This window comes from Pan troglodytes, chromosome 9, assembly GCF_028858775.2.
Source record: "Pan troglodytes isolate AG18354 chromosome 9, NHGRI_mPanTro3-v2.0_pri, whole genome shotgun sequence".
Taxonomy (NCBI): Eukaryota; Metazoa; Chordata; class Mammalia; order Primates; family Hominidae; genus Pan; species Pan troglodytes.
The window spans coordinates 93723106-93795194 of NC_072407.2; positions in this window are offsets into that span (position 1 = coordinate 93723106).

The following is a 72089-nucleotide window of genomic DNA, read 5'->3' on the forward strand; positions in this document are numbered from 1 at the left end:
TTATTCTTATTTTATTTTACTGTTTTATTTTATTTATTTATTTTGAAATGGAGTCTCTCTCTGTGGCCCAGGCTGCAGTGCAGTGACACAATCTCTGCTCTGCCTCTGAGGTTCAGGTGATTCTTATGCCTCAACATTATGAGTAGCTGGGATTACAGGTGTGTGCCACTATGTCTGACTAATTTTTTTTTTTCATCTTCTTAGTAGAGATTGGGTTTCACCATATTGGCCAGGCTGTTTTCAAACTCCTAACTTCAAGTGATCCTCCTACCTCAGCCTTCCAAAGTGCTGGAATTACAGGCGTGAGCCACCGTGCCCAGCCCCAGCAGACCATTTTCTAAGGAAATGGCTGTATATGATGATATTTTCCCCAGTACTGTTTACTTTCTCTAGAGAAGTAAATCCTAGTTTTGCCTGAGGATTTATATTTACTACCAATGTGTTCTGTCCACAAACTGGGGAAGACAGACATTTAAAATTACTTCCTGGCCCAGCTCCCAAACTCCTGCTTGGTAAGGGTAAAAAAAAGAACCCTGGCTGCTGGTGACATGGCTACATCACTGCTCAGGGTTGTGCTTTTTGCCCAGTGCCCATGTTGTTTCCATCCAGTACCTCATCTTCACCCTTCACCATGTTCTCCTCTTGTTTGTATATTTCACTAGGCACAGTTTAAGCCCTAGCTTAATCTTGCTGTCTTCAACTTTTTTGTGTTGCAACTTCCACAAATTTATGGATATCTCTAATTTATCCCTATTTTCTATATTCTCTTTGTTCTTGAAAATACACACACATACACATGCACACACACACACACACACACACACACACACACACAGAGAGAGAGAGAGAGAGAAAGAGAGAATCATTTTAGTTTTCCCTTAGGAAAAGATGAGATCAATGTATATGATCTTCTTACAATCAGAAGTTTCTTGGCTGTGTTTCAAGTTTATGAAAAGTATTTCTTTTAATTCTTGTTAAACTACTGTATCTCTCTAACCCAATTACATACTTGTTCCAACTCAGTAAAATACCAGAGAAAAATTTTTCTAAGAGACATTTAACATTTTTCCTATTGATAACCAAATTTATTTTCATTGCCTATTTTTAGTTATTGAACTCTGTTTCATTATAATATTAAAACTTTAAACATGTCCCTTTCAATACACATGGCAATACAATGCCTTAAATGGAGAAAGGATTATAGTAATTTATAATGATCAACCAGGTATCATCTGTTATAGTGAGTATTTCTAAAACAACATCAATTAGGGGCTTGATGACCCCCACTTTACAGGAGACTTTCTTTGAACACAAAAATTTTTCCTAAATTACTAAAACTTATAGTCTGGAGTGTGCAATGAAATTATAACACAGTAGTTTGATATTAGCATTTATTGTTGTGTTTGAAATGTACATGCATGATAGGTTTTAAACTGCTATTTGTACTCGGATAGCTGAGGCTCTGTATGAACTCAGCTGTCCTCACTAATAGAGAGCACCTAGGAGCCATCTCTCAGGGACAGTCTGAGATTACACATTTAGGCAATGTGGCTTATATTATTTCTGCCAAAGCCTCCTAGGAAATGTTGTTCCTTGCCTGAATACACAAGAAAGTACATACTCTTCAGGAACTGGCAAGCTACCAGAACAAATTCATCCCCCTTTTGTCTGTTGTCAGTGTACACCTCATCCTTCCTGGCATGTTGAAAAACAGTAGGGCTTTACTCTCCCCTCTGGCTAGGGTTCATTCTCTTGTTTCCCCCACTCCGTTTATTAAGAATAGCATATATCACTAAAACATACTTTAGTTTTACTCATTGCATCAGTGAATGTCCAGTTAAGAAAAATGGAGACCAACCCAGCTATTTTAATGATAACGAAAGTCATAATACAGAGAATTGTTTAAATAAGTATTGAAGGATTGAAAGGGAGAGAACATAAAGCTAACACAGAAATAGTAACTATGGAAACTGCTACTATCTTTAAGACTGTTGAAATGATGAAGGTTACTGTAATTTAGAAGCTTGAAGCCTTTATTGAGCTGGGTCTCAGATCCCTGAGGAGGGACCACATCACTGCTACTTTTGATACTCAGGAGTTCTGAGGAGCACTCCTTTCCCCAAGCTGGGACTCAGTCTCCTGAGGAGGACCTGAGGCCTGGCTGCTGAGCTGAAGATTAAAACTAACTGCTGCTACTGAATCCAATAGCTGCAGCCAGGGTGGAAAACAATAGTTGGAGTAATGGAAACAGGAATAGGAATCAAACAAAAAAGAAGTCTCTTCTCTCTCTCCTTTCTTCCAATCTCCTTTTGATGTTCCCTCCAGTGAAGCCCAATAGAGAGCAACCTGACCAAGAAGAAAAGTAGTCTGCAGACTCCCAGTATCACAAAGCAAAGTATGGAAGGGTGAGCTTAGAGCAGACAGGCAAGAGCTTAATAACCATCAAATCTACAACCGTGTAAAAACTCCTCTTTCAGGACAAAGGGAACTGACTTCTAGTATAACTACTAGAAGTAGTTACCTACGCAATAAGTCCTTAAAAAGATTAATGCATAATTTCAGTCTTATACTAAACTTTACAAACACTATACTCATGCCCTCCAAATTTGGGCAATTCAAGACATTTTCTTTGCCTTACTAATTTTAAAAATCCAGGGTAATGCTAGAAATGATTTCAATGGCTCCATTATCAGACTGATGAATTACTGAACAATGTATGGTCTCCCACTCTCATTCTCAGGTGAGCAGAGCCACGGTCCTAGTTCTTTGTGTTCTACTCAATTCCTACAGATTGTTGTTACCTTACTTACCCTCTGGACTGAGTTTTCTTCAGCATACTAAGTATACACAAAGTATTACTTGCATTACTTGAGATCTTTAAAGAGAAATTTTTTTAGGTTCTTTCAAAGAGTTCAAAGCAAAAGTAATATATTTTGTGCTTCCTTTGGCTCAAGTCTTCTCAAGAAGGACTTTTGCCTTCCATTTGTTTACCAATTTCTACTTTTATTCTTCTGCCTTTCTAACAGGATGGAAATTTTGTTCAAGATACTGATGTAGTCAGGTTAAAACTACATTTTTCAGCCTTTTCTTTTCAATGAAGAATCGTTATGTGTCATCATTTGAAGGCAGATATCTGATTTCCTGTGCTAGTCCAGGAAATATTTTCTTACTTTCCTCTTTTTTTTAAGTTCCTGCCTGGAACACAAATGGAAGGCTGGAGCTAGAGCTTCCATCTTATAATGGTGAGATGAGCAGGAGAGAGAAACTGGTATTGAAAAAAAAATTAAAGAGTAAGAAGATGGAAAAAACATGTCTGCCCTGGACCACCAACATTTGTTGCCGTGTGATAAAAATAAGCTTCCATACTTCTTTGATAGGAAACCTGAACCTTCATAATTGATACACCATCAAAAATATTGCATCAATATTATTCTAATTCAACCATTTCTAGTGGAACTTCTACTGTGTGTAAAGTACTACCCTTAGCAATATAGATATTACAAGATGAAAAATAACTACAAGAGTTTACTGACCTTAGGGACCATATAATATGCTGGAGGAAGCAAACATATAAAAATACAATTACGATAAAATATTTATTACCAAAACACATGTATCGTTTTTGTAGTTTTGGCCCCTTGAGGTCCTGAATGGTTACAGTCTATGCTAGGTCCCAAATTCCCTGGAGGGTTTGATGGTGGCATAATGCCTGCCACACCTGGGGAAAGGTAGGCATTTATCTACTGGCCAATCCCAATCCAGAAACATTTAAACAAAGGACTTAAAAAAATCATTCCAAGCTAGCTAAGCTTATATGGCATAAAACCATGATGCCCAGTTAATAAGTAATGGAGCTGGGATTCAGACCCGGTCAGTCTGTTTCCAACTCTGTACTTCCAAATATACTGCTATATTATTACTCACATGGCTATTGCAAGGGAAGACCCTTGCCTGGTTATGATGTCATATTTTTCTTGTGAGTTCTCAGTATCTTATGTTCATCTGCCCATGAACATAGCAACATTTACAAATAAAAGAGGATTTATTCTGCTTTTGCTCCAAGAATATAGCTTAAGATTTTTTCTCCATGTCCAACATGAACAGATCAAATGAATAGCAAATATACAAAAACTCCAACATATTGATGGGGGAAAGATGAAGGTAGTATGTTTTAAGATAAAAGACAGTGCGGGTTATAGCTCTGATAAATAGATAATGAAATACAGGATTACAGAGAGCTGATACAAGGCCTAAAACTAGAGAATAAAATATTAACCAAACCAGATGTAACTTCAAACACCAACTACTTAATCATAAATTCCAGTGTAGTCCCATATCTGGTTGAGGGCTCCTGCAACACAAATGGAAATTAAATGCTTGCTATAATCGAGATATAAGCTGTGGGGCATGGAAGAGAAAGTAACTTATCCTGAATGAGAGGTCAGCTTCAAGAAGCAAAACGCATTCGAGTCTAGCCTTTGAGCACAGGTAAGATTTAAACAGAGAAGATACGTGTATTGAGGCAGTCAAAAGATAAACTGGCCTTGAAGCATTCAGCAAAATATTTATACTTTCAATGTTCCATGCACTGTGCTAAAAATGAGATTAGTAGTACAGAAAAGAAAAGACAGGTTCACGCAACAGATGATACTTGTATGGGTTTGTAATGTAGGGTGGCAAGCATGAAATAGAAGCAGATGAGTTTGGAAACATAAAGTGACATCAGATTATGGTTAATGGATTTTCTAGTCAATACAAACATTTTCTCTTTCGTGGGTTGAATTCAAAAAATAAAATGTGTAAAGATTTTTGAAAGTTCACAATAAGCCAAGTAACACTGTATAACAGAAGAAAACTGCCACTGCCAAACCCTCTTCTTTCTTTAGAAATGCACTTGTATGCAGCAATGCATCTATAATATGAACCATTTCTATTTCCATTGAAATAAGGAGAGAAGCACCACCTTTTATGAAATTTATAGTTTAAAATTCGATAAATACAATGATCACAATATTACATGTTCTCTCTTAGCCAAAAAGCAAAGCCAAAGTTTTGTCTGCAAGATTGGCTTATATTTTATTTATTGGAAAACACATTGACTTCTCCCATTCCCAAACCTCTATGGTATTAAATACTATTCAGCTCATTGCTCAATCTTTCTGGAGTCTTCTCTGTTTTCTTTTTCTATGCATTTCATTTACTTATGGAATTTAACTTTCATAAAATTATAGTAAACGGTTCCCATTGACTGCATTCTGAACATGCACAGCTACATTTTAGGGGTCTGTATGTCATGGTTCATACGGTCTATAGTTTATTGTTGTTCTTTGATTCCAGTGCTAATTATGTTTTGTAAGTCCTGACTGAGGTGTGGCTTGCAGAAGCAAATGACCAATAATGTGTGATAAAAGCACTGGGGAGAAACACTGAGCAATTTCAATTGAGGGCTTGACTTGGCTGGTCCCATTCTTACAGAGAGAACAGCAGAATTTGAGAAACACTGGCTACTATGTTTACTTTACTTCCATTTTTAACCCTCCTGGACCAAAGTTATAGAGGAGAAATATTCGAAGAGAGTGTAGGGCTAAAGAAGTTAAATAAGTTAGAAATTGTTTATGGTTCTCACATGTACCCTAAAAAATATGCTTCTATAAGCTAGCAGAGATGTCATATCAGTGAAGTCTCATCTATAGAGTTATTCTTTTTGAATTAAGACAATATGCAAAGTATAAAAATGTATTATACAATAAGGTAACACTTGCACTTATTATATTAGAATATATTCTTTTATTCAACTTAGAGAATGGGGACTTAAGGAGAGGACAAATATCAGACAGAAGTTTGGGGCAGGGGTGATGGAAGGAAGGGATATATGTCCAGAGCATGAGAAGGGGCCAGAGTTGAGATTCAGGGTTAATAGGACTGTGGGAATTTTGGAAAGTCAGCGAGGTCAGAGAAATAAATGTGGACCTAATGTTTCCCTATTTGTTCTTTAGTCTAATGATGTAATAGTAAGAGACATGTTTCTGGAGTCAAATTTGGATTGGTATGTAGTCTCTGGAAGGGACTTACTAGCTGTGTGACAATGGAGAACTGACACCATGATTTCTACTTCCTGGGATCCATGCATATATAATCCCCTCTCTTTTAATGTGGGAGGGGACAATGGCTTGCTTCTAATCAAGGTAATATAATAAAGGTGATGGGATGTACTTCCATGAGAGCATTACTAAGATTGTATCCCATCTTGCTAGGAGAATACCTCTCCCTTCCAGGATTTGAAGAAGCAAGTAGTCTTGTTAGAAAGGCCCACATGGCGAGGAAGTGAGGGTGACTGCTGTCCAACAGCAAGAAAATGAGATCCTCGGCTCACCTAGCCGTGAAGGGCTGAATGCTGACATCAACCACATAAGCTTGGAAGTGGATTATCCCATAGCTGAGTCTCTGATGAGACTGCAGCACCAGCCAACACCTTTATTTCAGCCTAGTGAGGCCCTGAAGGAGGGGATTCACTAAGCTATGCCCTGACTTTTGAGTCACAGAAGTTGTGAGTTAATAAATGTGTGTTGTTTTCAGCTGTTAAGCATGTGGTTAATATTGTTATATGCAGCAATAGAAAAACAGTGATCTTGTGGTATGTTACTTAACATCTCTAAGCCAAAGGATTTTTTCATCTCCTTATAATGTTCCTCAGTGTAGGCTATTTGCATATCATCAAAGTGAGGTCCATTTAAAAAAATCTACACATTACTAACGCCATGAGGTTCAAGATTGCAGCTCTCTGACTCAAGTTCACGAAGAATAAAGTACACTGGATTCAGAGTATCATTTTTTCAAGTGTTTCTCAGAATACTAATTTTACCAGATATTTATACTTGTTACAAGAAAAGTGTGTCTAGTGAAAAGTAAGTCTTAAAAAAGTAGGCTAGCTACAGTTAATTGGATTCCTTTATTTCAGCTTTTCAGATTCTCTAGTGTGCATTGAGAATATCTGAAAGGGGATGGAAACTAAGAATTTGACCAAAAATAGTCTGAGAAAGTACTCAATGAAAAGACATTAACTTCCTAAGGAAACCATTTGGCATCTGTTTCAACAGAAAGATAAATGGGTGACCTAGGTCCCCAAAGCTTACAATATAGAACACATCTACAGAAATTTCAGGATTTGTGTAATGCAAAAAAATTTCTCTACATTAATGCTGACCATCCTTAACTGCTCCCAAAGCTGAGCACACTAACAAAGCTATAATACCAACCTGATGCTACCAAGGAAAGCGGTCCCAGGATACAATTTCAAAGCCACAATTTTAGTTGCACATAGCTGACTTAGCACTTAATGTAAAAGGTGGAGCCTTTAATGTCACCTCTCACATCCCAGGACTAGCCACTCCATTCTTCTAAAACTGCCTGGGACATCTAACAATGGTGGGCAGAAAATCTGATGGCTGCATTTCATAAATGATAGTTGCATAATCCAGCAGAGTCCTTTAGTATCTGGGAGGTCATGTGAAATCATCTGAATGAGAAGGTACATTTTCAGGTAGACTTAAGAGGATCAACCCCGAGCAATTACCATTGGTAATCAAACTTGGCCCTCTTTTAACCTTGCCTCTTCTAAGCTGATTAACTTTGCCCTGAGGATAAAAGCATCTCTGAGTAACTTTCCCTGTCAACTTTACTCCATAAACACAAAATAATTTGAATAACCCAGATTTAAAATGTATCCAACAAAAGCATATATATTATTTCTCCTTATAAGCATATGCATTACTTTTTCTCATTGTAATCTCATTATTCACAATTAAAAAGCATAAAGAAGAAGTGGTAAAATTACTTTGTAATCCCACAAGGTAGAGATATTTTTATAGATTAGATCAATGTTTAATGATATTATAAGCTTTTTCCTAAGTCATTAAATATCACTTAAAGGATAAATTTTTACATGTGCATAGTATTCCATTAGGAATAAATCTGAGGATTATATTTTGTATTTAGAATTTAGTTAACCATCCTCCTACTGCATACAACTTAGACTATGTCTGATTATTATATTGCTATAAATAACCCTATCAATGTTGTCTTTCTCCTGAAAATTTGTCTGTACCTTTTATTATTTATTTTGGGTAGTTTCCTATGAGTGGATTTTCAAGGAAAAGGACATAAGTTTTATAAAATTATTTTAATTTTTAAAATTATTGTTTTTAATTGACAAATCATAATTGTATACATTTATGCGGTACAATATGCTGTTTTGATAAGTGTATACAATATGGAATGATTAAATGCAACTAATTAACATGGCCATCACTTCAGTTACCTGTTGTTTTTGGAAGTGAGATGTTTGAAATTTACTCTGTTATTTTGATGTATGCAATACATCATTACTAACTATAGGCTTGCTGCTGTGCAATGTATCTCAAAAACTATTCTTCCTGTATAACTGAAACTAGGTACCCTTTGAGTAATATTTCCCCATTCTCTCTTTTCCATTTGCCTCAGCCTCCGGTAACCAGCATTCTGTTCTCTACTTCTACCAGTTAGACTTGTTTTCGAATCCAAATATAAGTGAGATCGTGCGGCATTTGTCTTTCTGTGCATACCTGACTTCTTTCACTTAACATAATGTCCTCCACATTGTTGCAAATGACAGGATTTCCTTCCTTTTTAAGGATTAAAGATAACAAGGAATAGCAAAAAATGTGAAGAAAGAGTACAACCAGTATATTGAAGAGATACCTGCACTTCCATGCTCACTGCAGCATTATTCAGAAAGCCAAGACAAAAGAATCAACCTAAGTGTCTATCAACAGATGAATGAATGAAAAAACAAAAGTGGTATATATACACAAAGAACATGAGCCTTTTGAAGTCTTTGTATGTGTACCTATAAATATATACTAAATAGTATATATTATATGTAATATATATTTATACTACATATAGTATTTACCAATCTCTCTGTATATATTATATATATTTATCAAACTATTAACAGAATGTTGTCAATTTACCCTCTATTACTAAAGTATGCAAATATTCCTTTCACTGAGATCGAAACAGCAAGGGATATTTTCCCCAATTTAAGATGATAAATAAATAAATAATCTTAAATTTGCCCCAAATTTAATTTTTAGATTACTAGTAAAATTAAACATAGGTTTATGTTTACTGGCCATTGATATTTCTTCTAACTGGATCAACCTTTTGTTTCTTGTATTTTCATTAATTATCATGTACAGACTTGATATTTGGAACATAATTTTGCTTCAAAGAGTATTCCAGGCTTATCAATTACCTTTACATTTTAATATGATATAGTTTATATTATTATACATACATATTTTTATACACATTTAAAACATTCTTATTACTTCGAAAACAGGCATGTCTAAATTTTTTTTAATTTTTAATTATTACAAATACATGCTAGTTGCCCATATTTATGGGGTACATGTGATATTTTGATACAAGCATACAATGTGTAAGGATCAAATCAGAGTAACTGGGGTCCCTGAAGCATTTATGATCTCTTTGTGTTAGAAACATTTCAATTCTACTCTTCTAGTTATTTTGAAATGTACAATAAGTTATTGTTAACCATAGTTGTTTTATTGTACTACCCAAAAGCTATATTTTATTTCTTCTGTTATTTTTGTACCATTAACCATCCCCTCGTTTTTTCTCTCTCCCCACCGCCCTTCCCAGCCCCTGCTAACCATCATTTTACTATCTTCATGAGTTCATTTTTTTCTTCTGACTCCCACATGTTAGTGAGAACATGCCATATTCGTCTTACTGTGCCAGGCTTATTTCATTTAACATAATTTCCCCCAGTTCCATCTGTGTTGTCGCAAATGACGGATTTCATTCTTTTCAGGGCTCAATAATATTCCATTATGTATATATACCACATTTTTTTAATCCATTCATCCATTGATGGACACTTAGGTTGCTTCCAAATCTTGGCTATTGTGAATTGTGCTGCAATAAACAGGGGAGTGTAGACATCTCATCAACATACTCATTTTCTTTCGTTTTGATAAATACCCAGCAATGGCATTGCTGCATCATGTAGTAGTTCTCTTTTTAGTTTTTTGAGAGACCTGTATACTGTTCTCCATCGCGGCCATACTAATTTACTCTTCCACCAACAATGTGTGAATGTCCCTCTTTTTCTACATCCTCACCAGCATTAATTATTGCCTGTCTTTGGGGTAAAAGTTATTTTAACTGGGGCGAGATGACATCTCATTGTAGTTTCCCTTTGTATTTATCTGACAATTAGTGACGTTGAGTATTTTTTAGTATACTTGTTTTTCATTTGTACGTATTCTTTGAAGAAATGTCAGTTCAAATAATTTACCTATTTTTAATGAGATTATTTGATTTTTTAAAAATTGGGTTGCTTGAGCTGCTCATATTTTCTGGTTATTAATCCTTTGTCAGATGAGTAGTTTGCAAATATTTTCTCCCATCTGTGGGTGATTTTTTGACTTTGTTGATTGTTTCCTTTGCTGTAGAGCTTTTTAGCTTGATGTAAGCTCAATTGTCTATTTTTGCTGTGGTTGCTTATGCTTTTGCAGTCTTACCGAAGAAATCCTTGCCAAGAAAGATGCCCTGTAGTGTTCCATCAAAGCTTTTTCCTATTCATTTTACAATTTCAGGTCTTATATTTAAGTATTTAATTCATTTTGATTTGGATTTTGTATGTAGTGAAAGAACTAGGCCTAGTTTCATTCTTTTGCATATAGATATCCAGTTTTCCCACTACCATCTATTGGAGAGTTTGTCCCTTTCCCAATGTAGGTTCTTGGCTCCTTTGTCAAAAATAAGTTGACTGTAAATGTGTGGAATTACTTATCAGTTCTTTATTCTACTCCATTTGCATGTGTTTCTATGTCAGTACAATACTGTTTTAGTTATTATAGCTTTATATTATAATTTTAAGTTAGGTAATACAATGCCTCCAGTGTTGTTCTTTTTGCTCAAGATTTTTTTTTCCCTATTTGGAGTCCTTTGTGATTCCACATGAGTTTTAAAATTATTTTTTCTGTTTCTGTGAAATATGTTATTGATATTTTGATAGGGATTGCATTGACTCTGTAGATCACTTTGGGTTGTATGGACATTTTAACAATATTGACTTTCCTAATCCATGAACATGGAATATTTTTCTATTTTTTGAGTCCCCTTCAACATTTTTAATTAAGCTTTTAAGATTTTCATTGTAGAGATCTTTCACTTCTTTGGTTAGGTTTACGCCTAGGTATTTTATTTTATGTGTAGCCATTGTAAATGATATTACTTTCTTCGTTTCTTTTTCAGATGATTCATTGTTGGCATTAGAAATACTAGAGATTTTTGTATGTTGATTTTGTATCCTGCAACTTTACTGGATTTATCAGTTCTAATAGTTCTTAGGTGAAATCTTTAGGATTTCCTAAACACAAGATCAACGATACAAAGAGGAACAATACAAACAGGAACAATTTGACTTTCCAGTGCTATGGATTTCCAGTACTATGTTAAGTAACAGTGATAAAAATGGGCATTCTTTTCATGTTCCAGTTCTTGTTTTTTTGTTTGTTTGTTTTGTGTGTGTGTGTTTTTTTTTTTTTTTTTTTTTTTTTTTTTTTTTTTTTGAGTCAGAGTCTCACTCTGTTTCCCAGGCTGGAGTGCAGTGGCACAATCTCGGCTCACTGCAAACTCCGCCTTCCAGGTTCAAGCGATTCTCCTGCCTCAGCCTCTCAAGTGGGATTATAGGCACATACCACCACACCTGGCTAATTTTTGTATTTTTAGTAGAGACGGAGTTTTGCAATGTTGGCCAGGCTGATCTTGAACTCCTGACCTCAGGTGATCTGCCCACCTCAGCCTCTCAAAGTGATAGGATTACAGGTGTGAGCCACTGTGCCCAGCTCATGTTCCAGTTCTTAGAGGAAAGGCTTTCAGCTTTTCTTCATTCTGTATGATATTCGTGGTGGATTTGTCATATATGGCCTTCATCATGTTGAGGTATGTTCCTTCTATACCTAGCTTTTGGAGAATTTCTTTTTTCTTTAATAATGAAGAGATGTGAGATTCTATCAAATGCTTTTCTAGTGTCCATTGAAATGATCTTACGGTTTTCATCCTTCATTCTGTTGATGGGAAGTAGCATGTTTATTAATTCATGTATGTCAAATCATCCTTGCATCCCTGGGATAAATCCCACTTGATTATGATGAATGGTCTTTTTAATGTGTTGTTGACTTGTGTTTGCTAGTATTTTGTTGAGAATTTTTGCAGCTAAGTTCATCAGAGATATTCAGCTATAGTTTTTTGTTTTTGTGGTTCTGTCTGTGTCTGGTTTCAGAAAATAGATCTAAAGACAAAAACTATAGAAAGAGATGTAGAGGGTTATTATATAATAAAAAAGCGATCTTTGCAGCAGGAGGATATAACCATTGTAAATACATATACACCCAATACTGGAGCACTCAGATATATAAAGAAAATATTATTAGAGCTAAAGAGAGAGATAGACCCCAGCTACAATAATAGCTGTGGATTTCAACACTCCATTTTTATTATTGGAAAGATCTTCTAGACAGAAAATCAACAAAGAATTATCAGATTTAATGTTACATTATCAGATGAAATGTTAGAGAACATTTTATCTAGCAGGTGTAGAATACACAATTTTCTCCTCAATACATGTAACAGTCTTAGAGATAAACCAAATATTAGGCCACAAAACAAGTCTCAAGAAATTCAAAAAAATCAAAGTCACATCAAATATCTTTACTGATCACAGTGGAATAAAGCTAGAAGTCAATAACAAGAGGAACTCTGGAATACAAACACATGGAAATTAAACGATATACTCCAAATGACCATGGGGTCAATGAAGAAATTAAGAAGAAATTTTTAAAAATACTTGAAACACCATCCTGGCTAAAACAGTGAAACCCCGTCTCTACTAAAAATACAAAAAATTAGCCAGGCAAGGTGGCGGGCACCTGTAGTCCCAGCTACTCGGGAGGCTGAGGCAGGAGAATGGCATGACCCCAGGAGCCGGAGCTTGCAGTGAGCTGAGATCATGCCACTGCACTCCAGCCTGGGCGACAGAGCAAGACTATTTCTCAAAAAAAAAAAAAAAAAAAAACTGGAAACAAATGAAAATGGAAACATAACACATCAAAACCTGTGGGATATAGGAAAAACAATACTAAGAGGGAAGCTTATATAGCAATACATGCCTACATTTAAAAAGGAGAAAAATTTCAAATAAGTAACCTAGCAATGCATCTGAAAGAACTAGAAAAGCAAGGGCAAACCAAATCCAAAATTAGTAGAAGAAAAGAAACAGTAAAGATCAGAGCAGAAATGAATAAAATGGAAACTAAAAACAAATGTAAAAGATGAATAACAAAAGTTAGTTTTTTGAAAGTATAAAATTGACCAACTTTAGCCAAATTAAGAAAGAAGGAAAGACCCACATAAGTAGTGGGAGATCAAAGAGGAGACTCATAACTGATACCACAGAAATTCAAAGGATTATTAGAAATTCTTATGAGGAACTATGTGCCAATAAATTGGTAAACATAGAAGAGATGGATTAATTCCTAGGCATATAAAATCTACCAAGATTGAGCCATGAAGAAATCCAAAACCTGAATGGTCCTATAGCAAATAATGAGATAGGAAAAGGTCACAAAAATGTCCTTTCCAAGAAAAACCTTGTGAACTTGATGGCCGAACTGCTAAACTCTAACAAACATTTGAAGAAAAATTAATATCAATCTTGTTCAAACTATTTCAAAAAACTGAGGAAGATAAAATACTTCCAAAGTCGTTCTAAGTTTTATTTTATTAACTACTTTATTTCTTCTACACTCAAAAGTTCTTTGGTAATACTATGTCTGTTAATACTAGATCTGTTAAAAATATGCTTATAGTTTCTTTTACTTTTTCAGTTCTTCACTATTTCATCTTTTATATTTTACTTTTTAATATACCTGAAATTCATGTTTCTTGACAATGTATAATTGGCGACTCTATCTTGAATTTTTTTTTTTTTTAAGATGGATTCTCACTCTGTTGCCCAGGCTGTAGTGCAGTGGTGCAATATTGGCTCACTGCAACCTCTGCCTCCTGGGTTCAAGCAATTCTCCCACCTGAGCCTTCTGAGTAGCTGGGATTACAGCTGTGTGCCACCACACCAAGCTCATTATTTTGTATTTTTAGTAGAGATGGGGTTCCACCATGTTGGCCAGGTTGGTCTCAAACTCCTGACCTCAAGTGATCTGCCTGCCTTTGCTTCCCAAAGTGCTGGGATTACAGGTATGAACCACCATGCCCAGACTATCTTGATTTTTTAGTAAAGCACTCAGCAGTAGTGAGGATTGGTGAATAGGACATATTCATCTACCAGTTTCAGGAGCATAAAATCTTATATCTATACTTAAAAGAAGTTTTGAAACATATGTTTGGAACCTTAAAGTATCTATGTATTTTATAATGCAATGCCATGCCTAGTAATATATTACAAAGAATTAACACACATTGTGTGTTAGTCACACAATGTTGTTCTTTATAACATATTACCTATTTTGTAATTGCATAGAGCTTAAATGTCCAACAGACAGGCATATTAAAGCTACATAAAAATAACAAGAATGTTCAATTGTTAAAAACAATGCTTTCAAAGAATATCATTTTGTAGTTTTATGCCTAATGACAATACTTTCAGAGATTTCACTATTTTCATAGACAGTCTCATGATATTCTTATAAAGGAGATATGACCAGCTACCTGACACATAGTAAGGGCTCTCTAAGTAGTAACTATTATTATTATTATTGACTTTAAAAAATCTATTGTCTTCACGTGCAACTCAAAAATTTCTATCAGGAATACTATTTTTCCCCAAATACTTTCCACAATGTTTGTCAAAATGGCTAGAACCTATTTAAGACTCATTTATTTATGATTTGATCTTTCAATTTCAAAAATTCTTAACCAACATATAAAATAAAATAAAATAAAATAAAATAAAATAAAATAAAAGCAATGCCTCATTCAGGAACCCATATATCCCACTCTCCTGCCCTATCTTCCTCAACCTACCTAGTTGTCTGCCTGGGAAGTAATTTTTATGAAAAAAAATTGAAGAACGGCAAAAAGGCAGGAAGAAAGCATTAGATTATTTGAGCAGTTGTTATTGATATACATTTTTACTAAAACCAAAATATCTGTATGAATTTGTTAAAAGATGGAATAGATCATACAGGCATTCTCCTACATAATTTGGGACATTTGGTTAGAAAAAAATGAGAAGTATAAGTTTAAGAGGCTTCCAGCTGCTGTCTTAGCTGAACTTGGCTATCGTGTTCTCCAGCTGAGCTGAAAGTCAAAGACAGAGGTTAAGGTAGAGCAGTAAACCAAGGAGGGCACTAGAGCACAGGGGAGAATGCTGACAGAGGCTTCCTATCATTCACAATCTCTTCAACTTGCAAATAGGCATCAAACCAAATTCCAGTTAGCTTCCACTGTGCCTAGCAGAGTGCTAAAGACCTAGAGGCTGCTCCTGAAGTGGTAACCTGAAGAATGAATTGCTATTTATAAAGAAAGCATGTAATTAAGTACTTTAGCTTCCAAGCACAATAAGCTACTTTTCAATGGACAGATAATAGCTGCCAAGTGATTGTTCCCTCCACACACACCCCCATCCCTTGAAACCCCTCACACCCCCTGCCAAAATTTACCTGTAACACCTGCTAGAAAAAACACTTTTTTTGAAGCATGTTTTAAATCTTCAAAACAGATATATTCTGGACATTTAAATGCTCTTTTTTACTTTTTACTTTTTTGGTTGCATACACACACCACATAAAAATAAGTTCAAGCAATTAAGCCTAATAAAAAGGCCTTTTCAAGAAAAAATAGATAATTGAAAACAAAGCAGGCTATTTATTTTGTTTTATTTTGCTTTAATTATAAGGATAAATACTTCTGTTTCAATCTTTATTACAGAGAATAGAATCACTAAGTCGAAGATGTTTCTATGAGTCTGACAACATGTATTTAAGAAAACTTTTATAAAATAGTAATAATCTTCCCTGTGTTTGATTTTTCTAAAGGAGGTTAATGATGATGATTACACAATCATGATACTGAAGCCGCCAGTCCTCCTCTACACACCATCAACACTTTAATGGCAAATCGATTTGTAACCAGTTAATAGTTGTAAAGTTTATTGCACGTCTCTGTTGACTTCTCAAGTATATAGGCTATTAAAAATAGGGCATGGGTCTTCTGAACTATAGAAGTATTAAATTGATACTAACAGAATGCCAAGATGTGATAAAACATTCATATATGTATGTGTGTGTGTGTATGTATATATGAAGATTTTATATATATAATCTTCAGTCAAAGAGACTGTCTTGAATAAAATTTATATGAGAAAAATATCTCTTTTTAAATATATTGGCCCATTTGTAATCTGAAGCATAGAAAGGACAAGCAACTTGATCAATGTACCACAGTTATTAAGATGCAGGAATGGGATTTAAACAGAGATATGTCATACTTCTAGTTTATATATTTAAACTCTACCTTATGAATAGTTATATATAAATGTACAAGCATAAACCATCTTTCTTCTTTTTTCTTGCTGTTATTTTAAACTTCTTCGACAGGCAAGCTGTTTTCTTACTCCTGGATGAAATCTCAGGCTAATCTGAGTCTTTCCAGTCATAAATGTTAATCATTTCTCAGGATGCCTCTCATCCAAACAATAGTTTTATGCCATTAATCAAAATGTTCAATGTGGTATTATCATCAAATCTTGAAACTTAGCCAGCTCTTTCCTTATTGCCTCTGGTCTATGAGATACAGCAATCTGGGCCCGGTCCTCAGAAGAAGTACACCTGCCTTACAAGGCACCGCCACTCTTCTTTCACTACCAGCCGCAAGGCTGAGGCACCGTCTACTGTTTCTGAGTTTTTCATGTATGAGTCAAACACCAGTCCCTTATATTCCTCCAAGCTTCCTGGTTCAAATATTGAGATCAACTTTTAGTTCTTTAAGGAGTCTCCACACTGTTTTCCATAGCGGCTGCCCTAGTTTACATTCCCATTAGCAGTGTAGAAGTGTTCCACACCAACATCTACTACTTTTTGATTCTTTGATTATGGTCATTCTTACAGGAATAAGGTGGTATTGCACTGTGGTATTGATTTGCATTTCCCTGATCATTAGTGATGTTGAGCATTTTTTTCATGTTTCTTGGTCATTTGTATATCTTCTTTTGAGATTGTCTATTCATGTCCTTAGCCCACTCTTTGATGGGATTGATTTGTTTTTTTCTTACTGATTTGCATGAGTTTGTTATAGATTCTGGATATTAGTCCTTTGTCAGATGTATAGACTATGAAGATTTTCTCCCACTCTGTGGCTTGTCTCTTTACTCTGCTGACTCTTCCTTTTGCCGTGCAAAAGCTCTTTAGCTTAACTAGGTCTCAGCTATTAGTAGAACTACCATTTGATCCATGAATCCCACTACTGGGTATCTATCCAGAGGAAAAAAAAATCAGTATTCGAAAAAGATACTTGCACATGCATGTTTATAGCAGCACAATTCACAATTGCAAAATCGTGGAACCAACCCCAATGCCCATCAATCAATGAGTGTATAAAGAAACTCTGATAAAAGTTTCTTTACCCTACTCAGCCATATAAAGGAATGATTAAGAGTATTTGCAGTGACCTGGATGAGATTGGAGACTATGATTCTAAGTGAAGTAACTCAGGAATGGAAAACCAAACATTATATATTCTCACTGATATGTGGGAGCTAAGCTATGAGGATGCAAAGGCTTAAGAATGATACAATGGACTTTGGGGACTTGGGAGGAAGAGTGGGGGGGGGCAATGGATAAATGACAACAAATATGGTGCAGTGTATACTGCTTGGGTGACAGGGCACCAGCTTCTCACGAATTTCCACTTAAGAACTTACTTATGTAACCAAATATCACCTGAACTCCAATAACTTACAGAAAAATAAAATTAAAAAACAATTGAGCTCATCGATTATTTTTTCAACATATATTTGCTCAGTATCTACCATTTGGGAGCCATTGCTATTGAACCATGAACAAGACAGACAAAAATATTAGTTCTTATAAATAGGTTAATCAAACCAGGACATTTTTGAGAGTAAAAGTGAGAGTGAAAGTGAAAGAGAATGTTCTTTGTAATTGTATCATGACATCAGGCATAAACCAACCAGAACACACGGTCACCTACAGACAGGAAATTACACGACATGTGATTAATGTTATTTTTAACTGTAGTATAGGCTAAGAGAGATGGAAAGAGCCAGGATGAGTATAGAGCTTGTCATTTTAAACATGACAGTCAGGGAAAGTCTCACTGTAGAGGGAATATCTGAGCAAACACTCTTAGGAGGGAAGGGAGTGAGCCATGTGGATAAAAGAGATAAGAGCATGCAGGAATTAAATGAAGGGTCCATTGTGGGTGTGTGCCTCCCATGTTTAAGGCAGGGCAGGAAAGCAGAGTGACTAAGGAACTTCAAGTGAACAAGGGAAGGGCTTGGATCAGTGAGGCAAGAGAGAGAGGCAAATATTTATGGCTTCATAGGTATATGTAGATTGTTGGCTTCTGCTCTGAGTGAGATAGAAGCACACGGTTTTTGAGCAAAACAACGACATATTCTGACATGTTTTAAAAGGGCCCAATTGGCTTTTGTGTTGATATAAATTATATGAGTAAGTTTGGAATCAGAAAAATCAGACGAGGCTTTTGCAGGAACCCAGGTGAGAGATGATAATGGCAGTCTTGGGGAGGCAGCATGATGAGGAGAAATGATCAGATACTGGCTATCTTTTGTATATGTTTCTATCAGAATATCCTTATGGAATACAGGCAGGATATGCAAGGGAAAATGAAGACAAACTTGGAGGGATATCATTGATGGTTTCCTCAAAGTTCCTCTCAGTTTATTTGAAATGAGAAGGGATACTTTGCAGGGTATAGGAGAGAGAAGGGAAAACACCACCACACTCTAGCAAATTTCTTCAAATAGATTTCCTCTCTAAACCTCTTTAACTTTAATTATTTTATAATGGTGAAGAAGATATTGGGATGAGGGTCATAATATTGAGGCTGTGAAAGTACTACGCAGATGCAGTGGCACCTAATTTTGGAATACAAGAGTATTAGTCCACTATTATTTGATTATCGTCCTTTTGGTAACTCAGCTAAATAGACAAATACATAAGCATGTAAACATGTACAAATGCACACACAGACACACACACACAACAAAATCAAGATCATATCTCTGATATAAATTTTAATGTTTTTTATTTGTACCATCATGTCATTAAATACTTTTGAAAGCCTGAGTCTTTCACTGTTGCATTATTGTATAATGTTGCTGAAATATGTATTTAATTATTTTCCCTCCATTAGACATTTAGAATTCTATATTTTGCTATGATAAACTTTCCTGTGTATTAATCTCTGAATATTTTCTTAAGAATTCTTTCTAGACATAATATTAGACCAATACAAAACATTATTATAGTGCTTGATACAGTTTACATAATTAATGTTCAGAAAAGTAATTCCAAGTTATATTCTCAACAGCAATATATTAGTAGTTTATTTCATTGTCATATTAGCATCACTGGGTATTATCTTTTCTTAAAACTTGGCATTTGCTTGCATTTTTTTTTCATATTCAAGCTGGTTCACTGAGGTATAGCAATGAAAACCTACAGCTGTATGGTATGTTATTATAAGTTAAAATATATATTAAGTAGAACTAATAGGTAAGTAAACTTAAAAGATGTATAGATGTAGCAATGTATAAAGATAGGTACAATACATATATCATTTTTAATATCCTTTCCAGACTTAAAATTCCATGCTCCATGATATATTAAGGAAAAAGTATAAACTGTTCATCTCAGATAAAATCCTATATGATGCTAATTCTTGACAAAGTCCAAGATTTAAGTATAGCTAGACGCAGTCATGTTGTTCATTTTAAAGCAAGATCAACTCTCCATTAAGAAATGTAATTTCTGAGCAGATTTCAATGAATTTAGTTTTATTTATCTTCCTTGGAGGAAAACCTAACATTTCAAATATAGGTAAAAACCAGACAAAATTAGGAAATAATTACTGACATACTCAGAGGAATAGTTAGAGATAGCTGAAGGACTTGGAATTTTAACCATCTAGATTAAAAAAACAAAGGCATTGGAGAGGGATTCCTCTTTCTTTTTTGAAATAAATCACTGAAAAATTACCAATACTATAATATTATTACTATTATTAGTATTTCTCAAAACCTTATCAATTCTGGTCTTTCCTGGTCTTTGGAGACTTCCTCATATCAATGGCTATTCATTTGCCACAAGTACTTATTTCTGCTGATTGGAGGTATATTCTTTTGTTTCCAGGGGATTTAGTTTCCACTATTGCACTAAGGTTCACATTTCCCCACTTTTCATAGCTTATTTTTTTCTTCTAGAAGAATATTTTTTTAAATAATATGGTACATCAAGGTGAAGCAGTGACATTTTAAACAAACAAGGATACATGAAATCTTTCCATAGAATTGGGTGGGAGGGTAATTTGCTTTAGTTCACTGTCACTCTGGAAGCCAGGAATAAGAACCATCATCATTTTTTTCCTCTGTGAGCATCAAGTAGGAAGAGGAGAAATTTTAGTTATAAGTTAGTAAAGTGTTAGGATTTAAATTTTATTTAGAAATTAAAACTTCTCCAGGGAAATACTTTTCGTTTGTTTTGTTCTGCATCTTGTGGAAGTCCTGAATTCAGAGATGCTATTACATTTACCGAGTTTGCTTCTTCGGGTCAGTTGCAATGTGGTTTAGAAGGAATTTATTTTTTCCTATCCTCCCCATAGATTTCTCAATAGAATAATTTTCTAAGGGATACCTGGCTCATTTTGGGAATTTTTGAAAATTTTTCTTATTATTTTTAAAAAATATTCACAATCTAAAATTTCTGACAAAATTTAAAATACACTACCAGAACCAGCATTGTATAATAATGATTTATTACTATGTAATAAACAACCACCTTTAGACTGGCCATGAAAATAAAACCAACACAAATATGGTAGATCCCTATTTTCTAAAGAAATATATCTTTATTGACTTTTTCCATTTTCTTACAAAGCAGTTAAAAACTCATTCTTACCCTCACATGCTATTTAATGCTGTGATGGCTGCCTCCTTATGAGACTGTTAGTGGAGCTCTAGTAAGTTTCCTCAAACAAGTCTTGTAAGTGCAATTCTTCTTATAAAGTCATTATCAGGACTAAAAGAACATATTGTGAACCTGGGGATGTATAGGGACCTTCTGCACAAGCTCTGTGTTAAGATTGACAATAATAGTGGGAACATTTTCATTTTAGTCTTTTATAACAGTCGACCACAGGCATTTAAGTCAGCCAAAGAATATTGTTACCTTAAAGCACTATTTTATTTATATATGTATCTAGTGCATCTACATCTCATAGCTTATTTTTAATAAGCAATTGCTAAAGGCTGTCAATTAATTAGAGCTTATTACGTGATCAATATATAAAACAGGTTCAATAAGTGCATCACCAGAAATACTTTGTCTCAAGCATTATTGCCCTCATTTTAAACACAAGTCATTTGAGACTTTAATAAAAGAATTATATACTAGTTTTAATTAATTGAGAAAGTAGGCTGAGGTCCCAACATTGAAGTCAAATTATGTGTCCTCAGTCACACAGCTAGTCATGGGAAGCATGCGATCTATATCTGTTCCAGGGTTGAAAATATAACGTCACATTGCAAATCGCCTCCCATTAAATTATTTCTCTGTGAGTTCTGATGCCTGTGAAATGTCAAATTTAACATTTTAAATCAGGAAATCTAGAAATTATCTGGGTAAGAAACAGGAATTACAACATTTTAGGTGGGAATTTTTGCCTACACTTAACTGAATCTAAAAGTAGATTTGGAGTGGGGATGAAGGGTACATCTCAACTGAATTTTGTTACTGTCATGTTTTATATGTTTTATTTTGAGTGTGAATAAGATGCCTCTTATCTGAAAATTATATAAATTCAAGAGCCGTTAAACCAGACACATCATTCATTCACAGATCTATTTGATAATATTTATTGAACACTGTGTAAATACAATTAGGTACAAGAATATGTGCCAGGTGCTATGGAAATTACAAAGATGGAAAATATAAACCCTGATCTTAAGGAATTTGAAAGCCACTAGTGGAGACAAAGCATGTACAAATGATGAGCTCTAAAGCAGAATATACATTTAAGTACAAAGCTGATAGTTCTGAAGTGTGGTTGTCAACAAAGTGGTTAGGGGAAAAAATATAGAAAACATAGCAATTAAATTGAGAACAGAAAAAAAAATTTTTTTTGGCCACCTAAAACATGCCAGGGATTGTATTTAGGGTTTTAACAGTTTTTCTGAAAAATTTAATATTCTAGAATACTTTCAAGTATGTAAACTAAGACCCATTATACAAAGATGGGAGGGACCAGAACATGGAGGAACTCAATGCTGCACAGATGGTGTTGGTGCTTGGCATTATCCTTCACAATCTATAATTTCTGAATGTCCTGATGACTTCCAACTGCCAGCGCATATGCATCTCGGTGCCTGGGACCTTTATTTGAAACTAATGATGGCTACTCTATGGCTGGCTGAAAACACCAGGGACTAACATGTCTACAACTAAAAGTGTCATTTTCATTACAATTACATTCACTTAATTGTGTTTTTTTATAATTACAATTAAGTGAATGTAATTGTAACTATAAAAAAAATTCCACTCCCTTTGATGAAAAGTGAATATCCCATAATAGTAAAGTGCCTTAATAAAATAACTTATGCATTTTCTATTATAGCAGAAAGGAACACCTAAGATCTGGTATTATATAGTATTTTACAATGATAAGTTTATTTACTTATTTTATTATATGTTTTAAAGTCTAGATCAAAATATTAGATATAATACTAATATGACAATCTTATGCCTTTGCTATTTTGCCTCCATCTTGGTCACACAGCACACATTTGTAACCATTTTCCCAATAGCCTTACATTACTACTGAAAAGAAACAAAGCTATTGTTTTAGAATGTAACAAGTTTTACAATGGAATCATGTAGAACTGCTGTTTCTATTACTGCTATTGGTCACAATAGAAACTAACCCAGTGAAGATTTCTTGAAGGATTATGACTTATTTAGCAAAGCCTTTGGGGCTGGCTAGTCTATATGTATATGGAAGAACTTTTGTCCTCTGGAGTTTACAATCTTAGTAAGGCAACTCACAGAAATAAATAATCAGAGAATAATAAATCATAACAATAATAAACAATTTAATAAATATTATTGCTAACACTTGTTAAAGAAAAATATTGTTGATATTTGCTAAACACAGTGTAAAGTTTAGCTTTAACTTGCCTCCTTACATATTTTAAGTTCAGACTAAAGATTTCTCCAAACATTGTGAACTATGACCTAGTTGGATGTATGAAAAGACTAACCTACTCCTACACCAATTACTGAATTTCAGCCAATTCAAGACAGTTAAATGTTCAAATGCCGAGCTGTAACCAATTCTGCTGTTTCTACACCTCACTTCTGTTGGCTGTACATCACTTTTATTTTCTGTCCAGAAATCCTCTCAAACCACATGGGAGTGCCCCAGTTGCTCTGAATTTGTTCTGGTTGTGGTGGGGAAGGCTGCCTGATTCATGCATTCTTCTTTCCTCAGTTAATCTCTGTTAAATGTAATTTGTCCAAACTTTTTCCTTTCAAAACCAGTAAGAAAGACTTTATTCAGTAGGGGGGACTATTGTGCTAGGTGTAGGGGCCACTGCAATTGGGTCTTGCAGAGTAGGGAGAGATTGGACACAACTGTAACTCCAACAACGACAAGTGGAGATTTATAACCAAGGAGTAGGGTAGGATTCAGTGAATGGAAAATTGCTAAAAGGAAAGGTTGGATTAAAGGGGATTCTTGTTAGACTGAATCAACAGAATTCTTGCTGAAGACAGGCAGTCAGGATAGTAAAATATTGAGGATGGTCAGATAATAAGTGCAGGGGATTTAGTCACAATGACTTAGCAAGACTCTTGCTCGACCTAGATTCTACAAGGACAAAGAGAGAGATCCAAGATCAGGCCCACGTCAGAAAGAGGACTCTGATGTGTTACAATGCCTACATGCTGCTCTACCAATCATCCTTCCTTCCTAAGAGGGATGCGAGGGAGACAAACACATGAGAAATAATGCAATGTAAAGCACAGTGACACTCATTGTGTGCCTGGATTGAGACAGGCGGTCTAGATTTGAAGCACAAACTGTTTATGCTCTCTAACAAATCTAAACCTATTCCTTACATTTTCAGGCCAGTGTTTGGAAGAAAAGACACTGAGGAGAGAAGTATGCCACAAGGATGAGCAGAAGCAGGCCCCGCATCATCTCTGCTCCCAGAGCATGAGTGGGAGAGAAAAAGGAGAAAGCCGACTGCATGTGAGGACACAGGGACAGTTGTGGCCCAATTAGGAGTCTGGGATATGACCAGTCAATAACAGGTCCTCACACGACTGAGTGGTGGGAGAGGGAGGAAACTTGAGAGCTTCACCAGTGAATCTTGCAAGAGACATGTATTGGGCAATTTCATCTGGAAATTTGAGTGATGTCCTAATTTAAAAAGAGGTGTTCTGCAATTCACTTTGGAGGACGGGTAAGAATGAAGGATACCAGATAGGAGAAACACACATATATACACACATGCACACAATGGCATTTCATAGGAATTAATCATGCTCATTTTTAAATTTTCTTGGCAACACCATAATCCAAGTCAGAAAGCCAGAGTCATCCTCACTATCTTCTCTCATCACTACTCAATCAACTCCTAGATCCTGTGGGTTCTACCTTGTATAATTCCTCCACTCCATCTCCTCCTCTCCTTGCCCAGTTCCTTAACTCTGACCTTATCTTGTCTCACTGGGATTATCATAACACACTATTAGCCCTTACCATAGTTTCTGACACACAGTCGATGTTTCAGCTATGACTTTTGTGTCCATTTTTTGGAAAGTAAAATATATTTTCCACTTAATACTAACATAAACTTTATTCCTAATGAATATTTTCTAGCAATGTTCTTTTTCTGTCAAAACATTTAAATTATGAATAAAATATGGTGCATATACTTTCCAAGGAATTGTTGCTGTGGAAGAAAAGGTGTCTTCAGAGACCAAAAATGAATAAAGACCTGGTATCCATAGTGGTAAGAAAGTAGTGAAATGGCAGACAGGAATTCAGCAAGTTGGGATATATAGAGCCAAATGGAATTCAGAAGAAAAAGACTTTGACCCATAAAAGGTAGGGAACTGTAACCCACATGCAAAGCTTGGATCTATGAATGATTATACTCTCAGTGAAAGAGTGATTAGAAAAAAACAATTCTTCCCCATTCCTCCCCACCCCAATGAACAAAAATAGATAGCAAAGGAATTTATCTGATCTGGTTCTAGTTTTGGGATAAGGAAAATACTAAGATTGCAAATACACCAACTGGCATTTGAGTACACTTAAGGTTCAAAATCACACTATGTTCATGGTCTGAAAAACCACAAGCATATAAAGTAATTAAAATAGTCTCAGAATAGTTTGTTTTGGCAGAAATAACTCAAAGCCTCTCATAAAAATAATTTCTAAAAACTTCTATACAGAAAAGACTTCAGCAGATTTGCACCAGTAATGTCACAAATATAATCTTATTTTCAAAAATCACAACTAAGTCAGTAGGAAAAGCCAACACAAATGAGATCCAAAAGTAGTAAAAAAGCCAAACCAAACTTAAATACTGAAAGTATATAAAATTTACCTCAATATTGAAAATGCATCAAGTATTAAAATACTGGAATACAGAATATAAAAGAATATTTCAACATAATTTCAGAAATAACAAAGAAAATTAAAATTGTCAGCCAAAGAAAATAATATAAAATTTATAAATTTATAAATTATTCATGATTATTTGAAAAAGTAGCAATTGGGTGTAGAAGTAAAAAATCTAATTGTTTCAATTAAAAGATAAATGAATATCCAGTCCTAGTTGTTCCATAAGAAAAACTGAAACTATGCACAGCAAAAGATTTATACATTAATGTTCATGGCATTCCATCTCCATCAAAAGGAGAATCACTAAATAAATCGTGGTATATAAAAAAATAGAATACTACTCTGCAATAAAAGGCACTAAACTACTGAAATATGCAAAAAGATGAGTAAAACTTGAAAACACAGAGTTGAGCTTAAGCTAGACATAAAGGTGCACATTTTGTATATTTCCACCTATACCAAGTACAAAAACAGACAAAATAATATATTATGATAAAAATCAGATCAGTTGTGGGCAGATTTAGAGGGCATAATTGAAAAGAAGGACTAGACAACTTTCTGGTGGATGGAACTTTTATATTTAAATTGTGGTGGTGTTTACATAGTTTTTATAATTGTCAGTACTAACCTATCTGTTCTTTTTATTTATCTAAATTATGCCTAAAAAATACATTTGGGGGCAATTTTTAAAACCACTGAAGAGCAATTATTGAACTTTCAATAAGCCCTACTCTATTTTAAACATAGATTAACTTTGTTGATCCAATAAGGTAAGGATCATTATCACCACCACCCCCAGTTTTCCGATGAGGAGACTGAAGCACATAGAAATTAAGTATCAATTTGTACAAACTTTCATAGCTAGTAAGTAAATGAGGAAGGATTCTAACCTAAGAAATTGGACTTCCTAGCTCATACCTGGAGATGCCTCCTGTACTAATCCCAAGCCATCCTCAGACTAAATAAATCAGAATATCTGAGGTCAGATTCAAGTCAACAGTGAAAACTACTGCTGTAAGGAAACTTGCAGACTTATACCCTGGAACATTTACAAGAATGTTTGTAGAACATTTGTTTGTGTGAACCCATAACTGGAAACAACTAGAAATAAGAAGTTGAAGAATAATGCATTCTATTTATATAACGTAAGACTTTTGAGTAGTGAAAATAAATGTCCTACAGCTATTCTCATGGATTTGGATCTCACAAAATATAATATAGAATGAAAACAGCAAGTTGCAGAAGATTATATGTGGTTATGATGTCATTTATATTAATTTCATAAACATTTAAACCTGTCAATATATTGAGTAGGTGGAATAAAACTACAAAGAAAAGCAAGAGCATTATAAATTTTAAAAATTTAAAACAGATGTTGCTTCAGGGAGTCTGGGTAGAGAAATAGAGAGGGTAAGTACACGGGATCTGCAACTATATTAGGATTATTTTATTGCTTAAATTCAGTCATAGGTATAGGTGCTTTAGTTATATTATTCTTTGTACTTCATATATATCAAAATACATTCTTTTGTTATTATTAAATATGTATGCACAAAATTTACAGTAGGAAATATAACCATTGTAATAGCACCCAGAAGGGACTAGGTATTTTTTGAAAAAATTGAACTTGCACTATACAGGCACACTTCAAAGAACAGATAACATATTGTAATTCATAGATTCTAGGCTGAATTTTATTTAACTAAAGAACTGCACACTGCACTCATTTATTATTTCCAGTTTAAAATGAGGAATACTCAAAAATAGTTTTTAAAAAGCAAATATTCCTACTTTAGTTCCTTGGAATTAAAACTGCCATTATGTTGCTTTATTCAACACAAATTTATGGAGAGTTAAAAACATAATTATTGCAGATTATTGCTTAGGTAATGTGATCAACTTATAGAGTAGTTGATGTAATAACTAACACTTGCACGATGCTTATCATGGGTCAGGCACTATTCTATTGCTTTGCATACATTAATGCATTTAATCTTAGAACATGCTTATTATCCTCATATCCTAATCTTAGATAATGCTTATAATCCTAATTATGTAGTGGTCCAACTAAGGGACAGAGAGTTTATGTAACTTGCTCATGGTAACACCTCTGGTTGGCAATAGAGCTAAAATTTAAATCTAGGCCTTCAGGCTCTGTTTCTGGGCTTTCAATCTCCAAGCAATACCAAGTAAGAGTTATTGATAAAGGCAGTGAGATATAATCACGTGCCTCCAAAGTACTGGAAGAAAGCAAACATTTAAGTAATTGTTGTATGTTATCAACAACAGATTCCACCTGCATTGAAAGGTGAAGGTCATGCACAATAAGTAATTGACCTGCTGTTAAGGAGAGCAGAGAAGATAGCAGAAAGGAGACCCTAGAGTATACAATCCATGCACCTTCCCAATGGGGGCCTACACTGAACCAAGGAAGGGACTGAGTGCTATATTTTTTCAGACCTTAAAATCTGAGACTATCTCTTTTCTTAGCAAAATAAAAAAAAAATTGGCTTGGTGTGAAGTTATGGGTTCTCTGTTTCTTCTCTATCTCCAAATTCTGTTGTCATTGTTCTAACATTTAATGTTTCAAGAGACATCTGAGTTAAACTTCTTATTTTTCTCTTTAGTGCTGGTTTCTCTTTTGTAGGTTTTCTTTCTTTGTAATTATATTTCAAAAGTCTTTGTGAAATAAGTCTACATATGATTTCTTTACGTTGACTTTGTTTGACAAAATGAGTATACATTTGCATATTTACACATCTTTCCAAGGCTGAAAGTGTTCTTTATTCATGTTTCATAATTGATTTATTTCTGATTATTCTGATTATAAACTGAGGAAAATATGTAATTCTTAAGTTGAATCCTGTTTTACTTGTTTTATGTCTTCTAACTATCATTTTCTTTTTTTTTTTTTTTCATCTCCTGAATTCTAGGCAAGTTCATGTTTCACATCATTGAGTTTTCCAAGGTAAGTCTTCTTTGACTCCACTGAAAATGTTATTTCTGTTATTACATTTTTGGTTTTCTTATAAGTCCTCAATATCTTATCTATTTTTCTGTTTTCTAATCACAATGGTCTCCTCTTTATGATTTTCTGAAAATTTTTCAAATGAGTCATATATTATGATATCCTATTGAGAGTTCTATATGTTTCTCAAGAATTTTTGCTGGTTCAGGTAAGTTGCAAAGGTCTTGTCGTACTCTGAATGTTTAGGATGACAGTGCTTTTCTCTTGTTTTTCAATATTTTCCTGTAGACTATTTTTTTCTTCCCTGAGGGTGAAGTGGGAATAATCTATTCTAACAAAAGAGAGCTCACATTTGCTTCCCACTGTGTCAGATTTGAATTATAAGCTATTTGGCAAGTCAGTTTGAATAGTTATTGGTGAAATTACCAAGATCTCATGGGTTTTCATTGACTTTGGCTCTGTGGCACTAAAATGGCTTAGTCCTTTGTATTAGTCTGTTCTCACATTCCTCTGAAGAAATACCCTAGACTGGGTAATTTATGAAGAGAAGAGGTTTAATTGACTCACATTTCTGCATGGCTGGGGAGGCTTCAGACATGGTGGAAGACATCTCTTGCATCAACGTGACCTGGATGTGAAGCATGGAGTCAAAGGAGAACATTTTGGAACTTTAAGGTTTAATGACTGCCCTGTTGGATTTCAGACTTGCGTGGGACCTGTAGCCCCTTTGTTGTGGCCAATTTCTCCCATTTGGAATGGGTGTTTTTACCCAATACCTGTATCCCCATTGTATCTAGGAAGTAACTAGTTTGCTTTTGATTTTACAGGCTCATAGGCAGAGGGGACTAGCCTTGTTGCAGATGAGACTTTGGACTTGGACATTTGGGTTAACGCTGGAATGAGTTAAGACTTTGTTGGCACGATTGTATTTTGAAATGTGAGGACATGTGATTTGGGAGGGGCCAAGGGTGGAATTACATGGTTTGGCTCTGTGTCCCCACCCAACTCTCACCTTGAATAGTAATCCCCATAATCCCCATGTGTTGTGAGAGGAACCTGGTGGCAGGTAACTGAATCATGAGGGCAGTTTCCCCCATGCTGTTCTCATGATACTGAATGGGTTCTCATGAGATCTGATGGTTTTATAAACGTCTGACATTTCCCCTGCTGGCACTCATTCTCTCTCCTGCTGCCCTGGGAAGAGGTGCCTTCTACCATGATTTTAAATTTCCTGAGGCTTCCCCAGGCATGTGAAACCATGAGGCAATTAAACCTCTTTTCTTTATAAATGTTAAATGAGGTACCCCTTCATACTATGAACATAATAAATATATGGAAAATAAAATCTTTAGGCTAACAGGGCCATGTTCTGATCTTGACTCTTGATATTTTAGTTATGGGAACCATACCTCTTAAGGTGAATGGGTAACCATGAGGACTCAACACTCCCCCAATACAGCCAAAAAACATAAAAAAGAGATATTGCTGCAGAGAAGAGAGCAGCACTCTGTCTCCCTCAAAGCATTGCTGCCAATCAATAAAGTTGTTACTCAACTCAGAATCTGCCATTGTATTCAGGAAAAAGAAAATCGAAAAGGAAACAAAACGTATTTCTACATATTTTGAGGCAGGTGGACTCATTTTATGCTCATGAATTAAAATTTGTAACCCATTCCCGCAGTTCTTGTAGCAAGTAGACATTTATTTCAAATTCTAACAATAAGTTGACTGTGCAAGCAATAGTTAAGTTGTAAGTTTTCATCTGACTCTGTGGATATATTTTAGTATAAAATGTGGAGATATTGTACCTGATATTGTTATCCACATAGCATCGAATCATTTCTGGCCTCATTACTATGGGACTTAAATAACACAGGCTCCCTCAACCCCACCCTACCCCATACCCATGTTATTCAGCTGGATGGTGAGTTACAGCTTCCTACCCTTTCTAACTTACCAATAACTGGGGAAAGAGGATCTTATTCTTGTGTTTGTTATTTATTGTTGTTTCATGGTGTCATAGAATTGAGATTATAACATTGTTAATCAGGAATTTCAAAAACTAAACATTAAAGGAGACACTAAAGGGCCATTTCATCTACTTTGCAATAAACTACACTTTCAGAGGAAATCTCAACTAAGACTGAAATATATAAAAGACATTCCTGGCCCGGCGCGGTGGCTCACGCCTGTAATCCCAGCACTTTGGGAGGCCGAGGCGGGCAGATCACGAGGTCAGGAGATCAAGACCATCCTGGCTAGCACAGTGAAACCCCGTCTCTAATAAAAATACAAAAAATTAGCCAGGCGTGGTGGCGAGTGCCTGTAGTCCCAGCTACTCGGGAGGCTGAGGCGGGAGAATGGCGTGAACCCAGGAGGCGGAGCTTGCAGTGAGTTGAGATTGCGCCACTGCACTCCAGCCTGGGCGACAGAGCGAAACTCCATCTCAAAAAAAAAAAAAAAAAAAAAAAATCCATTGCATGCTATTAGTAAATATCAGTTTATTTTCTCTTTAGTCCTTTGGTGCTTGTCTAAACCGATAGGCTTTGAGGAGTATCTTAAAAAGTTTCAAGTGTCATTTTTACAACCTGGACATTTCATGAATGAAAACAAATATCATCTAGTTAAGTAATTACCTGTGCTTGTGTCCCTTTTTAAAATAAAAAGAATATTTGGGATAGTTCATTGATTTTATTCTGTCATTAATGATGAATGCAACTCATTTCAGTAAACATTTTCAATAGGTAGCTTACGCAGACAACCAAAGCAGTCATACTGCATTCTGAGCAGAGAAGAAAAAGGGTTAGGGTGAATGGAAGCCAACATCTCAGAGAGAAATGTTATACCAGCCACTGCTTAGCATGGAAGGGAACCTAGTCGTCCTGAGGGACAGCAAAGAACACTGGAAACAAAAGCACAAGTTTGCCCAGGGCCACACATGCATCACCTAAACCATTACAGAGCATCAAGAACAGTGAGCCAACAATGCCATCTCACAGCTCACCTTCACGAGGTTTTCCTTTCTCATTAGTGTAAATCTCTCATGTTAAAAACTGCAACTTCATTGTCCTTTCCCAAACTCAATTTGAGGTAAATATCACATCCCCAACATTTGTAAAATAAGCTGTCTTGTTGTGGGAAGAAAACAAGAGTCACAGAATCATAGGAAGTGATCTCAGTCCAACAGCCTCAAGTCCACAGAAAGAGAATCAAACACTTCAGGCCAAGACTATGCATCAGTTCACAGAGTAGCTCATGGCAGAGTCACCAATAAGATATGTAGTAACAATGGGGACATTGCTGACATAGCAAACGGTGCATCTGGTTTCACCATCTTGAAGAACTGTGCACCATTTACCTGAGCAGGGCATTTAGGCCTGCTGCTATGTCTGTGACTTCTTACTGTGACTTGTATTTCGTACTCTATAAAGCAAAGGAGTGTTTTTATTTTCTTTTTAGTTTTTGTTTTGTTTGTTTTTTATCAAACTTGGTAAAGTTATTAGCTGCTTAAGTTTGTCCTAATGTAAGTACAAGGTGTCCTTCTATAAAGTTAAGATGTTCCACTGAATACACTCAGCTTCTAAGAAAATAGATGTTTCCTAAGAGTTACACATTTCCTCTAAGTGTGAAACTAGCTTAACGTTAACTAATTAAGGTGTCAGCTTTCACAATAAAGGCCAAGCTTAATAATGAAAGACTTTTGCATTCCAACTAACTAGCCTATTTCAGACTTTACCAGAGATCAGTGCTGAGCCAACAGCTTTCTAAAACAACAACAACAACAAAATTCACTAGACTCACTAAAAGCAAAACATGGGGGAAAAACTCAAAATTAGCATTTCTATAAAAGAAAGATACATTTTTAGCTCTTATAGAAAATAGTTCTGGAATGTGCTTAAAAGGAGAGCACCATGTTTGGGTTGTGAAGTCCCTCTTTGGACTTCAAGAAACATTCCAGAATTCACATAAAAAACTTTACTAACAATTTTTTTTGGAGAATTCTAAGTATAACGCATGAAGTGTGCTGTAAATACTCTGAGCAAACATCCATCCTATATGGTAGTATTTTTATTTTTCAAAAATTAAAACATGCACCATTTAAGATATAAGAAAAAGTTAATGCTTATCCAAATGTGAAGTTGGACGGATCTCTGCTTCATTTTTTCACCCATGGAAGCATGTAGTTAGGATTGAACCAGGGTTATTGAATTTATTCAACTGACCATGCTAGCCATGGTTCTAGGGATTACAAATACAGCAGTGAACAAGACAGATAAGGATACTGCTTCATAGAAACTACATCTTATGGGGAAAAAAAAAAGAGCAACTGAGAAAAAGTTAGATGGTAAAGTGCTAGGAAGAAACAGAAACAGGGTAATATAACACAGAGTGACTGGGGGCTCCTTTAGTGTGGATGCTTAGAGAAGACCTCTCTCAGGCTGTGGCACTTCACCCGGCCTAAATGAGAAGGAATAAGCCATGTGAGGGTATGACTGAAGAACATTCCTGGGAGGAACAAGTGCAAAGAACTAAAGGCAGAAATTAATTTATCATTTTAGGGCCCAGGAAGGCATATTACTTAAACCCAGTGAGAAGGAAAGAGTAGCCTGTGAAGAGGTCAGAGTGGTGGGCAGGCCGGTGCCCCACCGTGCAGGGCCCCCGTAGTGGTGTGCTGGCTCATGTTTAACAACCTGCTCACCAGATTTTTAGAGCTCACCCATTTCAATGTTCATAGTATAAAAAGTCATCTATACCATGGATTATTTCAAGCTATCAAATGTTTCAAAGCTGGCTCACAAAATTTCTGAAAATGTAACAGTGGTATGAGTCAATCTTGTAGAGTAAGGACACTGGCTTGTATTTGTCTGGAGGAAACTCAAAGATTTTTCTTCAGGTTTTACCTTTCTACTTTCCATTGAATGGACAAGAGGAAAATATTCAACCGACTTCTCATAGGATAAACATATGCAGGAACAATTCTAACTTTTCTCTGCCTGCTCAAGAAAATATGATTGGTGTGTCTGGCAACAGGAACCAGGCATGAAATGTAGTGACCCTCCAAGGCACTCTCTTTTTCACATCTGTGTGACCACAAGCAGAGAGCATGTGGACCTGTGCATGCAAGCAGAAAAATGTTTGCAGTTGCCTTTGTCTGAAAAAGAGATAAGCCTGCAATTCTGGAGGATAAGTTCAGGGATAAGAAGTCACAAGTCCACTGGCACCTCACAACCCAGACATGTTCTCCAGTTATCATCACCACTAAAGGTGATACTTGGATCTCCATCTCTCTGTTGTGTAGACCTCTCAGTTCTAAAGACAATGAGGAAAGAGTGTCATTTTTCACCATTAGATCACACCGGGATTTGCTGAAGAGCAAAATGAACTTCAGCATGAGAATGATCTAATCTGATTTACACTTTACATAAACAAAATGTTATGTCAGAGAGAATGCCAGAGAAAAAATGAAAAATAAAAGTTATCTCTAAACAGCATTTAACAGACTATAGGATGAAAAGAAACCACCATTTAAAAGATGAGGAATAGTGCTTCCAGCAGAGAGCATACATCTTCTGGTGGGAAAGAGCTTGGCAAATTCTAGCCACTGACAGAGGCCAGTATGATTGGCACAAAATGGCTGAAGGAGATATTGGTACTTGATGAGGTAAGAGTTGGGTGGGGCATTGTCAGGGTTGTGTTAACACATTTAGCACCTTTGTGCAAATTGGAAAAATGTACCTCCTCTGAGCAGATAAATTGGAAAAAAATGTTCTCTATGGGCAGGAAAATTAAAACAAGGTACTCCATCTACTTTGTTGTTATAACCCTAATTCCTGGGACAGAACTTGGGTAGCAGCAAGCTGGCTGAGGATATTCAAACTGCGCCACCTACCATATGGAAAGGAGGGAGACTTTTTATTATAAGTACTGGAGAACGTGGATGAAGAGTTTGAGGAGGTAATTGAAACAACAGAATATACCCATTGAGAACACCCATCTGCTTGAGTTTCAGTTTGGCTCCTCTACTTAAGGTACATATTAACCCTCTCTGTAAAATGGAGTGAGAACAGGGCCAAATTAATGAGATTGCTATTAATAATCAATGAATAATATATGTAAACACTCACAACAGTGCTTTACACAAAGTGTGTCATTTATAAATGTTTGCTAAGATTATTCTCTGAATTATATGTTTAAAAGATTATCTGGCTACTGTGTTGAGGATAAACTTTAAGGGACACGGAGTAGAAGACAGAAGACCAACAGGAAATCCCTTGTATTAGTCCAAGAGAAAGATGGTGGTCCTGGGACCAGAGTGGTGTTAATGGAGATATAATTATGTAATATATGATGTTCAAATATGGTAGCAGACATTATACAGACCATTTTATCCATGAATATTTTATATGTATCTCAGAAGATGAAAAATCATATTAAACATAGGCATAATACCATTTTCATGTCTTAAAAGATTAACAGTAATTTCTCACTGTCATCAAATATCAAATATGACTTCAAATATCCCAAACTGTCTCATGATTTTTACAGGTACTGAAGATGCAATCAAAATCCATGCATTGCAGTTATTTGCCATGTCTCTTAAGTGTCTTTTTTACCTAGAGATTGCCTCCCTGTCAGCCAGCCTCTCTTTCTCTCTACATACATACACACACACACACACACACACACACACACACACACACACACACACACACACTTCCCCCCTCCCCTTACTTTACTTGGTGGAGCAAGCAAAGAATTCTTATTAGGAGTGTTTTAAAGTCTGGATTTTGCTATTGAGTCCCTATACCATCATTCAATGTTTATCTTTCCCATGTTTTTCACATTTATCAGTACTTTCAGCAACATTCTTGGTCACTTTGGGTTGATTTCTTTTTCAGCAGCGTGTCATAGGAGGTGTGTATTTCCATAAGAAAATACACACATACACCTAAGACCTATATATTTTTTCTTAACACCATCTGTTTTATTTGCTCTCTAGTAGGTGCCTCAGGAAAATCTTATAGTAATATGATTTTCTAAGATATTAAATGCTCATAGCATACTTTATGGAGCTTTTAAATTTAAAGTTTAGTTTGGATGACTGTAAAATTCTAAGCTCATATTTTCCTTCTTTGCTTATATTTCTATTTTGGCATAATATATTGCTGTTGAAAGGTTTGATGACAATTAAATTTCTTCCCTTTATAAGTGACTTTATTTTTTTTCCTAGATGCAAAGGGATTTCTTTTTTTTTTTTTTAATTTATTTTTTTAAGTCTTCCAGTTTTACTAGGGCATGTCTTGGTATTACCTGCCCCAGTTAGATTTTTTCCAGGTGTGTTTTGTCCCATTTTATTAAAGTATTATTTTATGTCTTTATTTCAAAAAAGTATTTTTGATTATAGTATTTAGCTTTTGTCCGCTCATTGCTTTGCTTTTCTCTTCTAGGGGCAGCTACCTTACGTATAAAGAGTTTTCTTTGCTCATCTTCTCTATCAGTCTCTCTTGAAATAATTTCATCTCTTTTTAAAAAAATTTTCTCCTTTTATATAAATATTATTTTAAACATTTTCTCCTTTCCCTCTTTTACTTCTCATAAGACATTTTTCTGAGTGTTTATTTGCTCTTCCATTAGTTTAGGCTTCATCTCTGAAGCAGCTTTTTCTTTCATTTCTACCTCCTTTCTGAGTTCTGAAATTCTGTCTCCAATCACCTCATATCTGAGTAATTCCATTTATTATTTTTATGTTGCTTGTGTATAGTTTCTATTACTTTTTAATTTGTTTTAGTTTGTTTTAGAATATTAGTTCACTGTGTCTGACAGTATTTGTCTGTTTTGTGGACCTGACTCCTGAAATGCCTTAATTGTCTGTAGGGGCTGATTCTTCTTCTTTCTCTCTCTCATGTTCTCACTGTCATGCTATTTCATTTTCTAAAAACTTAACATATGGGATTCTTCTGCCACCATTTTGATTCTGATGGCTTTGTGAGACGAGTTTTCCTGTATTTTTAATAGGAGCATGTGGGCCACATTCTCTTTTCATAGCTCTAGAGGCCCCTCTCCTGTTATGTTCATTAAGTGTTCAGAAATAGGGCCTTGCCCCTTCTGAAATCTGCATCTGCTGTTTCCTCTCCCACTTTTATCTCTTTTATCTTATTCTTATCTTTTCTTCTCTTGTAGCATTCATGTTCTGTTATCAATTTAGGCTCTATTTCTGGCCATTTCTCCTTACTTTGCAGTTTTATCCTGGAAAATTGCTTTGGCTTATTCTTAGGGTCTAAACTGCTCCAGTGCTGTCAAACTCTCACTCTCACCAGTAAGTTTAAGCCGGCAAGCTTCTTTCCCAGACTCAGCTGCTGTTTTCAGGTTGAACTAGACATATTCCACTGAGAACCTATGGGAAATTTGAGAATTCCCTGGCTTTTGGTGTTGTCAGGTCCCTTTGCCCTTCTCCTGTTACTGCGCACACAGTTACTGATAACTCATGAGATGCCGTGGCTGTAAGTGGTTTTTCCATGTCCCCATATGCTTATATTTTGAAGGTTTTAGAGATACCCTATATGTAGGAGATTTGAAAGAGATTTGATAACCATGCCACAAACCCACAATCTCCTCCTGTACCCATTTCCAATCATCAGGGCTATTCAGAAAAACTCCAAAGAAGCTTTATTAACCCCATTGTATAGAGTTAATGGAGAAACTAAAGCTTGGAGAAATTAAGAAACTTAAACACACTGTCAAAACCAGAAAAGGGCAAAGGCAAAATCTGAACCCAGGTCCACTTGACTTTCAAATTCATATTTTCCCACCATGAAAATATTGTTTCTCTTAGCATTTGAAGTAAGACTGCACTAGATTTCTCAGTTTTTTGGTATAGAGAGAGGTGAGGATGACCATAAAGATACGCTGAGCAATGGGGGCCGGGGACTGGGTCATAAGACAAGGCTATTCAGGCTGTGGCTCCTCCTTACATCACCATGGCTGAACTAAACTTCCTCATATGCAAAAAGAACTCTAACGCAAGACTTAGCATCCATCTGAGAATACATACATTATAAAGTTGAAAAAGAAAGTATTTAACATCTTGAGTAATTAAGACAGATTCTATCTGGATGGTTTGCGTACAGCCCTGAGCAGAGCACAGAGTGCAATGCATGTTCTGTTCTAGATGTTGTTTGTTTGGTAAGATTGTAATTCTATCATGGCATAAGCTCACTACTTCTATCATTTAAGGCCAGTGAGTTTAGGCTGAGTGGGTCTAGGTTTAAGAAGAGACAGACTATGTCCTCATTGACTTCGGGAAAGAAATGGATAGCTGATTGGACCCCTCATTTGTCTAAAGGAGATCACACAAGTCATACATGAGAGAACAAGAACAACACACTATTTTTCCTCTGCTAAGGAAAAGCCAAAGTGAAAAAGTTGATCAGAGTAAGAGTTACTTAGTTATAATAGTAACAGGTAACCGTGAGCGCATATGGCAATCAGAATGAAGATCTACTGCAGGAACTGATTCCTGCATCAGGAGAGAATTTAGCGTGCACAAAGATATCAAATAGCAGTCAGGGATTCTATCTGGAATACAGATTAAACATAGAAAATTTGGATTACATGGAAAATCCACCAAGTCACATGTTGTAAACATTTACTGGTATTATTTTTTAATTCTCTTTTAGTTAGAAAAAAAAGTTGGAAAGTTTTGTACCCACTTTAATCTACTCCCATTAATGTCAGATTAATTATTTATATTTAATTTGTTAGAAGTTCAATATTTAATTTAAAAAACCACTAAATATATTGGTACCATTTTAATAAATAATATCTAATAACTATTAAAGATTACTCAAAATGTACAAGATATTTAATTTCACAACACAACCCTTTTGTGATCTCATAAACTGAAACACAATATTGCCTGTAAGCAAACTCAAAACTCTGACATATTCACAGCAAAATCTATGTCCTTGACTCCTTCTGCACCGTTGGTGCCTGTTAGAATCTATGACTTGGAGAAATTTTTAAGGAAAGAATATCTGAAGGAAGGACAGCTCAACTGCCAAAGGTAGAAACAGCATGCTACCTGCACATTCATATCTTAGTTCCAACAGAAGTTTGAAGCGACTGTATAGGATGGTTAGAAATTAGTTATATGATATTACACACTAGTAAACACGGCATCTCCCATTGTCCCATCTCACTGACTTCCCTTATTTCTCCATAGAGCTACTGCAAAACAAGCTTTTTTTTCCCTACTACATTCTTTTCCCACCCTAGTTTGTGTATAAATTCTACTTTCCTTAAAGACTTAGCCAAAATATAATTCTTTATTGAGCAAAATTAATTCCCTCTGTTCTTGCACACCACTCCTACACACAGCACCTGGCAGATACCTATTTTTTAATAATTAACTGATTCTACTGTCCTTATTTACATATGTCTCTCTCGCTAAATTATAAGCTCTTCTCCCAAAGTAACATTTTCCAATCATTGCTGTATCCCTTGCTAATTCCTGGTACAGGGATTGCATTCGTCATCCTTTCTATTTATCTCTTTAAGTGAAAATGTTCTTGGGTGAGGTGTTTTCATTCATTCATCAAGCTGTCTACTTGAAATTCTTACCTGAATGTCTAATTAGATGCTCAAAAGAGCATAATTCTCCTACTCACCTCTCCTGTCCAACTTGGTCTTTTGCATTTCAATAAGTAGCCCTACTCCATAGAAATCTAGGAATTATATTTAGTCCTTGTCTTTTCCTCAACCCAGCACCTAATATTTCAGAAAGTTCTGTTGGTTCAGATACCAAAATAAACTTTGAATCCATTACTACCTATATCATGCTAGTCCAAGCCACTATCCTCTTTCCCACGGAATACTACCATAGTCTCCAAAATGACAATCATCAGTCTTTTATCTTCTTCTAATCTATTCTCTTCAAATAACCAAAGGATCTTTTAAAAATGTAAATATGATTATATCATCCTTCTTTTTAAGTTTTTTTAAAACAGTATCTTTTTATATCACTTATATTAAAATTTTACCTACCTATCATGCATTACAAATACGGCTGCCAGATTTAGCAAATTATAATAGAGGATACTCAGTTAATTTGAATTGAAGATTAACAATAAATTTTTCTTAATATAATTATGTTCTGTGCATTATTTGAGACATACTTATACAAAAAGATACAAATTGTTATCTGGAATTAAAATTTAACTGAGCATCCAGTACTTTATTTAGCAACCCTAGTTATAAGGCCCAATAAAGTCAGGGTTCTGACTGACTTTCTCACTTTATTTAATATGACTTTCCCCTTATTCACTATGCAAAATTCACATTAACATTCTGACAGTTTTTATAATATTCTAAGTTCTTACCTACCACACTGTTAATGCAATTTTAGTTTTCTCTGCTTATAACATTTTTCCCCAGTCTTTTTGATTCCTGGCTCCTTCTGATCACTAAAGTATCAAGTTTAAATTTCATTCCTCATAGGCCCTTTCTGATCACCTTATTTAATAACAGTCCCTTTCAATTTTGGGTGGTAGCACGTGGAAAATACTCAATGTTAGCTACTACTATCATTCTTGTTGTTATTCCAATTCTATGAGTAACCTAGTTTACCACTGAGTCTTTTATACAACATAAAGATCCATAACACATTCAGCGAAGTTTCCATTTAAGAAGAATGGTGAAAAATAAATATGTTTAATAAGAAGTAGTTTGAGAACAAGGTGGATGTGAAGAATACCTATATTTTTCTCTATATATTCCTGAGTAGACAAGAAACAAAGTCAAGAACAGGTAGGAGAGTAAGGTAGTAGATGGGACTTGACTCCAGAGGTAGGGCCCTGACACTGGAACAGATTCAGGACTAGCTAAAACCAGGCCAGGGTGAAAGCAGCTTTCAATCAGACATGCCCACCAGTGTGCCATGGCAATTTACCACTGCCATGGCAACACCCGGGCGTTACCACTCCTTTCCATAGCAATGACCCAATGACCCAAAAGTTACTACCCCTTACCTAGAAATTTCTGCATAAACAGCCCCTTAATCCACATGCAATTACAAGTGGGTATAAATATGATTGCAGAACTGCCCTGAGCTGCTACTCTCTGCCTACAGGGTATCCCTGCTTTATGGGAGCAGCCACAGAGCTGTAAAACTGCCTCTTCAATAAAGCTGTTTTCTTCTACCTCTGGCTTACACTTGAGTTCTTTCCTGGGCAAAGCCAAGAACTCCCTTAGGCTAAGCTCCACTTTGGAGCTCACCCACCCTGCATCAAAAGGACTATCTGGTGCCTGAGCTTTTAGTACACTTCTAAGATTGAAGTTAGTAGCACTGAAGAAAAAGTTAAAAGGAAGGAAAAAAAATAAGTAACCAAAAGGCATTAGTATATGGATGGGCAAACATTGTAGGGCCACCAAGATCTGCACATCTGACTTCTACTAACTCACTGGATGGTCATCAGGGTAGCCTTTCTGATGCAGAGAACCTGAGGTTTAGCAAATAACAACTGAAAACTCTGAACTATTCTTGTATGAAATCTAAAACACAGACCTCATATTAAGTAAATCCAAGGAAATTTTGAATGCATTCTATTTTCTTAATTGTATTCAAAATAAACCCCAGAACCCAGATGCTTTGGTATAATCTCAAAGTTAAATAAATTGCTTTTGCAGATACACAGGTAGTGATTTTAAGAGCAATCTTCCTGCAGAACAGAGTATTTTTTTTCTTCTAAAAAAAGAAAGAAAACAAATAAAATGTCATTATGAGATGCTAATTGTTGGAAAAATTTGGGTTTTGAAAACCAATCTTTTCTTCCCAGAATGGAGAGAGAAGAAAAGCTTTTAAAAACCACTCCAAACTATTTTTGTTCCCTCATACCAAAACACAAAGAGGCTTGTTCATTTTCAATTGAATTAAAAATAAAGTCACAGGGATTGAGGAACAATATATCAACTTTCTGTTCAAAATGCATGTTTTTACTATTAGATGTAGTGTCATAAACATGATGCCATTGTAACTGAAATCAAGCTTTAAATATTCTGCCAAATGCATGTTTTTCAGTCGTGCAAATAGTGTCCTTTTGAAACATGTATTTATAACTTACTCTGAAAAAAATATTCAAAAGAATTCTTTTATTCTTTTTTAGGTCCACTGTTTGTATAACTAACCTCATCTCAGGAATATTATTGAACTAAACATAAATGTGGCTTTCATTTGATGAGCTATGGACAATTATACTGCAAATTCCAATGGCTGATCTTGAGCAGACAAATCTACTGGGAGAAAAATGGGATAATGTCAAACAGAGATTTTTTATCTCAAGTAATTAAACAGCATTTACAGTTTCTGAAGTTCTTTCAAAATCAGACATTTAAATGCAATCATATAATAGAAGGAGAAAGATAGTACAGAGTGAACCTCAAAGTAGCAGTTAAAAACACAGGCAGAAATCCTGTTCATTATTAACTGGATGTCTGAGGATATAATACTTCCTACACACTCCTTTCAAATTATACCCTTTATGTCTATGGAAGATAGTCATAATTGCCTGAGAAATTTAGTGAAACTATCCAGTTAGATAATACCAGCAATCATGTGGCTTGGAAATATTTTCAATGGTGTAAATTTATAATCAAATGATGGGTATCATAACTGGCACAATAAGAACGACTCATACATCTATATATCTATCAGTTATTTGTCCATAACTAAGACTATTTTTAAGGCAATTCACTAATAACTGAATATAAAGAACTTGTAGCTATCAGAATATAATTAGAAAACACTGAATTATATATGTAAACTTGCAGGTGTATTCATATGCATCCAAACATGCATTACATTAAACTGCACAGGAAAATGTTTGAATTTGCAATCATGCACATCATCTGGTAGCATGTCATTAAAACTGATGATTTATCTTACATATGTGAAGGATTCATAATTACTTCAATGGCCTAAAAGGCACACTCGTAATTTGAATTACTTGAAATCTCCTATTATATCCATAATATAAAAAATTACAAAATAAAATATTATCAACTATGCTATGTCTTGTAATGCAAGCATGACTGACAGTCCTCTTCACAATCACTATGTGAAAAGAGCTTTTATCACAAAATCAGGCAAGATAATGAACATCGAAAGCAGGTTTCCCTAGCTTCATATCTAGGCATTAGCAATATGAACTTGGGCATAAGATTTACCATCACTGTGACCCAATTAACTTGTGTGTAAAATAAAGATGACAACTTACCTCATGTAATATCTTTGAGGAATAAATGTGGAAACAAGTAAATACCACTGGCATTTGCCACATGCTCAACACATGTTAGTTTCCTTTAACCAATTTAGAATGAAGCAAGGGTGTCACCTTCTGCAAAATGAGGAGCCAGGTTTGACTTCTTTAAAGGACATTGACAGTCAATACAATCTTGGTTTTGCATATAGTATGATTCTAATCAACATTCCAGACACTTCCAAAATGAACAACTATCCTTCTTTCTCAATTATAATGCTCCACGAATTGCATTAAAGCCTGAAAAAAGACTGAGCTGATAAAGACGTAAATCGGCTTAATAAACCCTTTCTTATCAGTTGAAAATACTATTACATTGAAATAATGCTTCAGACATTATTTGCGGCTCATAAAATCACATGTAGATTGCGGCAGCTTTCTCTGCATATTATACCTCCTTACCAACACCATCACTGTCTTCTCCATCATCAACTAACCATTACATGTTCAGGGCACAGCGTTGGATGCTAGACATCTGTTTCACATCAATGTGGAATGTTGAGGTTATCATTTATTTATAATAACATATCAAGTACAATCTAAACTACATAACCTCACTATTTTATTATTTCTCGGTCAGTCTATGGAGCACACTACAGACCACCAGACTCTTGGAGATCTTCAGGTTGACATAGATACTGCCTCACTGACACCAGATTCTCCTTGTCTATATTAACTCTCAATTTATGGTTCACCTTACAGAGAAAAAGTAGCTGCTCTTTCCCATCTATGATGCCATATTTAATAGCACAGACCAACAAAGACCAATACGAGGGCCTCATAGGCTAGATTATTGTGTGAAAGCATTTAATGTAGAATTCCTTAATTTGGAAGGTTATGCTCTACTTTCTGTAGTTTTCCCTGACATTCCCTGGACTAGATAGATATTCCTATTATGAGCTTCTACGCAAGATTGAGATTTCCTATGATCTCCCTCTAATAAGTGATTTTAACTCTTGGTTTAACTGTTGTTCTTCACCGTCAGGCTGTATTCTTTGCGGAGGCATGGGGTTTACCTATCTTGTTCTTCATTGTACGCTAAAGAGCTGGCATTTTTCTTGGTTTATAATCATTACTCAAGCATATTTGTGAAATACATTAGAAATACAGTACTTTTTCTCAAATGATTTCTCAATGATTAGAAATATCATTCCTCACACAGGATAATGTTTTAACCCATGTGATTATTTTACAAACACACACCCAAGCTTATTACTAGAATGTTTTATGTCTTACTATGTGCAGGAATATACCTGCATAAGTGCAAAGCCTGATATAGAGAAAGAATATCTTTAATAATTTTGAATAAATTAATTGGTTAATAAACTGATCTTTATTATTTTTATTCCTTTTTTATTTTCATGGCTACATACTAGGTGAAAATATTTATGTGGTATATGAGATACTTTGATATGGGCAATAAGTACTTATCACACCAAGGAAATGGGTACAAAAATATATTGTTAGAAAGAATAAATAAGACTTAATATAGAATTTTTTATAGAATTGCTTGAGCTCCTTATGTATCCTGGTTATTAATCCCTTGACAGATGGGTAGTTTGCAGATACGTTCTCCTATTCTGTGTGTTGTTTCTTGACTTTGTTGATTGTTTCCTTCACTGTGCAGAAGCTTTTCAACTTTATGTGATCCCATTTGTCCATTTTTGCTTTGGTTGCCTGTGCTTGTGGAGTATTACTCAAAAAAATTTTGCCCAGATCAATGTCCTGGAGAGCTTCCTTGGTGTTTTCTTGTAGAAGTTTCTTAGTTTGAGGTCTTAGATTTAAGTCTTTAATCCATTTTGGTTTCATTATTGTACATAGTGAGAGATAGGGATCTAGTTTCTTTCTTTGGCATACAGTTAGCCAGATTTTCCAAGACCATTTCTTAAAAAGACTGTCACTTTTCCAGTGTATTTTCTTGGCACCTTTCCTTCAGGGTGGCAAGCTCTCTCAGGCCCTCAGATCCCCCAGAGATGCTGTCTGGGAGCCAGGTATTGAAGTAAAAAACCTTAGAAGTTTAATTACAGTTCTATTGTACTGTGGCTAAACTGGCACTCAACCACAAGACATTTCTTCCCCATGCTTCCCTCCCCTTTCCATAGGCAGAGGAGCCTCTCCCTGTGTCAACCACCACCAGCAACTCACAAGGGGCTGTGCCAGGCTGCCACCATTGATCACTTAAAGGCCAAGGGCTCTTCAGTCAGCTGTGAGGAATGCTGCCAGGCCTGGACTCACCCTTCAGGGGCAGTGGGCTCCCCACTGGCCCAGGGCAGGACCAGAGATGCTGACCAAGAGCCTATGCCTCGAGTCAAGGACCCCATGAGTCTGCTTGGTGCACCACTCAACTTTGGCAAGCTGATACCTAAGATGCAAGATGGAGTCCCCTTTACTTTTCCCCCCTGCTTTTCTCAAACAGAAGGAATCTTTCACCATAGCCACTACAGCTGGGAATGTGCTGGGTCTCATCTGAAGGCAGCATGTCTCAGATCCCAACACCCACAGCATATTACCTGAGTATTGCTTTTGGTTATTTAGGGTCCGGAAACTCTTTAGTCAGAAGATAACGATTCTTGCCAGGTCTCTGCTGTGACAGGGTAGCATTGAGTTCAATGTAAAGTCACTTAGTCACTGCGCTCTCCCTCTCCCAAACATATGATTTCTCTGCACTGCACAGCCACTACTGGGGTGATGGGGAGAGGTGATGTAATCACTCCCTTAGCTGCCCTGGCTGATGTCTTGGTAGCTTCCAGTCCACTGGCTCTGAGCCCAGCTCAGCACTAGAACCTGCCTAGGACTTGCAGTCGTTGTGGCTAGACTGCCCCTCAGGTTCATTTAGGGCCCCACAGCACTCTAGCCTGCAGTGGTAAGGCTTGCTGGAACTCAAGCTCTCACCACTGGGATGGGCAATTCCCCTCTGACTAGGGCTGGTTCAAATGCTCTCTGCATGGACAGACATTAGCTGAGTAAAACCTGGTTCTGCTTTCCACTGTGACAGGGCAGCACTGAGTTCATTGCAAAGTCTCACAATCACTGTACTCTTCCTCTGCCAAGCACACAGATTCTCCATAGTGTGCAGCTACTGCTAGGGGATGGGGGAGGGGTGGTATCTGCAATTCAAGACTGTCTTTCCAGCCCTCTTCAATGTCTCTTTCAGCAATATTAAGTGAAAACCAGGTACTGTGATTGCTCACCTGATTTTTGGTTCTTGTGATGGTGCTTTTTGTACGTAGTTAATTGTTAAAATTTGGTGTTCCTGCAGGGTGGGTGCGGGGGTGAATGGTGTAGACTTCTATTCGGCCATATTGCTCTGCTGCTCATTTGTTTTTTTTTTTTTTTTTTTTTTTTTTTTTTTTTTTTTTTGAGACGGAGTCTCACTCTGTCGCCCAGGCTGGAGTGCAGTGGCGCAATCTCGGCTCCCTGCAAGCTCTGCCTCCCAGGTTCATGCCATTCTCCTGCCTCAGCCTCCCGAGTAGCTGGGACTACAGTTGCCCGCCACCAAGCCCGGCTAATTGTTTTGTATTTTTAGTAGAGATGGGGTTTCACCGTGTTAGCCGGAATGGTCTCGAACTCCTGACCTTGTGATCTGCCCGCTTCAGCCTCCCAAAATGCTGGGATTACAGGAGTGAGCCACCGCACCCAGCCTCATTTGTATATTTTAATGAAATTTTATTATCAGTAAAAGCCCCTATGTCATGCAATAGATTTCCATTTTGTTCTTGACTAAAGTTAGAGGTTCCAGTGGTCAGAATGACTTTTTTTTTCATAATTTACATTACATAGTCCATAAAACTTGAAACTATAAAGGTATGAGAAGGTTACTCTACGTCAATGTATTTTAAAGGTGAGTTTGGGCTTACTTTGTTTCTTGTTAAATGTTTATGGAATATTAGCTCATATTTAACATTCTCCTGTTAAAGTAGATACTGTACGTGATTTAAAATAAACATTTCTACTTAAGTGCCATGTATTAATAGTTTTCTTCTTAATAGTCTTCTATTAAAATGCAACTATTCTAAGACATCTCCTATATCTTCAAGGGTCATTTCACAGTTTTGTTTTGCTTTTCCTTCCAAGTTGATTTTATTTTCTCATAGGCCTACGTTAAAAGAAACCAGAGATTCATAACAGGTGTCATAGTTCATAGAGTCACATTAACAAAGCACAGAAAGAATATCCTTCCCTGGTTTAAGAGGCCATTTGTGTAAGTTTCTATTTGTTCAGACATTAAGAACAACCAGGTTATCTTAATGTTTTTTAGTTGACCACAGGCACTATGATAAGAATTTATGCTCAGATTATTTTTTTTACTTTGAGCTCCAGATCTTTTATGGCCATTTTTACATACTCCATCTGGTTCTGAAATCCAAAACAACCTTCTATATTTGAACACAGGAATTTGTGTTGAAAGTATTTCCTGCTAAGACCATGTGGGAGACGAAATATCCAGCCCAAAGATTAGAGTCCATCAGGCCCAGCAGCATGAGGAATCAACAACCTGACCCACAGAAATGGTAGAAAAATCAAAAGAAGCTGACTTAGCTAAGCTCTAAAGTAATTCTGAGAAGTTGCCAAAGGAAATTTATGAAAAATAAATTTCTGTAAATTATTTATGTCTGCTTTCTTCGATATGCCTATGCAGTTTTAACACAACACAATACTTTGTCACTGAAATCTGTAGCTTCTATACTATTTTAAAGGGTTATCTTAACTCTGCTGGGTTAAAGTAATAAGATGCCTTCTGTTAAGCAAGTTAGATGATCATTCTAGGACCTACAAGTTAAATCTGTCTAACTCAAGGAGTAATTAACCTAAAAAACAGAAAAAGCAAACTTTGAAAAAATGTCCAAAGTCCTTTGAGGAAACATTCTTTGATTACGTGTAGATAACCATGAAGCTCTTCTTGCTAGTTATGTTAAACATAATCTAGTAGTCACCCCCCAAATACCTTCTTTTGTGCTATGAGATCTGTGATTTGTATTGAAAAAAAAAATGTGTTCAGGGGTACAGGGGACCAAAATAGCAGATTCCAGTGAGTGGGATCTGAAACATTTCTTCATAACCAACTCTTCTTTTTTTTTTTTTAAGTTATGGTTTAAGCTAGGCAAAGCTAAGCACCTGATGCTTACTAACCAACTAGGAACTGTAGATTAATATTAGTTTACCTTTCTTTATACTCAAATATTCTGTGTGTTACCACGAACAGTATGTCTGTTTAATACCACATTTATACAATTATCATTCCCAAAATCCTTAGTAGAAACCCTACATATGTATGCAAAGGTCAGTTCCTGCCAATTATTAAATTTTCCACTGATTCACTTGAGGCATTCAAAAAGACCATCCACTGGTTGTATTCTCAAACCTGAAAGGCAACATCCGACCTCAAGGAGGCAATAGTAAACTCTTCGAGCAATTCCTACCACTCTGGTGCCATTGCACTGGGCTCCTGGTTCCTAAAACATCCTCTAAAGGTTTCTTCTGTTATTTATCTTTTATTGTTTTTTCTCTCTCTCCTGTTATTGCATTATTACCCTTTTCTGTATTTGCAAAACAGCTTCTTACCCCACCATTCACTTGGTTCATAAAAATGCTTGAGCTCCATAAGTCTTAGTTTATAAAGAGTTTCTTCATTTGCTTTGGTAAAGTGCCTACTGGCATTTGTTAACTTTTGAGTCTAATTATGTGGCAGTTTACTGACTTTTATTGAATGTGCTTAGTTAATCTTATTTTAGCTTTATTAGGTAGTAAATTTGTTAATTTGGCACAACCTTTTGCTTTCTTGGCTTGGCATCCTGGGTTAATAATTGCTTCCCTATAATCAATGGATTTATTCATTTACTAATAAATGCCCCTTTACCCTCCTAATTGTAGATCTTCATCTTTATTTAAAAGCCAATTTGGAAAAATGGCTTCCTTGCCTCTTTAAATTTGGACACTTAGTAGAAAATGGCATTTCCTTCATCTAATAAGCATTACTGAGTGCGTAGCTTGTTTTTACCATTGTGCTAAGTACTATGGAGAAAACAAGGCAGCCTCAGCCAAAATCTACCTTCAAAGGAAACTTTAAGCTCCCATTCTCAATGCTTCATTGGTGCTATGCCCTGTATCTGAAGTATTTTAGCTCTCCGGGGTGCCTACTTGGTCAACCTGGCAGATGTATCTATTCATCCCTCTCCACCTTCAAGGATCAAGTTCATATCTTACCTTTAGTGTTGTGTACCCTCCACCCAGGGAAGGTCAAATTAATTTTCTCTCATAAACTATATTCCCAAACCATTTTCTAAATACCATTGACCATACTGAATAATAGTTATGCATTAGGTATAGGTCCTCATGTATCTATCTCTTTCAGTACGTAAAATATCTTAAGTGCAGAAACTGTCTTTCTGTGAATGTCAGCATTCCCAGGGCTTAGTTCAGAGAAAATACATACCTCTGTAAGTCAGAATTCCAGAGGCTAAAACTCCAGATTCATAAAATTTACAGTAAAGCTTCCACTACATTGGAGGAAGAAAGGAAGCATGATCATTGGGCTTTAAAGCAGCTCCTGGTGGCACATAGCCCACACTGAATAAATGATGGCTATATTTTAATGATCAGCCAAGTAAGACTGGACCAGGAGGTTAAAAGAGATCTGGATCCAACACTTTTGGGTACTTTGACCTGAGTTAAGTTAACTTTTCTGGGTGTTAATTTTTTATGAATATCAAAAAAGGAACAGAATTAATACTTGCTAAGGGTAACTTGCAGTGAGAAGACCCTCTGATTCCATTATATGGGATTGGTAAGGTATACAAACATCTACATAAAATACAACAAGTCTTAGTAAATGTAAAAATTTCCTGATATAGGGAACACACATTAGATAAATTTAGCAAGGAAAGAGTTTGGATCACTTGAGCCAAAAAGTCAATTACAGTTATTGTAAAATTATCTAGATGATCCAAAGTGATGGACTGCAACTATAAACTGCATATGCGACATGAACAGTCATTAACCTTCCTCAAGCAGACAGGTCCCCTGGCATATTAACACTGACATAAGTGATCCTGAAGTGAGCATTTACATCAACTGTTATTCCTAGAACATTCCTAGACAGTCATCGCCAGGTGTGTTGACTTCAAAGTTACTAGATATTACAATGCATCAGACTGAGCAAGAGAAAAAGTAGGTTCATGGTAAGGATATAGAGTGTAATCATCTTTTCTCCATAAGATTTTCTGAAAAAGAAAAACATTATAGGCAGATTAATTATCAAAATTGTTCTAATATAAAGTTAGAGTTGATGAGAAAAGTAGTGAGAAATGAGTCAGTGTCTAAGGGAATAGGAAACCTTTTCCAGATGAACTGGAAGATCAAAATACCTTCTAGAAATTACAGTTACTCAGGCAAATGTGCAAATCAGTACTCTCTTTTGGTAATGTCATAAGTCCAAATTTTGAGGCCAGAATCTGAATGAAGCTAGAGAAATATTCTGGGAAGACAAATGGCTTTACAATTGTGATTCAGACGAAATCCTAGAAGAAATGACGATGGCATTTTGTCTTCATAGCTCAGGCTGGTCTCCATGAAATGAATGTATGGAAGTTAAATTTTGAAAGAGGCTTTTCCTTCCACGCACTAGCAATTTATACCTGAAAACACCCATGACCATGGGCTCAGAAGCTGTTCTAAAGATGGTCCAAGAGGTCACTGGGAAATTAAGTCAGCAAGCAGCTAATTGTTCTGTTTATTATCCAGTTAGGAACACAACAAAACTACAATTCATTTTCTGCAGTCTTTAAAGAAAGCAAGAGTCATGAACTGCCATTATCATAAAACAAAATTAAACATGCTGTGCAACTGCAAACAAAGAGAAAAACAGATTCTTCAATAGGCCACAAATACCTTTTAGCACTTCCTTTGTTCCTAGTAGGCAAGACTTGGCAGCACTACTTTGACCACTAACTGATAGAAGTTTGCATAAGAGATTAAAATACTTTCGGCCAGGCGTGGTGGCTCACGCTTGTAATCCCAGCTCTTTGGGAGGCCAAGGAAGGCAGATCACGAGGTCAGGAGATCGAGACCATCCTGGCTAACACGGTGAAACCCTGTCTCTACTAAAAATACAAAAAATTAGCTGGGTGTGGTGGCGGGCACCTGTAGTCCCAGCTACTTGGAGGCTGACGCAGGAGAATGGCGTGAATCCAGGAGGCAGAGGTTGCAGTGAGGCGAGATCGCGCCACTGCACTCCAACCTGGGCGACAGAGTGAGACTCCATCTCAAAAAAAAAAAAAAAAAAAGAAATTAAAATACTTTCTTACTGGGACACCTCAAATAAGAATTAATTTCATATGTGAAGAGTCTTTCTACTACAAAATGTTTCCCCAGCGTGCTACATATCTTAGACACTTAAGCACTTTTTTAAAGACACAGATTTCCAGGTCCCACTTCAGAACAATTGAATAAAATCTCTGAAACTAGGACCCAGAAATCTGCATGTTTCAATGTTTTCCAGGACTTTGAAGCCAGCAAGTTCAGCACCAGCTCAGCACCAGAGCTCTGGTGACTGCTACTGATCTATTACATTAAATATAAAATGCAAAAGAGCTATGGTTGATTACGACAATGTTCATTTTATTTCCCATCTATATGTGTGTCCAAACTACCCTACTGTAACATAAAGAGTAAGAATGAATTTCTACTAAGTTACAGAAATAAAAAGTCCATGTAGAATTCTCAAAGATTTGGAGCTCTCTTTTAGAGAAAATTAAAATTGGAGACACCCTGCACATAAGCAAAACAATAAGATGATTGACTAGAGCAAAATATAAAATATAGTCTCAAAAAAAGTAACAATTCATGTGAAAAAGAGAAGCGAACATAACCAACAAAAAGTAAAATAAAATGCTACAAAGGACACTTTGTCCATGGTTTCACTCTATCATGCCAACTCTTCTATTGCATCCTTGGATGTCTGCCTTTGTTGGGGTAGAAGAGCAATAAGTAGGCTGCCTAATAGAATGGTGTTTGAATTGGAAGCATGGATTACTTCTTTAAATAAACAATACTCTATGCCTACTATGTGCCATGCTCCATGCTGAGTGATGAGTATAGACTAGTGGTTTCAACTAGGAGCAATTTTTTTTCTTTCTGGGAGCATTTGGGAATGTCTGAAGAACTTTTTGCTTACCCTAGCTATGGGTAGTGGAGGGTGGGGTGCTACTGACATCTAATTGGTAAGACCAGGGATCCTGCTAAGCATCCAGCAGTGCAGAAGATGAGCCCATACAGCAAAGATTTACTTGGCCCTGAATGTCAGTAGTGTTAAGGTTGAGAAATCCTGGTATAGGCTGAATAATAAGCAGATATGTTATTTTCCCTTAAGAAATTTATTTAAAATAGATCTTAAATAAAAAATATTGTCAAAAGTGCTTTGAAGAAAAGAACAGAAATTAGTAGCACAGAGAGGTAACACTAGAACTAGTTGTTCATCTCGTCAACAAAAAAGGAACAGAGTCCAACAGATGATAGGTATGCAAATTTTTGTTGAATTAATATAACCCTTTCTATTATCCATTAATTATAACAGCCTATAATATGAAGATATGTTTCTTCTAACTCTTTTTAACCACCTTTTTCTTTGACTGCTATCAGCCTGTGTGAGAGTGGCATACCTAAAATGTCCTTTGAACTTCACCCCAACTCCAGCTTCAGCAGTCATTCCTCTGTCTTGAACCATTAGGCTGCTATTACAAAATACCATAGACTGGTTAGCTTATAAACAAAATACATTTGTTTCTCAGCATTCTGGAGGCTGGGAAGTCTAAGATCAAAGTGCTGGCAGATTCAGTGTCTGGTGAGGGCCTGCTTTTGGCTTCATAGATGGTGTCATCTTGCTGTGTCCTCACTTGGTGAAATGGGCTAGCCAGCTGTCTGGGGTTTCTTTTATAAGGGCGCTAAGACATCACCTCCAGATACCATCACCTTGGGGGATAAGATTTCAATGTAAGAATGGGGATGAGGGGACAAACATTCAGACAACAGCACCCCCAATATCTTCCTTGACTTGCTGCTCATGCCTCTCTACAGCACAAATGGGGCTTTGGCCATGTAATGTGGTCTTTTCAGAGTAAAGGTCAGTGGCTGAGAGTTGGTGAGGGAGATATTCTCTGATGACATTAAGGTGATATATGGCATGTATAATGACACTAGCAGAAGAGACAGTCAATTACATGGCAGATGTCTGTGTTCACATAGGGGCCTTTAGCACCTTCATCCAAAGATGACCTTTGGACATCTTCTCACACTTTTTCTGGGTAGAACACTTTCATTTTCCTACAAATGAACTGCTTCTTCAGTGTGGGTCTGAATTTTCTGGCTCTGGGGGGTGCAGGTCTCAGCAACCAAAGCCAATGGTACTCAATTCTGTAACATTGGCTGGGATTTTTGAAAAAGAAGCATTTTATTTTCATTGTCATTGCTGACAGGAAAACATAGAAGCCTGGATTTGCTGGTAATTGTCTTTCCAAAAAGAAAGGAGTGGCTTCCTGAAAATAGGACCATCCAGAGGGAAATAAAGCAGGGCACTGTATCAATGACATTATTTAACTCCCAGGATCCAGCAATGCCTAATGCCAGATAACCTGGGTGAATGTGTCAATTTGACTTAAATCATGACATAAGTAAAATTGGACACATGTAGTCTTTAGCTAAGCTCCAATCAAGCTTATAGATAAGTAAGACATAGTCTTGCCATTTATAATTTCACATTTATTAGGGGAAAAATTGTTGGTTGTGATCATCTACCATGTCTTAGTCGCTATCCCTAGATATTGCATATCTTTGTTTTATTGGATACTATGCTTAGTATCTCCCCCGAGGTAACAGAATAAGTAAATGGCCAAACAGAATTCGAACCCAACTATTTCTGATTCTGGAGCTCTACTTTGCTCTATGTTATGTTATACTTTTGTAGCTATCATAAAAATATTTACTTGCAATAAGATTAATACATCTCCACTGGTACACAGAAGGGAAAATTTAACTCTTATTGTGAAAATGTTTCACAGACCAAGTGTTGAAGGTTAACAGGGTGTAGAGGGGAGGAAATTTGAAAAAGTATCTTTTAAGGAGACTATGTGGTGTTTACTGGCCCTTTGGGCCAGGCATTGTTCTAAGACTTTTACTGTATTAACTCATTTATCTTCTCAGTAACCCTATCAAGTGATCACTCTTATTATCAGCATTTTTCAAGATAACATAGGGCATGGAAAGGTGAAGTAATTTACCCCAATGAGCCTTTTGCAGGACTAGGATCTGAACTCAGAAAGTCTAGCTCCAGAGCTCACAGCTTTAACTGCTTCACTCTATTGCCTCCCATATGACTGTTCACAAGTGATAATAAGTGATAGGGTCATCAAACCATGACAAAAAATAAATATGATGATTGGATATCAGTTCAATATTTGCTTATATACAAATCCAACTCATTTTTAAATTGCTCACAGATGGCTTATATAAATTTATTTTTCTGAATACTTCATTTTGGATTTCTAATTCTACACACTGTAGATTGCACATGTTTTGATAGAATAAGGACAATTATAAGAGTTAATATCATGTAGCTAAAGCTTAATGCTTCAATAAGGAACAAAGTCAACTCTTTGACAAGGAGTTTCAGTTCTGTCAAATGAAAATGTAAGATAGGGTTTTTCTTAAGTAATATTATATATATATATGTCTGTGTATACATCATGAGTATATACAAGCATATACATATTTATATATAAATAGATATATAGAGATATATACACACAGAGATGTAATTTCCATTACCCTTTTATATAAATAGACTACATTTGAAAAATGAGAAATAAGTTCTAATGATTTCAGTTGAATATGCTTTTCCTCAAAATATCGCACAGAAATAGTTATACTCCATATAAAAGCCCTATAGACAAATTCCAATCAAAAGAACTAAAATTTTCACATTTAATTAACTCTGCTATTCCTATAACACAAAAGTTTTACAAATAAATAAGTAGGTATAAATAAAATAAAATGCAAATTAATGTAATTATAATATTTGGGATTTATTAAGAAAGAGTATTGGGTGCTATAAGTGGCTGTATCACTGTAAGAAAAAAGGCAAAAAAATATGATGCTTGTTCTGACTAGTTATCTAATAAGCATTAGCAATTAGGATAAGAAACTGCATCAAAATGCAAACTGTGTGTCTACCTTCCTGCAGTGATTCTACTATTCAGGACTTACATGTAGAAATTTGCTCAAGTACAAAAAGGTATATGTGCATGTATGTTACATGTACATGTGCTGTTGCAGCACTGCTTTCATAGAACCATATTGGAAAGATTACCAAATTATGTTTCATTTTGATGCTAATTATGTAAATAAACTATGTAAGAAATTTAAACGGCATACAATATAGTAAAAATAATGTTACATGTCTGCATACAGGGCATCAGAAAGATATCCACAATATATTCATCACAAGGAAAAAAATCAAAGTACAGAATAATATGTATTTTTTGAACTTATTTATATAACAATCTACTCATGAATCTGAATGTTTATAGATGGATAGGGCAATAACTGGGAAAGATATGTTAGAAGTGATCTAGTTTGAATACTAGAATGTTAGGTAATTTTTACATCTCCATACTCCTCTCACATTTGTGCTTACATTGATCATATAATTGAGTATTTTTATTTAGTAAATATGATGTAAAACTTCTTTTGAAAGATGCAGAACTTTGATTTTTTTGTGCCTAAAGTGAAATTGTATTGATTTTGATACAGGGAGAAAAGAACAAACGTCTCTTAAGTAGCTATTCTGTGCTTAGGCACTAGCCCATGATCATTTCATATGCTATCACAGTCAGACTTCACATCAATATTCTGAGAAGTGGAGGATTACACCTACATTAAAATGAGGAAATTAATGCTAAGAGAACTCCAGTAAATTAGTCAAGTTCACACAGCTGGTAAGTAGGCAAAGATACCAAAATTCAAACCCAACTTACATTCTCTTACCAATATACCACACAGAGAAGGAAATATATAAAACCGAACTAAACCTAATCATAAAGCTGTTTTTTTCTATCACTTGATTTGTTTGTTTTTTATTTCAGCTTACCAATTATTCTGAAAGACTACGAAGAAATGTATATGGTTACTGTAAGTTAAGATTTTTAAATATTATATGCAATAATAATAGTAACCAGCACTTATTAACCAGGTCTTTTTCAGAACACTTATACGTTTAAACTCGTTAATTTTTTACAACCAGCTTATGAGTTATGTATTATGTATAATAACTATTCGTGCTGCATATTAAGGAAACTGGGGCATAGAGTGGATAAGTAACCCACCAGGTCACACAGAAAGGAAGTATTAAAGCCAGGATTCCATCCCAAGTAGTTAAACGTCATAGCCTGCACTCATAACCCTGTGCTCAATTCATACAACCAGGTAAGTTCTGACCCTTTGGCAGGAGTCATTTTTAAGAGCTATGTGTTTATCTCATTATGCTACCATTGTTCAAAATAAGTTTAAAATATCTCTTTAGAAATGACCCTCAGGGAGCTGGGTGTCGTGGCAAGTACCTGTAGTCCCAGCTCCTCTGGAGGCTGAGATGGGAGGACTGCTTGAGGCCAGGAGTCGAAGTCCAGCCTGAGCAAAATAGAGAGACACCATATCTAAAACAAACAAACAAATCAAAAGAGAAATGACCTTCAGGGTTATTTTACTAGCTGCATAATGTCTCCTGGGTATATACAGGGTCTTTTGTGCAGACTGATGATTTGGAGTTCTTTCTTACTTCTCCTTTCCATTATATGCAATAATGATAATAATAACCAGCACTTATTAACCAGGTCTTTTTCAGAACACTTATACGTTTTAACTCGTTAATTTTTACAACCAGCTTATGAGTTACGTATTATGTATAATAATTATTCATGCTGCATATTAAGGAAACTGTGGCATAGAGTGGTTAAGTAACCCACCAGGTCTCACATAATATATAAGAGTGAAAGCACCATGGGTAGAGGTGATCTGCTGTTGCTGCTGGCTTTTCACCGCCAGTCGGTGGATGTATGGGCTGAGCAGGGGGGAAGGAACCTCACATGCAAACTCAGAAAATAATAGGCCTGAGGTTAGTTCATTTGCCCACTGCCTGCTAGCCTACTGAGTCATCATGTGTGACCTGGGAAGAATGAAAACTGTAGAATGTCACAAATTGAAGACTACCTATGACCAAGCAGAAAATACCAATTTACATGTGAAAAGATTATCCTCTGTTGACACTTCAAAACAAGACAGTAATTGTTCCGCTAAAGACTGTGTGCACTTAGGAGGCATTAGCAGCCATTAATAAGTAACACTCTCCTTGTATTTCTCCTGTACACTGAAATTTCATACCAGGAAGCAACACTTAGCTCCTTCAAATAAATTCCCATCTAATTTGGAACTTACACCAATAAATATTTAGACTGTATATTTAGGATAAATGTAAAGAATATTTTAGGACATACATATTATAATTCTGTGTAATGCTCATATATTAAAGTCACAAAAGGTAAAAAAAATAATAAAACAATTTTAGATTTCTGAGTTTAAAAAATGTATAAGCCCTACCTTATCAGTGGTTTTACTTTCAGTGATTTCTATTACTTGCAGTAGAGTACAAGATATTTTGAAAGTGACCACATTCTCATAACTTGTATTATAGTATATTATTATAATTGTTCTATTTTACATTATTTAATGTTGATCTCTTACCATGCCTAATTTATAATTTATAAATTAAACTTTTTTATAGGTATGTATGGATAGGAAAAAACACTATATATATAATATATATTATATTATATATATAATATATATATAGGGTTTTCTACTATCTGTGGTTTCAGACATCCACTGGGCTCTTGGAATAAATGCCCCATTGGTAAGTGGACACCACTGTACTCTAAATGAATCATTAAGTCATATTTGATGTTTTCATATGACAACAATATTGAAATCTGTAATAAAAATTTTCTATACATACTGATAGCCACAAAAGGACATATCTCCAGAATGAACTCCTATCAGAAAAAGACATTCTCAAATGCATTTCCCTTTAGTATTAATCTAGTAAGTACTCATGGTGTCCTGCTGTGCCTAGTGGGCTGGAAGCCAGGGCTGACTTCTCTAGGGGGAGTGAAAGAAGTATGGGCAATTTTTGACACTCTGTAGATTGGACCATGGGACTCAAAACACCAGAAGCTTGCCTAGGGATGCAAAATTAAAATGAAGGAAGCAATTACAGAACTGCAGAAAAAGTATGTAATTAACCTTAGTACTCCTTCTCTCCATTTGACTTATTACCCAAATGGTTAGCCAGATTGAGCTAATGTTATTTTAACCAGAAATGTTGAATATATCAATCCTATAGCATGACTAAAAATCTATTCTTTTCTTAAAGGCATTACAAATTATTTTCTGATTAATGAATTTTTTAAAGGGTAATATAAAGGAATTTGCCAAACTCACTACATTCTGATGAACTAACTAGTATAAAAATTATTAGATCAGAGGAAAAAAAAGTCAAATGATTTCATTTATCATCTGCTTTATATATAAAGCTTACTTCTTTCTGCATATATATATATATATGAGTGTGTGTGTGTGTGTGTGTGTTTTGACAAAGTCATGTGTCTCGTAACAATGAAGGTATCTTCTGAGAAATGCACAAACCTACATGCTATAACTTACAACACACCAAGGCTATACGGTATGGCCTATGGCCCTTAGGCTGCAAATCTATATAGCATATTACTATACTGAATCCTGCAGGCAGCTGTAACACAATGGTATTTGTGTGTCTAATCATAGACGGGGGAGACTGGCCAAGATGGCCCTTTAGAAGAAGCCAGTGTGTGCTGCTCTCACAGAAAGAAATAGAAGGGGTAAGTAAATACAGCAGCTTCAACTGAAACATCCAGGTACACACACTGGGATTCATCAAGAACACAATCCAACCCAAGGAGAATGGAGAAAAGCAAGGCAGGATGACTGCCCACGTGAGAGAGACACAGAGCCAGGGGGGCTTCCCTACCCAGGGAAGCAATGAGTGAGTGACCAAGTGACCCTGGGGACCCATGCTTCTCCCATTGATCTTTGCAACCCTCAGGTCAGGAGATCCCCACATGAACCCAATCCACTAGGGCCTGCAGCCTGACACAAAGACATACATGGTGTCTTGGCAGAGCAGCCACTCAGGCACAAGCACAGCCCTGGGAGCTTTAGATACCCAAACTTCCTGGCAAAAGCAGTCACAGCTCTGGCAAAGTGGGAGGTTAGACACCAAAGGGGCTGAATCCAGGAGGCTGAGTGCTTACAGTCTGCAGGCCCTGCTTCTACGGCACTGCTCAGGATAAGATCCCCTGGCTTGGAACTCCAGCCAGCCACCAGTAGCAGCATTACACCTCCCTGAGATGGAGCACCCAGAGGAAGAGGTGAGCTGCTATCTCTGTGGTTTTGCAGCCTTAGCTATTGTTGCCTTCAGTGAAGCTACCCTATGGAAAAGTGTCCAGACTTCTTTTTTATGTGGGTTCCTGACCCTGCTTCTCCTCACTGGATGGGACCTCCCAACTTGGGTCACCAACTACCCTCACCAGTGTTTTCCATCTGGCAATGGTTCTGAGCCTCCTTGGGACAGAGGTCCCAGGGGGAGGGACTGGCCACCATCTTTGCTGATTCACAGGCTTAGCTATTGTTACCTTCATGCTCTAGGGATTCCAAAGAGACTAGGGACTGAAGCAGTCCCCTGGCACAGCAGCTCTATGGAGAAGTGGCCAGACAGCTTTTTCACACAAATCCTTGATTCCATTTTACTTCACTGAGTGACATCTCCCAACCAAGGTCTGAAACTACCCCTATTGGTGTGTTCAGGCTGGCAACAGGTCTGCACCTCCCTGGGATGGAGCTGTCAGAGGGAAGGGCAGGCCGACATTGTTGCTGTTTTACAGCCTTCACTGCTGATACCTTCAGGTGCTGGAGAATTCAAGGTGACTAGAGACTGGAGCAGACTCCCAGCATACTGAACAGTCCTACAGAAAAGTGGCCAAACTCTTTGTTATGTGGGTCCCCAATCTCATATCTCCTTATTGGCAGGTCCTCCCAGCCTGGGTCTGCAGCCACACTCACCATGGCTATGGAGCCAGTAACATCTCTGCAACTCCCTGAGACAGAGCTCACAGTAGGAAGGGCGAGTTTCCATCTTTGCTGTCTTATAGCCTTTGCCCTTGCTGTCTTGACTATGGAGAATCCAAGGGGACCAGGGACTTGTCCAGACTCCCAGCACAGGCCCACGTCATGGAAAAGTGACCAGTCTGTTCTCCGCACAGTTCCCTTTCCCCATTTCTCCTCATTGGTCAGGGCCACCTGACCTGAGACTGAAGCACAACCACCCTGCCCCCACCTGAACACTTCAATCAGAGTGAGCCCAGCAGTTAAAAGAACGCTCACATGCAGAGATGAGAAAGAACCAACACCAGAATGCCAGCAACTCAAATGGACAGAGTGTCTTATGTCCTTCAAACAACATCAGTTCAACAACAGGTTTCTTAACCAGGCTAAGTTAGCTGAAATGAGAGAAATAGATTTCAGAATATGGATAGGAACAAAAATCATTGAGGTTCAGAACAGCAAAATCCAATCCTAGGAAACTAAGAACCACAATAAAATGATACAGGGGCTGACAGATAAAATAGCCAGTATGAAAAAGAACCTAACTGATCTAATAGAGCTGAAAAAATATTTCACAGTGTAATCACAAGTATTAACAGCAGAAGAGACCAAGCTGAGGAAAGTGTCTCAGAGCGTGAAGACTAGTTCTCTGAAATTGACAGCTAGACAAAGATAAAGAAAATCAAATAAAAAGGAATTTTTAAAAACTTTGAGAAATATGGGATTATGTAAAGAGGCCAAATCTACAAAACACTGGCATCCCTGAAAGGAACAGAGAGAAAGCAAACAAATTGGACAACATATTTTAGGATATCCTCCATGAAAACTTCCTCAACCTCACTAGAGACCAATAGTCAAATTCAGGAAATAGAGTGAACCCTTGATGTATTCTACAAAAGACGATCGTCTCCAAATCACATAATCATCGGGTATTTCAAGGTCAAAATGAAAAAAAGAATGTTAAAGGCAGCTAGAGAGAAAGGGCAGGTCACCTACAAAGAGAATCCTGTCAGTCTAACAATGGACCTCTCAGCAGCAAACCCACAAGCCAGAAAAAATTGTGGGCCTATATTCAACATTTTTCAAGAAAAAAATCTTCAACCAAAAACGTCATATCTGGCCAAACTAAGCTTCCTCAGTGAAGGAGAAATAAGATCCTTTTCAGATAAGCAAATTCTGAGAGAATTCATTACCATCAGAGTGCCTTACAAAATATCTTAAAAGGAGGACTAAATACAGAAAGGAAAAAGCATTACCAGCCAATACAAAAATACACTTAATTACCCAGACCAGTGACACTATAAAGCAGACACATAAATAAGCTTGCAGAATAACCAGCTAACAATACAATGACAGGATCAAATCCACACGTATCAATACTATCCTTGAATGTAAATGGGCTAAAGGCCCCATTTAAAAGGCACAGAGTGGCAAGCTGGATAAAAAAGCAAGACTGAATGGTAAGCTGTCTTCAAGAGACCCATCTCACACACAATGACACCCATAGGCTCAAAATAAAGGAATGTTGGAAAATTTATCAAGCAAATGGAAATCACAAAAAAAGCAGAGGTGGCAATCCTAATTTCAGACAAAACAGACTTTAAAATAACAAAGTTCAAAAAAGACAAAGAAGGGTGTGACATAATTGTAAAGGTTTTAATTCAACAAGAAGATGTAACTATCATAAATATACATGCGTCCAACACAGGAGCACCCAGATTGATAAAGCAAGTTCTTAGAGACCTACAAAGAGACTTAGACTTCCACATAATAATTGTGGAAGATTTCAACACTCCACTAATAGTGTTAAACAGACCATTAAGGCAGAAAACTAACAAAGATATTCAGGACTTGAACTCAACATTGGACCAAATGGAAATGACAGACCTCTATAGAACTCTTTACTTTAAAATAACAGAAAATACATTCTTCTAATCACCACATGGCACATACTTTAAGATCAACCACACAATCAGACATAAAAACATCCTCAGCAAATTACAAATAAATATATATACACACACACACGCACACATATATATATACACCAAACACATTCTCAGACCACAGCACAATAAAAATAGAAATCGAGACTAAAAACAATTACTCAAAACCATACAATTATACGGAAATTAAGCAACCTACTCCTGAATGAGTCTTAAGTAAATAATTAAATTAAGGCAGAAATCAAGAAATACTTTGAAACTAATGAGAACAAAGACACAACATACCAGAGTCTCTGGGACACAGCTAAAACAGCGTTAAAAGGGAAATTTATAGCTCTAAATGCCTACAACGAAAAGTTTTAAAGACCTCAAATTAACAACCTAACATCACAGCTAAAAAAAAAAAAAAAAAAATAGATAAGCAAGAGGAAACCAACCCCAAAGCTAGCAGAAGACAGGAAACAAACAAATTCAGAGCTGAACTAAAGGAGATTGAGACACGAAAAGCCATTGCAAAGATCAATGAATCCAAGAGTTGTTTTTTGAAAACATTAATAAGATATATAGGCCATTAGCTAGACTAGTAAATCAGAAAAAAAGAGAAGATTCAAATAAACAGAGTTATAAACAACAAAGGGGATGTTAACTCTGACCCCCACAAACAGTGTAGCATAAATTAAGAACAACAACAACAACAAAACCGTCAGAGACTACCATAAACAGCTTTATGCACATAAACTAGAAAATCTAGAAGAAATGGATAAATTTCTAGACACATACACTCTCCCAAGGCTGAACCAGGAAGATATTGAATACTTAGAGACCAATAACGAGCTCCAAAATAGAATCAGTAATAAATAGCCAACCAACCGAAGAAAAACCAGAAACAAATGGAGTCACAGCCAAATTCCACTAGATGTACAAAGAAAAGTGGATAATATTCCTATAGAAATTATTCCAAAAACTGAGGAGAAGGGATTCCTTCCTAACTCACTCTATGAGACAAGCAACATCCTGATACCAAAACCTGGCAGAAAGACAGCCAAAACAGAAAACTTTAGGCCAATATCCTGATGAACACTGACGCAAAAAATCCTCAACAAAATACTTGCAAACCAAATCCAGCAGTGCATCAAAAAGCGAATTCACCACAATCAAGTCGGCTTTTTCCACGGGATGCAAGGTTGGTTCAACATATGCAAATCAATAAATGTAATTCATCACATAAACAGAACTGGAGAGAAAAAAAACCCACTTGATTATCTCAATAGATACAAAAAAGACATTCAATAAAATTCAACATCTTTACATGGTAAAAACTCAGTAAACTAGGAATTGATGGAACTTACTTGAAAATAATAAGAGCCATCTATGACAAAACCACAGCCAACATCATACTGAATGGGCAAAAGCTGGAAGCATTTCCTTTGAAAATCAAGAGAAGACAAGAATGCCCTCTCTCACCACTCCTATTCAACATACCATTGGATGACTTGGCCAGAGCAATCAGTCAAGAGAAAGACATAAAGAGCATCCTAATAGAAAGAGAGGAAGTCAAACTATCCCTGTTTGCAGATGGCGTTGTTCTATATCTAACAAACTCCATGATCTCAGCCCAAAAGATCCTGTAACTGATAAACAACTTTAGCAAAGTTTCAGGATACAAAATCAACGTACAAAAAACACTGGCATTCCTATATACCAACAACAGCAAGGCCAAGAGCCAAAGTAGAAACACAACCCCATTCACAATTGCCACAGAAGGAATAAAATACCTAGGAATACAGCTAACCAGGGAGATGAAAGATTTATACAATGAGAATTACAAAACACTTCTCAAAGAAGTTCGAGATGACACAAACAAATGGAACAACATTCCACGTTCGTGGATAGAAAGAATCAATATCATTACAAGGGCCAGACTGCCCAAAGCAATGTACAGAGTCACTGCTATTACTGCCAAACTACCAATGACATTATTCACATACTAGGAAAAAAACTGTTTTAAAATTCATATGGAACCAAAAAAGAGCCTTAATAGCAAAGGAAATCTTAAGCAAAAAGAGCAAAGCTGGAGATAACACATTACCCAATGTCCACCTGTACTACAGGGCTACAGTAACCAAAACTGCATGGTGCTGATACAAAAACAGACACATAGACCAGTGGAATGAAATTAAGAGCCCAGACATATGGCCCCAGACCTATAACCATCTGATCTTCAACAAAGCTGACCAAAAGAAGAAATAGGGAAAAGACTCCCTGTTCAATAAATGGTGCTGGATAAGTGGATGGTCACATGCAGAAGATTGAAACTGGACCCCCCCTTACACCATATACAAAAATCAATTCAAGGTGGATTAAAGACTTAAATGTGAAACCCAAAACTGTAAGAATCCTGGAAGACCACCACCTACGCAATGCCATTTTCGGCAAAGGAACTGGCAAAGATTTCATGAAGATGCCAAAAGCAATCACAACGAAAGCAAAAATTGACAAATGGGATCTAATTAAACTAAAGAGCTTTTTAACAGCAGAAGAAACTATCAAAGGTTACACTGACAGTGTACAGAAGAGGATAAAGTGTTTGTAAACTATGCATCTGATGAAGGTCTAATATGCAGTATCTATAAGGAATTTAAATTTACAGGTTTGATCCTAGGAGGTTGAGGCTGCAGTGAGCTATGATCATGCAACTGCACTCCACCCACCAGCCGGGGCAACAAACAAAAGACCTTATCTCTAAAAACATAATAATAACAATTTTTTTCAAAATACAGTACTATAATCTTGTGATACCATGATTGTACACACCCACACATATATGTATGTATGTGTGTGTGTGTATACATATACACACTACTATTGTCGAATGTTTGTGTCTCCCCAAAATTTCTATGTTGGAATCCTAATCCCCATGGAGATTGTGTTAGGAGAATAGGAGGTGGGGCTTTGGGGAAATAATTAAGTAATTAATTGGGGAAATTATTAAGTCATGATGGTGGAGCACTTATAATTGCAATTAGTGCCCTTTTAAAAGAGGTCACAGAGAGCTAGCTAGCTACCTTCCACTATGGGAGGAGATGATAAGAAGGTGTTATGTATGACAAAATGGGCCCTAGCCAAACACTGAGTCAGCCAGTACCTTTATTTCAGATCACCAGGCCTCTAGAACTACAAGAAATAAATTTATGTATTTATGAGCTACCTAGTATACCATTGAGGCTAGTATTTGTTATAGCAGCCTGAATGGGCTAAGATATATAAGATATATATCTATATCTACATATTGATATACATATATATATATATATGTATATCCTTGAATAGTAGGAACCATATCTTACTCATGATTGCATCTTCCAAGGTCTACTTAGTATAATATAATGTTTGATTAACTGAATTAAATTGATTTCCCTTTGAATATGCTCATTTTCACATACTCCATTGAGCTTCACTTCAGTCCAGTGTGATTAGTCAGGTAACCTCTGTGTTCCTGATCCTGTGCTGGACCATGCTGTGGTGGGGAAAAGAAGGGTGACTTGATAAAAAGCACATTACTCCAAAATATGGTGCCTTGACATGTTGACTATTTTATGCTAAAGGAATTTGGGAAGTAGCAGGTGCAGGAATGACTCTCTGACCTCCCCACTCCTCCCATGAAGCAGGTCATGAGACTCTCTTGTGAGAGGTGCCCTTGCTATACCTGTAGAAAAGGAATGTCCTTATTTCCAAAAATAGACACCCATCAAGAGGAATCTGAAAATACAGGCCTTGCTAAGTTTTCCCCAATTTATTGCTCTTAGCTCATACCCTTTTTTCCTGTCACATTTTCCTGCAACTTTCCACTTTTCATCAAATCTAGTATAAAAATGCTTGGACTTAATTGTTTCTTTTAGTCTTCATTTCCTTATGAAGACTCCAGTGTCATGTAAAAATTATATTAAATAAATTTGTATGTTTTCCTTTTATTCACCCATCTTTTGTTAATCTAATTTATAGAGTCTCAGTCAGGGAACCTAGGAATGTAAAAGACAAGATATTTTTCCTTTTCTACAGGGATTAAGAGAGGACAAAGTAACTGTCCCTAAAAAGTACAGCATGTGAATTATGTAACCTAGTCAAACACAGAGAAGTCAGAGAACCACAAAAGTCAATGTGCCAGGATTGACGAAAACTGTAAACAGAAGAATATTGATCATTAAGAGGCACAGGTTCCAGCCCTAGATTTGCCACTAAACAGCTGTAGGAGAGCTTTGAGTTACTAGCTTGTCCTCTCAAGATCTCACTTCCCATCTCCCAAAAACATATGTGAGCAAACCCATGAACCTCTAAATTGGGCAAGTTTTTCTGAATCATATCGGCTTCATATGTATATTTAGCTAGCAACAATACCTGCACTAGATGCACTAGTTAGATGCTTAACTGCAAGCAATAAAAATTAACACTTAATGATTTGAGTTGAAAAAAAGAAAAAGAAATTTAAGTGAATGCTTTGGGCACCTGACAGAGTAAGTCACCAACAGGCCGAGAAGACCTAAATAAGAAAATGGGCAAAAAACAGAAAGAAAGAAAAGACCATGACAGATGAACCGCAGCTCAAATAATGCCACAGAACCTGCTGCTACTACTGACCCTGGAATTCCATGGCTTGTATGACTGTGCGCCTTCAGTGGGGGCAGAACAGTGCTGCTGATTCTGAGAGTGCTGCGGGTGCTGCTGCTCCCACTGCAAGAGGCTTCTCCACTGGCCCAATTTCTTGGAAGATGGAGCCCCACAAAGGGGCCAAGCCTAGGTCAGAGTCCACAGGAGCTGTAAATCTGGTGGGAGGTTATTTATTGGGAAGTATACACTTCCTTCTCCATCCAACGCCTCAACTTAATGATAGAAAATTATCCAAACACAGAAGACAGTTCTTGTCCTGGGAAGACAATAAAATGAGCCTCATTCAAACATGAAGAACTCAACTTAATTTCTCACACTTACCCGCACAAAGAACATCATTCAGATATGGTGGAGTATTTGAGCCAACTTTAAATGAATGTTGAGTACAAAAACATATTCTCAGCACATTGCAATGTGATTCTTTTTGTTCCATCAGAACAATGTATGCATAATTTTCTCATTAATACATATCACATTTTAGTATGGTTAGTAATGTATTCTGTCTTACCCCAACAAGACTATGTGTTGGTACACACCTTATTCTTCTTTGTGTTCTTGCCACATTTTAGCGATAACATACATATTTTGCTTTGTGTGGTTTTGTTTATGGGAGATTTTAGAAAAAAAAATGTATTTAAAGGATATATAATAGTCAGTTTAATTTTGTTAATGGGTAAAGAATTTATGCAATCAATAAGAAAATTACCAATACTTCAATAAATAATATAGCAAAGGACAAACACGGGCACTTCACCAATAAAGAAATATAACTGAATACCAAAAATGGGAAAATGTCAATAATAAAAGAAATAGAAAATAACATGAAAACCTTTTTTACTTTCAAATTTGCAAAAATTTTCCAACTCATAATATATAGCATTTATAATATACAACATAATATTGGTCAAGGATTAAGAGAAAGTAGCAGTTGCATATATTTTACAGGGGCATACATTCATAATATTTAAGACAAAATTTCTAATATATATTCATATAGTCTGGCTGTGTCCCTAACCAACTCTCATCTTCAATTGTATCTCCGAGAACTCCCACGTCCTGTGGGAGGGACCCGTGGTTGGGGCGGGGGAGGGGGGGTAATTGAATTATGGGGGCAGGTCTTTCCTCTGCTATTCTCATGATAGTGAATAAGTCTCACGAGATCTGATGGGTTTATCAGTGTTTCGACATTTGCTTTTTTCTCATTTTTCTCTTGCAGCTGCCATGTAAGAGTGCCTTTCACCTTCCACCATGATTCTGAGGCATCCCCAGCCATGTGCAACTGTAAGCCCAATTAAACCTCTTTTTCTTCTCAGTCTTGGGTATATCTTTATCAGCAGCATGAAAATGGGCTTATACAGTAAATAGGTACCAGTAGGGTGGGGCGTTGCTGAAAAGATTCCCAAAAATGTGGAAGTGACTTTGGAGCTGGGCAACAGGCAGAGGTTGGAACAGTTTGGAGGGCTCAGAAGAAGACAGAAAAATGTGGGAAAGTTTGGAACCTCCTAGAGACTTGTTGAATGGCTTTGACAAAAATGCTGATAATGATATGAACAATAAGGTCCAAGCTGAGGTGGTCTCAGATGGTGATGAGGAACTTGGTGGGAAGTGGATCAAAGGTGACTCTTGTTGTTTTAGCAAAAAGACTGGCAGAATTTTGCCCCTGCCCTAGAGATTTGTGGAAATTTGAACTTGAGAGAGATGATTTAGGGTATCTGGCGGAATAAATTTCTAAGTAGCAAAGCATTCATAAGGTGACTTGGGTGCTTGTTAAAAGTGTTACATTTTAAAAGGGAAGCAGGACATCAAAGTTCAGAAACTTTGCAGCCTGATGATGCAGTAGAAAAGAAAAACCCATTTTTTGAGGAGGAATTCAAGCCAGCTGCAGAAATTTGCATAAGTAGCAAGGAGCCTAATATTAATTCCCACGATCATGAGGAAAATGTCTCTAGGCCATGTCAGAGACCTCCATGGCAGCCCCTCCCATCACAGACCCGGAGGCCCAAGAGGAAAAAGTGGTTTCATGAGCTGGGCCCAAGGTCCCCATGCTGTTTGCAGCCTAGGGACATGGTGTCCTATGTCCCAGCCACTCCAGCTGTGACTGAAAGGGACCAACATAGAGCTCAGACTGTGGCTTCAGAGGGTGGAGGCCCCAAGCGTTGGCAACTTCCACATGGTGTTGAGCCTGCAGAGGTGCACGGAAGTCAAGAATTGAGGTTGGGGAACCTCCTCCTAGATTTCAGAATATGTATGGAAACACCTGGATTCCCAGGCAAAAGTTTGCTGCAAGGGGGGAGCCCTCATGGAGAACCTCTGCTAGGGCAGTGCCAAAGGGAAATGTGGGGTCAGACCCCCCACACAGAATCCCTACTGGGGCACTGCTTAGTGGAGGTTTGAGATGAAGGCCATCATCCTCCAGATCCCAGAAAGGTACATCCATTAGCAGCTTGCACTGTGCACCTGGAAAAGCCACAGACATTCAATGCCAGCTCAGGAAAGCAGCCAGGAGGGAAGCTGTACTCTGCAAAGCCAGAGGGACAGAGCTGCCCAAAACCATGGGGATGCACCTCTTGCATCAGCATGACCTGGATGTGAAACCTGGAGTCAAAGGAGATCATTTTGGAGCTTTAAAACTTGACTGCCCCTCTGGATATCGGACTTGCATGGGCCCTGTAACCCCTTTGTTTTGGCCAATTTCTCTCATTTGGAACAATTGTATTTACCCAACACCTGTATCCCCATTGTATCTAGGAAGTAACTAGCTTGCTTTTGATTTTACAGGCTCATAGGCAGAAGGGACTTGCTTTGTCTCAGATGAGACTTTGGACTTTTGACTTTTGGATTGTTGCTGAATGAGTTGACTTTGGGAGATTGTTGGGAGGCATGATTGTTTTTGAAATGTGAGGACATGAGATTCAGAGAGGCCAGGGGTGGAATGATATGGTTTGGCTGTGTCCCCACCCAAATCTCAACTTGAATTTTATCTCCCAGAATTCCCACATGTTGTGGGAGGGACCCAGGAGGAAGTAATGGAATAATGGGGGCCAATCTTTCCTGTGTTATTCTCATGATTGTGAATAAGTCTCACAAGATCTGATGGGTTTAACAGGGATTTCTGCTTTTGCTTCTTCCTCATTTTTCTCTTGCAGCCGCCATGTAAGAAGTGCCTTTCACTTCCTGCCATGATTCTGAGGCCTCCCCAGCCATGTGGAACTGTAAGGCCAATTAAACGTCTTTTTCTTCCCAGTCTCAGGTATATCTTTATCAGCAGCATGAAAATGGACTAATACATATACCATGAGTCTTACAATTTTAATATCTATTGACTTGGCAATAACCTTTCCAATTATTTATGCCAACAGAAAATGCAGAATAAAACATTAAAATATTCACTAGAGCATCATTTATCATAATATAATATTAAGATAGAAACATTGATTTACAATGGTATTATGCCACCATTGAAAATGATGCTTCTGAAACATTCATACTGACATGGAAAATTTTGCCACATGTATTTTGTATAGGCAGGCATTGCAACAAATCACACTTCTTACGATTTGTTCTTTACATGTCTGTCTCTTTCATGAAACCACAGTCTCTTCAAAGTCTAGTATCTTATGCTATTTATCTTTTAATCAATAGTACCTAGAACATTGTTACCTAATTTCAGTGCCATATATTATTAAATAATAAAATAAATAAATAAATAAATAAGTGAGCAAATAAATACGTATATATCTTCTTTACAAAACTGTTTCCCTGAATCGTCTCTACGTCTGTTACTTGGTATATTTTGTGACATATAACATTGCAATAGAAGACAATTAATATTATGCAGAACCTATGCTCTAAAATCCTTTTGGAAATTCAGTGCCTCATTTGAGTAAAAGGCATTCTTTTTCTCTTTTATTCAGAAGGTATAAAGCTAGATACCACGAGTCCCTGATAAGCTACAATACTGACTGGATTTTTAAAGGGCCTCTATAATATAAGCGAACAGGTAATTTCCAAAGTCCTTGGACCATATGATAAAAATTACACACACACACACACAAACAACAACAACAACACCTGTCAAGCTATCAGTGCCTGCCTCTCATGAACCCCTAGCTCATTCCTACTAGCTCTGAATATTGTCTGCAGAGGATGCCAGAGAATGAAGAATTGCCAAGCCTGTAAAGTGAGCACTGACACTGACGACTTTCAGATATAAAGGAATGTTCGATGGCACCCACTGGAATTACGTTCATGTGTGTTGTACCAGTTGTTTAATCTTCAGATCAGGCAAATGATAATACCAAATAAACGAGGTCAATTGCCAGAATAAGCCTGTGTTTCCAAGACCACATAATGACTAGGACATGTGTTGGTATCAAGAAATTTTCATTGAAAATGTAATCATTCTCAGACTCTCAAAAATAACTAAAATACTCTGACCCCCATAGGTAGCACAGGGATTTACCTACATATTATATCAATTATTCATGAAATGTTTTATTCATAAAGAGTTTGTTCCAAGGTTATTTATAGATATAAATAGGAAAATTTCATAGAAGGCACATACCTAACTCTATCACAAGATTCTTATGTCAGACACATGGGCTCCTAATGTATAATGTTGCCTGGGTTATGAAAGTAAATGGGGGTTTAAAGGGATGCAGAGTTGGAGAACTGAGTCCGGTGAGTGAAAGCATAGGCTCCAGAGTCAGAGACAGAGTTCAGCTCATTACACTGGGCTTATTAACTGAGAGTCCTCAGTTATTTAATCACTCTTGTTGCTGTTTACTCATTTATAGATAGCAATGATGACAATGATGAGGATGATAATGCTTATCTCATAGATGCATTCTGAGAATTAAATGAGCTTCAAGCACTTGGCACATTTTGTAGCTTGTGCCAAATACTGGTAAAGACAATTTAATTAGGTAAAATTACAAGAGCATATTAAATGGTTAGTTTTGTATGTCAATTTGACTGGGC